The 72,089-nt window shown below is 37.4% G+C and overlaps 1 protein-coding gene across 1 annotated transcript; it reads left to right on the top strand.

Moving 5' to 3' along the window:
* The first annotated feature begins 796 nt into the window (after positions 1-796).
* On the top strand, positions 797-49,203 carry NDUFS4 (NADH:ubiquinone oxidoreductase subunit S4). The gene is made up of 5 exons (XM_036403569.2): positions 797-925; positions 21,591-21,669; positions 40,981-41,153; positions 44,639-44,712; positions 48,995-49,203. Exons 1-5 carry the CDS (start codon positions 840-842, stop codon positions 49,096-49,098), a joined length of 516 nt encoding a protein of 171 aa, XP_036259462.1. The 5' UTR covers positions 797-839; the 3' UTR covers positions 49,099-49,203.
* Positions 49,204-72,089: the final 22,886 nt, after the last annotated feature.

Consider the following 72,089-nt stretch of genomic DNA (forward strand, 5'->3'; position numbering starts at 1 on the left):
AAGAAGTATGCTTTTAGCAGGTGCAAGAAGATGTACCAACACTTTCATGTCTTTGTACAGAGCGCACCACTTTGTCAGCAAAATATAATGGGAAAGAATGGGGCCAAAATTACCTGATCCCACAGCTTCTGTGCCCAGGACGGAGGGCTCCAGGCACAGGGAACCAGACAGCCCAGACACCTGCCCTCCCTGGGGCTTGTCCTGCCATCCAGAGTCACAGAATCTGCAAGTTAAGGGTTTGAACAGATCTTATAGATCACCTAGTCCCAATGCCCCTGCCATGGGGCAGGGACACATCCCTGGTTCCATAGTCCAGGTTTCTGAAGGCTTTATATCCAACCCGGCTTTGAACACTGCAAGGATTAGGGAGTCCACAATCTGACCCCGGCAACCTGTTCCAGTGTCTCGCCACCTTCACAGTAAAGAATTTCCTTCTAATAGAGAACCTAAATTTCCTGTCTTTCAGCTTCTGCCCATAAAGAAGATGGCGTCACAACCAACGCTGCCAGAAAATATTTCAGGGCCAAACATGTAGCTGAGAAAAAGGAGCGCCTGCACCCCAAACACCTGAGTGTCTCCTTCCCGGACCTCCGGACATCAGTTCTGCCTTCCCACCAGGCCAGCAGTGCCTTTCTCTCCTGCCTCGGCCGAGCCCCATCCCCATCGCTCCCTGTCCCAGCCCCGTTCTCTGCCCCCTGTTCCCTGCCCGCCCTTCCCGCCGCCTCTTCCCACCGCCTCTTCCCGCCGCCTCGTTCCGCCCTCGCCTTCGCGTTTCCTGTCCGAGCGGAGGAGGTTTGGCCCTGCGGCGCCGCCGTCTCCCAGCGGCTGCGTTGAGCATCATGGCGGCGTCTCTCTCAATGTCAGCGGCGCTGAGGGGCCTCATCGCCAGGAGCGGAGCGGCTGCGGTCCGCCCGCCGCCGCCCAGGTAACGGCACCGCGGGCTCCCCGCCGGCCGCCCGGGCGACACCGCCGCACCCCGGCGCCCGCGAGGGCCCGAGGAGGCCGTCCCGGGCCTGGGCCTCCGCCGCGGCCTCCCCAGGAGCTGGGTCGGGGGTGCCGCGTAGGCCCCGACGCGGGTGGGGGGCGGCCAGGCTGGCAGCAGGCGCGGGGCCGAGGCTTCCTCCGTGTCAGTCCGTGCGTGTCCTTGCCTGTCCCTGTGTGTCCGTGCGTGTCCTTGCCTATTCCTGTCTGTCGGTGCGTGCCCTTGCCCGTCCTTGCTGTCTGCCTCGCGGTGACCGCCCGCCCGATGTCCTTGCGGTGCCCGGAGGTCGGGTTCTGCTCGTCGCGGCCTCGCTGACGGGGAGCGTCACCTCGCCAGCAGTCTTCCCCGAGATTTGCACCCCCCGTACATTCTTTTCTATCGTGTTGCCTTTCCTCTCCATCCCTATTTCGAAACATCGTTACCTTTTTCAGAAGATGAATATATCTGTTTTTTCGCCAATTTCTTAAAAATAATATTGGAAATGGCTTTATAATCTTAGGTGGCACTTTGTTATTTGTTTCTTTAATGCAGAGACCTGTGTTAGATGTCCAGTACGTGACCCAACCACGAGTTGAAGAGGCGTGCATGTTGTTACTTTTGTGCATCTCACAGGCGCAAGGCTTGTGCCAGTCTATAGTCAGGAAAAATAATGTAGCTCACTGCCTTTAGTTGTGTTTTGGAGTTTTGGTCTTTGTGCTCCTTAAGTCTTTCGATATTAACAGATACAGGTTTGCTCTAGTAATTTTTTTTTTCATCTGTTGGGGTTTTTAAATATGTGTATATAAATATGTGTGTGCCTATAGAAACACACAGAGAAAACTATATATACAGTCAGAGAAAGAACTATAGCTCTACTATTTTTGCACGTTTTTATCCTCTGACTTTCCCATTACCTACTGCTGCCTTCTCCCTCCTAAAATGGCACCTGTTTTATGGTGTTGAAGGTTAATTGTCAGTCTCTTAAAAATGCTTTGAAATCTGTGGGTATGAATTTAGGAGTTCCTCCACACTAATCCAGAAACTTACTGTTCATGTTCAGCTGTTTCCTTCTGCCCTTCTACTTCTCTGGTGTTGACAGAACTATTGCCTGTCCCATGTTGTGAATTGCATCAGTCAAGTAATTCAGGCTAAAAAGAATTTTGTTTGTTTTAAAGTCTTACCATGCTACATTTCAAGTAATTATTTCAGAATAGTAGGATGTAGCAGGGCTGGGTATGAGAAGTGTATGGAGATATGAGGTAGGTACACTTCAGTTGGTATTTCGTCTTTGAAACACTGTGTTAGATTCTTTGCTTTCCGCAGAGAGTGAGGAAGAATTAGTGTCCCTTAGCGTTTTCAGTAAGGGGGATGTTGAGGAGAGTGGCCTGAGTGGGACTGAAACTTATGCTTCACATTCTCTAGGACAGTGACCTGATCAGTGGGCAGTTTCTTGGAGAAGAGGGAGGGCATTATGAGTTTCTCCTGAAGTTTTGTACACAGCTTTGTAATCCCTGTTGTTACAATGAGAAATTTTCCGTGGAATAAGGAAAAGACACTTCAGAATAAGATCGTTTTGGCAGTATGAGGGAATGCTTAGGACTGTCATTTATTGCATAAGTTTTGCAAAGTAATTGTTCCCTGGTTAGGTAGGCACTGAAACTTAAATCTTTTCTCAATTTCTGTTTTATATAAAATATATTTATTTGAAAAATATTTTTATGAAATTTTATTCTTAACCAGGCTGTGTAGTCTCCCTACTTGGGAGTGAGAATCAACATACATAATTACAGAAGAGCATTTAGGGTTCTATGTTTTAAATTCAAAATGTCTTCCTAGGGCTCATTGTGAAGTGATAAATCAGATAGAAGTAGACAGGAAAAAGTGTATCTCTTTCTTTTTCACTTTGTATTGCTTCTCATATGCAAGTGTTTGTCTTCCTTTGATACATACAGTATAATCTTTCATGCAGAGCATGTAATTCATTGTATTTCATCAGAAACCTATATAAATTTATGTATACAGATAGATGCCTCAAAATTTGCCATTGTACAAGTCCCATTTTTAGCTTTATTGTCTCACATCTCCTGACCTCACAGAACTGAACATTTACCAAAGACCACTTAAACTTATTTTCCAGCTGAAGTGATCAGCAGCTATCCAAAAGACTACTTCTTGGAGAAGCCAGTAGTTTGCTGCATATCTTGCAATTGGATGTATAAATCCTGCAATACTGGTTTCCTTTCAGAAAAGTATTTTGACAGATGCGATTTGGTAGAAGTAGTCTCTTTGTTTGGAAGTATTTGTCTGTCTAATTTTTTAGTGGAGTAATCTCTGGCATTGTCAAACTGTAGAAAGAGTGTGTTGTAACCAGTGTGCTAGATGTGTATGTTTAGGTAAATACAGATGTTACAATTACTAACAATAAAAATTATTGGTGTTCTGAGGAGATGACCTAAGAAGATTCTGGAACTGTCAACTGTGAGGGCATTTGAATGACTCTTATATCACTCCAGCCCTACACTTTTGTTTACTTAGGCTGTTTGGTAAAACTTAATGCAAGTTTCATGTTACTTGCTTAAATTAGGTTGTGAGAGTAATATAGCTTATTGTTTGGACTGTAAGATTGAATTTTAAGCATTCAAGATGTATCTTTATTTGCAGTGCATTTTTCTGTAGATTTTTGCATGTGAAACTTCTTATAGTGCTCCAGTTTTCAGAAGTTCAGTTAAATAATAATGCGGTCACTTCCGAAGAGTTACAAGAGAGATTCTGTTCTGATTTCTGTTAGTAATATTTGGTTCTTAGAAATTTTATGACATCATCTAGCACAAATACTGCTTTTATTGGGACATACTTAGGCACTTTAATGTACACATGCCCAAGCTGCCCAATGATTCTAAACTGGTACTGGCTTTTTCCACAATATGCACATAAGTGTTCAGTCTGAAATTAAGAGAACATGCAGCAACATTCCTCATATCTTTATGAAGTCCTGAGTGCTTGTTTTAAATCACTTAAGCAGGGGTTACTGAGTCCCTAGATGATTGAGAAAGTAAAAGTGTCTCTTTTGCTTAAAAACTATTTTGAACCTTTCATGCTGTGAAGTTTTAAGGTGGCTTGAAATTATGTCGAACATGCTCTCACTAGTTTGACCTAAAAGGTTGCAGTGTTTCCTTCCATTAGAAATAGAGACAGTTGAAGCTGGAAAAGAAAACGTCAAACAAATTCCTGCTGAACTGGGAATCAGATATTTGTTTCTAAGACACTTCAGAGTGTTTCTGAGAAGCCCTTTTTGTCACAATATATTTGAGTCAGAATTAATTTCTGTTGCTGTAGAAGAATGTTTTGTGTGTAGGTATAGTAGGGCCACATGCTCTCTGAATTTCATGATAATGAATTTTTCATGTCACTTTTTAGTGGTTTTCAAAATGTGTTACCTTCCTTTTGTAATGCTATTGTGAAGACTCTGAGTATGACAGCAAATGTTTTTCTGGTTCATCATTGTTATGGTTCAGGAGGATGCCCATGCACAAAAAACTCAGGACACAGTAGGAATTGCAAAGCAAGTCAATTTTGTTAGTCACTTTTGCATAAATACATACCAACCCCTGAATGTTTGAGAAGCTGCTGAGTAGGAGGAGATGGAGTGTGGCGCTCAGGCAGCGGGGGCAGGCAGACTGTGCACCTTCAGGACATCCCCTGGATGAAAACTGCATGCATCATGTCCTCCTCTCCGTCCACCCCAGAACCACCCCTTGTATCACCTCCTCAGGAGTGGCCAGTTCCAGCATCATCTCACGCAGGGCCACCGCATGAGATGAGATCATAAACAGCCCATGATCACACCTCCATGCCAACAACAGTTTAATTGTGTGTTATTCCGCTTTGACAGGATGAATCCCACCAGGTGACTGATACATAGTTTCTTTACTGAAGGTTAGTCTTACCAACTAATCATGACGTCTTTTACGTTATCCTGTCTTCCTATACCATAGCAGACAAATACGGCAGGCCTTAGACTTGTCTTCTGTCTCTGACACAATCATAAATGGATATCTGAGGTTATGAAAGTAAAGAATTATGGACACGTGTAGTACAAAGCCTATTATTCAGTAATTTTCAAAAAACTGAGGAAATCTGGGATGCCATTTATATCTCAGTTTTGAGTTACTGTCTTTATAAGCAGGCTTCCCCCTCAAGAAGATAAGGGAGAAGCCATTTTTGTGGTAAAATAAAGGACTTCTAAAACAGAAAAAAACTCCTGTCTTAATTTTTTATCCTGTTCTTCTATGAAAAATAGAGAAAATGCTTACTAACTTTAAAAAAAATTATAATTCTGCAAGATAATAGCTTACTCTTTTGTGTTATTGTTTGGTTCTTTTTCTTTAATGAAATAATATTGACATTTTTCTTGCATGTCAATTCCAAAGCACATGTTAAAATATGGCTTGGTAGACTTTGCGGAGCCAGGTCTGGGTAGAAACCAGCAGAGAGCCGTTTAAAGATGTTCAAAGTCCTGACTGAATATGGCTAATAAAAACACTATTTCACCACTGTTAGTGCTAGCCAGTGAGAAGTTTCTGTCAAGTCTGGAATAGGCAGCATGTTGCAGAAGTTGTATTATTTATTATTTCATCCATCTGTAATACATGACTGCTGTTTCCTTTATACCACAAAATATATAAAAGTATGTGTGGTGTTGTCAGGCTCAGACACATCAGAAGCTTTGGTTTTCATTAATAAAAAACATAGTTCTGTATCATTTATCTTGGTTAAAATTACTTCTAGTGACTAATATGATCTACACAGAGAACCTGGAATAAAATTTAAAGACCAGGAGAAAAAGCAGTCTTTTTTCAGTCTTGCTTTAGATGTATAAGAAGTGTTTATAGATAGTTTCATTTTGGTTATTTACCAGGAAAAAAAGATGTATTTGGCTTTTAAAATATGTATTTGGCTAGAATTTTACAATTTTATCTTAAGTAAGTATTTTGGTTGTAATGTGTATCAGAGCAAGTACAGTGAGTCTCAGTATCTTACTGAGACTCTTAATAGCACTGGAGTAAACTGAAATCTGGAATAAAATTCCAGCAGTTTTTTTTTGCTTGTGAGAGTGTGATGACATGGAGCATTAGAGAAGACTCAAGGTGAAAGATATGGTGAGACAAATAGACATAGACAAGGGGAGAAAAAGATGAAATCCACTATAGTTCATACACTTAATGAGCATGAGTTTAAAAACAAAACTCTAAGGCATCAGTGAGTGTTGTCTGGTCTTGCAGACACCCTGAAGCCATAGTTTGGGAGTAGGTATTTCGTGTGTCTGAAGTGCATAATTCCTTTAAAAACTACTCCTTTTCACTCTTGTCCACACTGTTCAAATAGTGATTGTGTGGTTAAGAGAGGGTGTAGGAGCCGAGTCTTGCCTGTTCACTGTGACTGAAAGCAATATCAGTGGTTATTTGTTATAGTCACAGGTCCTTTGACAATGGCTTGTGTCTGGCTCTTGTGAAGTACAACCCTCTTTCCACAACCATTTTGCATGCTTTGATGAAGAGAGGGGGAAATTTCTGGTAAGGAGGATGACTTCAGTCCCTTTGCAGTATTTTAGGTAGTATCTCTAAGCTGCTAATCCATCAGCAGCTGATGCAACTACTTGAGTAGTTGCAACAGGATAATTTACTCGAGTCTGTTGTGTTCATGGGTATGCACCGTTATGAAAATATCAAAGTAGTTATGGTGAACCAGAAGGGTGTCTTAGATTTCCTTCTTTTGCCTTCTCTGTTTGGCTTTATTGGAAGTAGGGTATAGGAGTGCTCCTTGATTCTTTTGGAGTGGAAAGAGTAAGCTTTGGAAGGCCCCCATGGAGTAATGAAGATGTTGGATTTAATGAAGCATGGGAGCAGTAGAATGGTGCTGTCAATGTGAACAATTCCATCACAGTGAAAAAGTGAAAAATACCATGTATTGTGTAGTTTAGTGGTGAGCTCAGATTCATCTCATTTGAGTTCTTAAAGTGTATGGGATTCCTGTAATGTTTGTGAAAGTTTGCATATTTTCAGAATTCGTCTAGAGAAGAAAAAGAATAGTTAGGAAGATGTGCAAGTAAGAGGGGCAGATAGGAAAAAAAGTTTGGGAGAGGCAAAGTTTGAGAAGGGGGCAAGGAGGAGATGTGTTGTTCTGGAAATGGCTGTTTTTCTGATGTGCTTATGGAGGACTAAGTAGAACTTGCATCATGACAGCAAAATATTCCTGATAAGGCTTCTTAGATTGTTCTTTCTTATTGATCATATGACTTGGGTGACTTATTTTATTTACATTCAGTCCCTTCAGTTTTGGAAACCCAGAGGGGAGAAATTGCATTTTTCAGAAAGTAAAGGTTAAACAGAGACAAGCAGACAGATGTGTAAGGTATATTTTGTTGAAAGCTAACTAGTAAATAAGCAATGTACTTCCTTCTCCACTAAAACAACTGAATGCTCTTCTAATCACTTTTGTGGCAACTAACCATTGTGGGATCAGAACTGTAACTTGCTTACATAAAGTCTGGCATACTTTTGAAAAAGTGTTGTTACATGTGATAATAACTTTTTTCAAAAATTTACTGATTTGAGAACCTAATAATCTTCTCTCTACTTAGAATATTTGAAGTGGAATAGGGATAGAATTTAACCCTCAAAACTGCACCAAAACAACAAACAAACAAACCCTCAAAAAAGCTTTGTAGGGTCGAGGTGAAATTTGTTGGCAATGGTATCTTAAAACAGAAGGACATAATACTTTCCTTCAGGGACTAGACAATTTAAAATAGAATCTAACACTATATTTGAAAAATGACCCTTTATTTTCAAGAAAATCCCTCAAACATTCTTACAGAAAAGACCTTCATGTTGGTATATCCTGATACCAAATATTTGATATCTCAGAGTCTGAGAAATGTAATTGTAGAACTTGTTGCACTAAGTTGAACCACATTTTTTGTCAAATAAATTAGTCAGTAGTAAGATTATGAAATACCAGATGGATACATGGGGAAAGGGAATAATTATGCCAACTGTCAATGGACAGTGTTTCAAATCTGTGTTACCAAAATAATAAAATTTGCTTTATTGATGCAGGCTTAATATAACATGTTCAACAGATTTAACTCACAGTGGAAAAGTACGGCTATTTGGATTTTAAAAATTGCCTTGATTTTGCCTTACTATAGGTTTGAGCATTTTGACTCAATTGACCTTATTATTGTCCATCTTAGATGTAATTGACTGTTTTAGGCGACGAAATGCTGAGAGTTTTATAATTAGCAGGGAAACGTGAACCTACACACAACTACTTTTAAAAAAACCCCAAGTTTAACAACTCCTATTTTATACTAATAATTTCAGTAAATTTGTATGATCCTTAACAGCTAAATGTTTTATATGTTTTACCCATGTATAGGTTTTCATTCTTATGATAGTACAGTGGATTTTGCTACGTTTTTAAAATTCTTTTGTAAGCATTTGATTCTGACCATGTTAGAAAATATACCTCTGAAGTATCTTAAGATCACATCCTTTTTTGTTTCTAAAAAAAGAAATCTCTATACTAGCAGGAAGTAAGCTGAAGAGTTCACATTATCTTCTTTAAATTGTTTATTTTCATATTTCCTAAGAAATTAATGGTATTATTTTTGTCTGAGTTTCAAAGGGCAGTTGTTCTCTCCTGGCAGTGTAATAGTATGTTTAGGTACTATTTACTTAGCTCTTTCTGGCTGCAGTAGTTTCTGTCTGAATCTCCCTTTGACCCATGACAGATTTTGAAGAAGTTAAGTAACTTTCGACTCAACAAGAGAGTCTGTAGGCAGCTCCAGAATGTGTGTGGGCAAACAGTTCTTGCAGCTGCTTATTACTGGGGTCTTAACATGAAAGAGTTCATAAACAAGTCCTGTTCCCTTTTTTAAAGTCACACTTTATGTATTTGATGCAAATATTTTTAGACCTTTTATGAATGTTTATTTTATATGTGAACACCTCTGGCATTGTCATTTGTGATCAGTCTATTGAAGTCTTCTGCTAAATGTTAATGCAGTAATCCGCTAAGTGTTAGTGATGCTATTTATATTGAAGTCCAAACTAAACTTCTGTTGCAGATGAGAGCTGTTCAGTTCTTCATATTTTTTATAGATTTCAGTAGTTTTAAGCTAAGATTTTTATGGATATTGCATTTTCAGAAGTTACAATGTATCATCTTTTTGCTGCATTTCAAATGAAGGAAAAAGGCAGAAAGCTCTTCATGCAGTTGCTTTGTCCGTTCTGTCACATATTCAAGGAGTATTTGCATCTGCTGTGGTAAGTTATTGGAAGGAAAATTCTGTAAGAGTGGTATATTTTCATATGCCAGTGTTGGTGCCTACCAGAGAAAGAGACAAATAATCTGCATGTTATTTGAACTGAAATTCAAGAATGAGGTTTGCTTCAAAAGCATCAGTGTTACCTTAAGGCTTTATAAAAGCGTGAGTAATATCAATACTTGCAGTCTCCTTTTAGAGAGAGAGCTAACAGCTGATTAGATAGTAAGAATATGAAAAGTAAGAAAGAATAGTACTAGTGGAGGAGGAGGGGATCAGTGTATGAGGATTGGTGCACAAGTGAACACACAAATAGGGTAGCTGATGAGGTTATTTTTATTCTCAAAGGTGAGTTCTCAAAAATGCTTCTGAAGTCTGTTTACATTAATAAATAATGACAGGTGAAAATAAAATTAAATCAGATAATTATGGAAAAACGGGGCATTCAAGCTTTCTTTTATGTAGCTTGGTATTTTCATTATATTTTTCTTGAAGTGCACAGTAATTTGTCCATCGATTTAAAGAATAATTGTTCCAAGACTGCAGATGCTGATGCTGTATGCAAAAGAAAGGAAGTTTTTTTTCCCTAGCTAGTGCCATTGTTGCTTGCACTTGTGTGTAGAATAGGAGTTAAAGTTTTGATGTGATAATTTTTTTTTTCAAAACTCCTGTGGGAAACACAGGTTGCTTACACTGCAGCCATCCATTTGTTTTCATCTCAGATGTATATTGTAGAAGGCAGTACCCACAACTAAAAGCTTGTGTGGTTAGTATAATTTTAAAACAAGGTATGATTTAAAATCAGTCATTATAGAGAGACTACATAAAAATTAAGTTCTTTGATTTGGTTGCAATATGAGGCTGAAAACCAAGTGCAGATTAATTGCATAGACTGGAAAAAAAAACAAGTATTGTATTTTATTTGATAGGAATTAATGACAAGCAAAGTGTCAAGGAGCATCAAAAGCTGTCTAGTCCAGAAGGTAAGGCAAGCTGGGAAGTGAGGGTGACCCCAGCAGGGACAGTGCCCTTACTGACCAGGGCAAGAGCCAGAACCAGGGCTGGAGGTGGGTGCACCTAATGATACCACTTCAGCAAGGGCTGAAGACCCAAAGTTGAGCTTTTAAATGGAACTCCAGGGCCACAGGCAGGGGATGTTCATGGAGGCCCTGTATGAGGCTGGTCATGGCCTTTAAGACCTGCTGCTGCCCTTAGTGTCCTGATGGGTGGTCTGAGAGAGTTTGTCTTCAGACTGTCGGTGTTAGAGCACTTAAAAACTCAGACTATGTTCTTACAAATAAGGTGGCACCATTGGTGTATCTTCTCTGAGTATAACTCGGTAGTCAAAAATTTATTGAAGTATCATGGAGATTTTTCTCCTCAGAGCTGTATAAGAACCATGTGGGCTGACAGATCCAGTGGTGTGACTGAGGTGTGTGACATGGAGTGTAGCTAAGGTACATAATAGCTGAGGAATGGCAACAGTTCAAAGGGGAATTGAGGACAAAGGCTTAGTGTCAGAAAGGAAATTAAAGAGAAACGTAGCTGAAACAAGGTGAAGTTCACAAAGCTTGTGTGAAATTAAATAATGCAGAATAATGTTACCTAGATTATCCCATTCTCATCTAGAACAACTCCTAAGAGCACACAGTTTTGAAAAGAAACCTGTAGGTCATGTTCCATTTGTAAAGCATTTGGCTTTCTCCAACTGGCTTGTACTACAAACATTAATATATAGCTCTTAAATACAGTTTGTCATAGCTGCCCAACAGCTAAGGCTTACTTGCCAAATAGCTTATTTGACTTTCACGAACCATTATAAACCAAGATGTAGTTTTCCAGTAACAGTTAAAAGAATTCCTTTTTGTATTGTAGTTTAGGGTTCAAGTGTTTGAGAACATTAAATAAGAAAGAAGTTGCCTTTTATATATGTATATATGTATATATACACATAGATATGCATACACACACATATATATATATATATATATCAATATATATGCTGTGTTTTACAGGCCTTGGATTATTAGAATAAGAATTAATTTAGCTAGTAAATGCAGTCAGATTGAAGGGCTAAATCAATAGGAGTGGATAGGGGTGAAATACAGGACCATGCTGTGCCTTAAACCAGTTTGCAAACACAGAGGAATCTTTACTCTGTTTTTCTGTTTAATGTTAACATGATTCAAAGGCTCTTTTTCAAAATGCACAAAATCAGACAGAGGTGGGATGTGGGACATTAGTTTCATTCCGCACAGTTTTGAAATGAAACCCTTTGACTTCTGTTGTTCCTTCTATAAAGAGAGCACAGTTTTTAGTTTTGTCAAGTTCTATGAATGCCTGAATATGTGTGTGGGGAGTTTGACATTTAGAAAGCACAAAGAAAGCAAATGTGTCACCTGGGTATTTTATCTTTACACCCTACACAACTTTTCTCTCTTCTTTTTAAACTTTATTAGGCTTTCTAACTAGAGAATGTAATTTAGTTGATAGTTGTTATGGGCTGTGCAACATTTCTAGTATTATATGTCTTCCAAATAACTTGCCTGTAAGAAGTTTCTGGTTCTCAGCAGCCTGCTGCTTTAAGATTGTGAACTGAGGTTAATTCCTAAGATTAGGTGTTCCAGTTTGGAGAGTAGTGTGTAATGAAATGCTTTATTAGCAACTGTACGGGTGGCAGTAATTCAGAGTTCCCGTGACCTGATAGCTGTTGGACATCTTACAAATTAGGTATTATATTGCTCTAAATGTAGTGTACCTGATCTCCTTTCATAATGAGTTCTTTTATTTCTAAAACAAAAATGTTTAAATAATTTTGAGTAATTTTGTTTTTAACATGTTAAGCCCCTCTCTCAAAGTGTTCTAATCTATTTTCTGTAATCTGTCAGAGACCACTGGTGTGCTCTGAGTCATGTGCATGTGAGGGTCAAGGAGCACTGACATGACATTTTTTAGAAGTTTAGTTGCAAGTAATGACTCAGTTTGTATCTAAGCACTTCAAGAAATGTTTTGATCCCAGCCTGAGACTTGCAGAGAACTGTTTCAGGATGTGCAGCTGTTGCTTGTGAGTGCGCTGACTTGAACCTTCAGGCTAGCTCTGTGGATTTTTGGCTGAACTTTTCCTCAGCTCAAGCTGTTTGCATTATGCATAAGCTTATACTCAAAATCTCAAAAGACACCAGCTCTGCAGGAGTGGCAGAGGAGTGGCTGAGCCAGCCTGGACATACTGTCTGCCTCATGTGGAGCCTTCTGAAGGACTGGTCTTTGTTGTGCACCCAGTCATGTCACCTCAGTTAGCTGGCTGCTCAAATGGGCTCTGTTTGAGTCAAGGAAAGTGCAGGCATGGTACTAGGTCAGAGGTTACCTTCTTTATTATGTCTTGACTGCAAGAAATCTGATTAAATGAAGAAAACTGGTGGTGGGCAGTTCATGTCTTCGCAGAACTGACTTGTGTCCTGAATAATCCACTAGGCTGCAGGGGTGGATATAGTGCTCTGGTCCTGTGGTAGTTCTGGAAGGAGCATTTCTTTACATTGTCAGTGGTTCTTCAGCTGATACTTGTTTGAATATAGCAGGTCAACATCATTTTCTCACCTGTGGGATAATTAAAGTAGAATCTAAAATAACTAAAATTTTATTATTTTCTATGTGATGATGTATTCACTACTTGAAAATGTAGCTAATTTCAAAGAATTATAGAGTATTCTGGGTTGGAAGGGATCCACAAGTATCAGTGAGTCCAGCTCCTGGCCCTGTACAGGAGGTGTCACACCCACATGCCTGAGTGCCTTGTCCAAACACCTCTTGAGCTCTGTCTCGCTTGGTGCTTTGACCACTTCCGTGGCAGTGCCTAGCACTCCTCTGTGTGAGGAACCTTTTCCTGATATCCAGCCTAAACCTTCCCTGACACAGCTTCATGTTGTTCCCTCAAGTACTGTCACCACAGTGAAGAGATCAGTGCCTGCCCTCTGTGTCCTCTCACAAGGAAGTTGCAGACTGCAATGTGGTCTCTTCATTCTCCCTCAGGCTGAACAGACCAAGCTGCTTCTCATGTAGCTTCCCTTCAAGACCCTTCAACAGCTCCTTCGCCCTCCTGTGGGCATTCTCTAATAGCTTTATGACCTTCTTATATGGGGGTTCCCAAAAGTGCCCCCAGCACTGGAGGTGAGGCTGCCCCAGTGCAGAGCAGAGCAGGACAATCCCCTCCCTTGCCTGGCTGGTGATGCTGTCCCTGATGCCCCCAGGACACGCTTGGCCCTCCTGGCTGCCAGGGCACTGCTGGCTCATGTTCAACTTGCCATGGACCAGAGCCCCAGGGCCCTTTCCATGGCACTGCTGTGCAGCCTCTCATCCCCCAGTCTGTCTGTACATCCAGGGCTGCCCCATCCCACGTGCAGAATCCAGGACTTGCCCATGTTAAATTTAATCTGGTTTGTGATTGTCAGTTCTTCTGATTGTCAGGATCCCTCTGTGCAGCTTCTCTGCCTTTAACAGCTCCTCCCAATTTAGTATCATTGTCAAATTTACTTGGTATCCCTTCCAGTCCTGCATCCAAGGTTGTTAATGAAGATGTTGAAAGTTTTAGGGCCTAAGATGAAGTTCTGTGGAACCCCCCTAGTGACAGGTCCCCAGTCTGATACCACCTCATTCACTGTAACCCTTTGTGCCCAACCCATGAGCCAGCTCTCATCCATCCCATGATGTGTTTGTCCAGCTGTGAGCTGGACATTTTGTCCAGAAGGATCCTATGAGGGACACTATTGAAAGCTTTGTTGAAATCCAGAAAGATCACATCAGCTGGCTTCTCTTGAGCAGCTAGGTGTGTTACCTTGTCATAAAAGGAAATTGTCAAGCAGAACTGTTCCTTCATGAAGCTCTGCTGGCTGTGACTGTCCTTCAGGTGTTTTTCAGTAATTCTCAGAATGGTCTTCTCCAGAACTTTACCAGGCACTGAAGTGAGACTGACAGGCCTGTAGTTTAGTATTTGTAAAAACAGGTTAACTTAATATTTAGCTTCAAAGTTCCAAACCACAAGTCAAATGCTTATTTCCATGTTAATTTAGTACATTTATATAACCATTGCTTCTTTTCGTAAGTTTTGCCTGACAGGAAAGCATAGTCAGTTCTTGCCCTGTTTTCCAAACACGCAACTAGAAAAAAAAATTTATTGCATATAAACTTATTAGCAAGTAAAAGCAGTGTCTGTTTATTTATATTTCAATTTATATAATTTCAGCAATTTACTACCAAAATTTCAGTAGTTTAGGTAAATTAATACTGCATTCATCTATTTAGAAGCATAATTTACTCTGTTTAGCATCATTTTGTAGGCAAAGGAAAAAGTATGATCAGCCAACTTCATCAGAGTATGAAAATATTATTTATTAATGAGGAACTTCGTTTTCCTCCCAACATGAAAGTTCATCCTGCAGTTCATACTACAAAAAAAAACTACATGTCGCCATAGGCAGTGTTTGGCACTATGTTCCATATTTTACTTCTGTTGGAAAGTAGTAAGACTAGTAAGTGAAACCGAGTAAAAATAAAATACCATTGACTCTGTTAAGTCATTATCACTTCAACTACAGTAGTGACTTTAATACCAAGGAAATATTATCCCACTGTGTTTAAATTAATCTCTCACAAGTTTAGCTTTGCAAGCTGCCTTTATAAAAATGCATTGTGTTGGGGCTAAAAAAAATATATTGAATAGTGTGATCTGTATTGTATTTAACATTGTATCATTATTTCCTGTATTTTATGTGCTGGAACTTCATACTGATTTGTATTTAGTCTCTTTAATCACAGTGTATGACTAGGTTGGGTGCTGTGGAAGTTGTTAGCTGGTGGTGTTTCTTTTTGTTCTTTTTTTTCAGAATTTAATGTTTTTATGGGGGCTGTACATTCTGAAGCTTATATTATTAGAAATGCAATAATATTAAATGCAATAATATTTAAAAGGTTGGTTTTCTAAAAATTAAAAATATTCAATCTATTGCATTGTTCATAATGGCTTCTGCATATACGTATATTCACATCCACTGATGCCCAGGTCTTTCAGCATCAAAATACTTAAAATGTCCTTTAGACTTATTTCTTGATGACTGTCTTTATTTCTCATGTGGTACATGGGACTTTCTTCAAGACTTTGTTTTACCTATACATTATGATCTGATTACCTGTTTGGTGATACCTGGGGTTTTTTACCACATCTCCAACAGCTGACCAAAAGGGGGTGCTAATAGATCAAACAGTCAAATGTGTTACATAAAGAGGTTAAGGAAAAGTTTTTGTGCAATGGTTTTAAGTCCCATCTACTGAATTGTGTCAGGTAGATACAAGTTTTCACATCTAGATGTTGTGTAAGCATTCTAGTCAGAGCACTGCTCTCCGTAGAAGGCAAATTAAAGCCGTGTAAATATGGCAGCTTCTTACTATGTAGGAGTTAAGCATAGGTTACTTTGCAGGTATTTACGGTGGTCAAATTTGTTGAGTTTTAGCAGTTGAATACATATACCTAGAATAACCACTAGAATAACCAAGTAATACGTTCAAGTCAGATGCCTTAATTCAGATACCACAAAAGACCTCCACTGACCATTTTTTTACTGTTTGGTTTCTTCTGTTCAACAGAAGTTAATGGCTTCAGCAGAGCTGGGGCCTATAACTTAAGAAGGGAAGTGAAGACCTAAGAATCTTCCCTGCAGCAAGGAACTGCTATGTCCTTATCACACAGTGGTAAAAGATGGTTGAGAGACCTAGTACTGTTATGAATATTGTAGTTTGCCAGTAGACTGAAGAACTTCAGTGGCTTCTCACTGGACTCCTTTGTTTGTGTAGCAGGGATGTGGAAACCATTTGTGACTTTGGTGTAACTACAGATGATGGTGAAAGGGGAATACACACTTATCATGGAAGACATGGTTAGTTGATCACAGCGTTTGTTTTTTCTGGACAGATGGTACCTACAGAAAGTTTTGAATTCTACAAAGACATATTTTTTCTGGAAGTCCTCATTAATTCATTCTGTGTTACTGAGCTGATACAAGAGTTACAGGTATTTAATAAGATCATGTAGTTTAGTCTTTGCCGAATATCTATTCCTGTCTTTTCTGTACAGTGTAAAAGACATTTTACATTTATTGTGAGACTCTAAAATAAGAAATGGGAGACATAATTATTTCTAGATGTAATGTCCAGTTCTACAATGCCTCACTGAAGAACTGTTCACAGTGGAAGAAAAAGCTACTTTGACCTTTTTAAAACTCCTAAGACTGAGACCAAGAAATATCATTATATTGTTTTGTAGCATATATATATAACAAAGCCTATGCTGAAGTAATCAGATAGGTGGTAAAGACAAAATTTTGGTAAACAATGTTACAGTTTAAATGAACTGTAGAAATTAGTATAATGAAATTATCATAAACTACAGATAATCTTAACTTACAGTAGTGTAAAATAATGGTATAAGATTATATAGATCAAGATTGAGGAATTGAGATTCCCAACACAATTTCCTAGGATAGGGAGAAAATCCTTTTGCCAATATAAATGAAATGACATTTAAATGGTGGACTCAAAAGATAAAGGAGCTGCTATACTGTAGGAAAGTATATGGACAATCATAAAGGAGAGAGGTGACTTTTTAAATTTTTGTTTTACGTAATTTTGAAGAATTTTTTTTTAAAAGGCGGGCTTTTACAATAAACCTAGATTTTTACATTTGAACGCCTGTTTGTTCATCACTGACAAGCTCACTATAAGGAAAGCATTTGGGCATATTCACAGCAGAGCTCTGGCCAGCTTGGAGCCTTGTCACACTTTGTTTATTAGATAGTAACCATGAAGGAAGTTCATTTGGTATGTGTTCTGAATTGGTCATTAATAAGCCTATAAGATAGCAAGGTTTATTGTTGCTAGCTACATGTAAAGCTTTCTCTATAGTTTCTGAAATTCTGAATTATTTTAGCAGTCTATTTGTAATTATTCTAAGTATTCTGTGTACAATAATTCTAAATCAGAGTTTAATTAGACTTAGAACAGGGTAGAAGTAGAACTTCCTGCTCATCCCAAGATATTTCAACAGGGGGAAAAAAAAGCATAAGCAGTCAAAAAGAAGCAAATGGGTAATGTATACCCATATTACACACAGAGAGAAAGGAAGAAAGCAGATTACCTTTCCAGAGGTTAGTCATAGGAAAAAGCAGTAGGATCTTGGGAGAATGCAATTGTAGTTGCAGTTGAGGTTGTAGTTGCAGTTAGGGCTGAGTTGTACTCAATGAGCTTGAAGGTCGCTTCCAACCCAGTGATTGTGTGATTCTGCATGCAAATGTGTATTCTAGACTTCTGCAAGATTATCCATCAGAAAAACTACCTAAAAGTCAAGGTGGATGTGGGCAAATACTAATAGATAATTTTCTGAGAGTTACTGTACTGTTGAGGATGACATAAATGGTTTAACTCAAGTGTTAACTTAAGTGATTTAGATTGCAAATTCATTTAACTTGAAGGTATAATAGATATTATAAAGTTGCCATTGTCAGAGTTTGAGAAGAGAGCCTTGTGTGAAAGAGGTGCATTTCCTGGTTCTGTCCTCAGATTAGTGCCTGACATTAGCTACACACTTGCAATGAAGCCTGCTGAAAATTGAACAGGCATTCTGGGAATCAGGCTACACTTCCTATTAACTTTCAAATAGCAGTATTTAAGTTCACATGACATTTCAGAGTTGCTGGTTTTTCCAAACTTCAGGTTACTTTCCTGTGAGAGATGCAGCAAATAGAAATATTGTCAGCCTGTCATCTTTAAAGCACAACTGGTGTTTTTTGTATTTTCACCTGGAGGTCTCTCCTCCACTGACTTGAGATTCACTTTCCTAGTCCAAAAGCCAGTTTTCAACCACTCTTCAGTTAGGAAGTTCTTAGAGAAAGTGTGTTCTGTCCAGCTCATTGCAGTCTAGGGATGGACAGAAGGCAGCTCATTTAACAAGTGTACAAGGTTGTGATTTCCAAGGTTGTAACATTTGTGTGTTTTCTAGAATTGTGTAGTCAACAGAAATGTCTTTGAAAAATGATGAAGAGGAGAAGTTGACTTAGGTTAGTAAGCTGTCCATATGCTTTTGAGGATTAGCCTAAATATCATGGAGAGCTATAAGGTACGATGCCTTGGAAGTTATCCCAGTTGACAGAGTCATCTCATGCTAAAAGCCAACTCCCTCTGTGTAAAATGTTGAGGCATCTCAGAAGGAGATCCTGCCCACCTTTAATCTGGTTTTTACCCTGCTCTTTATCATGGTGTTAGTAGAAACAATGTCTAATGATGTAATGGTGAGTGGAAATAATTTTCAAGGGCATGGCATTTGTACTTTTTAAAGCTGATTAATGTTTTTCCAGTTTAAAACAAAACAAGCCACTCTCAACCATGTTCAAACTAAATTGTGCTAGATTTTGTTCATAACTCAATTTATATTACAAGAAAAAGTATCATCCTGATCAGCCTTTTTGCAACCTTTACATACCTGAATCTTTACATATTGATCAGACATTTCCACAGAACAAGCTTCAGAGAACTTCTTGATTCATAGTCTAGATGAGTTTTCTTTAGAGAAGGAAATAATTAAATTGCATAATCCAATGTCTTTCTTATGGACAGATGTTAAGTAATGTAGTGAACACTGTACCACATGAAGTTCCAGGAATACCTGCAGAATATTACTTTGATAGTAAAGCTATTGTAGTGGAGGAGAAACTAATTTTCCTGTAGCAATGGCTTTTTTTCCTTATTTAAGGTTGAATATTTTCTGGCTTTAGCTACTTAAGTCTGGAACACAAGTGTAATGCTGCTGTTCAGCATGCTCTTAGGATAACATCTCTCTTGGTGTGTATTTTAATAAGGACCAAGTAACAGCCTGTTCTCCTAGTGCTCCAGAATCTCTCTGTTCTGTTTTTGTGACGTATTCTGTTACATTTGCAACTTAAAAATTACTGGCAGTATTGAGCCAGAAGCATTCTGGTACAGAGATAGTGAGCTAGCAAAGTAGTTACCTTGAGTTTTTATGAAATAATTTGGCTTCCTTGCACTGGAAAACTTCTGTGTTCTGAAACAAAGTAACTTTCCTGACAGATTTTGTCACTTTAAATAGAAATAGATCTGTCTGTCCATGCCACAGAGTTAGGTGAGTTAATAAACTTTGTGCTTTGGAGATGTTTTGAAGTTGTTAAAGGCAGAGGGAAGATAATTTAATAGAATGTAATCTGTGCTGAAAGTTTTTATTTATATTAGATATTTAACTGAACTTTGTTGCAGTTTTTTAGTTTCAGAAAGGTTTTGTAGAGAAAAATGAATTCCTGCATTTTTGTTCCTCATTTCTTTAAAATGGCCTTAATCAAATATGGAGCACACTGTTGTCTACCTGAATTTCTCCAAGGGTTTTGATATGCTTTGTCAAAGCCTCCTCCCAAAACAACTGGTGTGCCACAGACTGGTGAAGTGGTCCATGCAGTGGGTGGGGAGCTGGCTGACAGGCAGCACTCAGAGCGTGGTGGTGCCTCGCTCCTTTTCACGTTGGCAACCTGTTACAGGTGGGGTCCCCAGGGATCAGCTTTGGGCCCAGCACTGTTTGATTTCTTCATAAGTGATCCATGGTGGGATTCTGGCAAACCCTGATAAAAGTTTGCTGGTGATACCAAAATGAGTGGGGAAGTGGACACTTTGGAAAAGAAATTCACCCTGCAGGAAGACCTAAACAGGCTGGAAAAGTGGGCTAGTAAGATCCTTATGAAGTTCATCAAGAGCAAGTTGCTGTTGTTCAACCTGGGAAATCATAATCCAGAACTGCAGCATAGTCTGGGATTTACACGACTGGAGACTAACTTTGGGGTAAGGGACTGGAGGTCCTGAGGAGAACAGTCTCAGTCTGTGTGGACAGTTGCTTCTGAGCAAAGAGAGGAAACAGGTTGCTGGGTTGCATCAACAAAAGCATAACCAGCAGAGATGAAGAAGTTATGATCCCACTTTTCTCAGCACTTCTCAGGCCATACCTGCAATACAACATGGACAGGCTGGAGGGGATCCAAAGAAAGGCCACAAAGGTCATCAAAGGACAGGGAAGCCTGGCACATGAGGAAAGTCTGAAAGAACTGGATTGGTTTAGTCTTGACCAAAGACTTATCACCAGGTTCCAGTATTTTAAAAGGTGGTTACAGAGAAGGTGGACACTCCTTTTTACAGTGAGTCACATGCAAAAGAAGCTAATGGAACAAGTTACTCCTGTTGAGATTTTGGTTAGACACAGGGAAAATTTTTCACAGTGTAGTTAAGTCAGTCAGCTATTGGAACAATCTCCCCTGGGAAGTGGTGGGTTCCTCAGAGTTGGACAATTCAAAGATTCAGCTGGACTGGGTGTTGGGCCATCTTGTCTAGACCATGCTTTTGCCAAGAAAGGTTGAAACAGATGGTCCTTGAGGTTCTCTTCCAACCTGGTATTCTATCATGAGGTCAGAGAATTAAGTTTCTTGGCTTGTTTCACCTGCTGTTGCATTATTTCGCCAAAAGATGATTTGTACTCAAAGGGCCTAAGCCTGTCATTAGTGACATAATGTAAGCAAAGTGCAAATCTAGTTAATTCAGTGATGTGGAATTGTGTTCTCTGTTTCCATATGTATCTTACAGATTTAGCAATTATGCAAGAAGATAAATTGTATTTCTTGAAATGAATAAGCTGACCCAAAATTATTCAGAAATTAAGGAAAATAGTTGTTTTGCCCACTCCCAACCTGAAAGCTATGTTTGCAGTATCAGCTTAGAGTTTGTTTAGTCATTTTTTTGGATTGGTTTGGGTTTTTTTGAATTTGTTAATGTCATGTTATTGATGTGTAGAATTGGAGCTGTACCATTGCAAATAGATTTAGGATATTTCCCCTCTGATGCCATCAGTTTAAGGATCAGAGTTCCAGAATGCTTGCAGCAGCCTTGTGTTTTTCTGTCTGTTCGTGACAAACCAGCTACTGTACGTTCATATAGAGCAGTACAGTCCTTGCCACTGGCAGTCTCTCTGTGACAGAGAGCCTGTAGGCTGACATAAAGTGCAGCCTGTTGTGAACTGCTAAGTGGGAGTCTGCCAAAAACTCAGCAGACAGAACTAATTGGGGAGAAAAAGGATTTTTGTGCCCTCATCTCTCCCTCTTCAATTTTTTTTACAAGACGGATATTGTTAAAGTAACTTGTTTATGTAAGATTTGTCTGCCTCTATTTTCTCATTGCATGAATCATTTTTTAACTTCAAGTCTTGCACTGCAGGTCACTGAGCACTTCCACATGGCGGCTGGCGCAGAACCAAACTCGAGACACGCAACTCATCACAGTTGATGAAAAATTGGTAAGGGTTTTCTACTGAATACTATGATACAGCCTTCAGGGTTATTTCTGCACAATAGGCATTCAGTATGGTATTCTGCGTTCTTCTAGGAAAGCCATATAAATGTGAACTACAAAGCAACAGTCCTTTATACACTTTTAAAAGTGGAACATCAGTAAAACATAAGTATGTGAATGAATATGGCATTCAAAGTGTTAAGCAATGTAAAATGATGAGTACCTTGTTTATTATTGTTATACTTTAGTCAAAGACCAGTGTGAGCTGTAATTAATAATAAGTTTGTTCTTTTTGAAGTTTAGGTATATTTTCTGTGTAGTGAAATTATACGGAATTTGCCAGCTTCCTGAAATTTTCTTCATTGGTGCCCAAGATACTGTGTAAAGATATATCATGGAAGATTATTGTTACTATGCACATACACTCTAGCTTTTGAATATGCATGAAGGTTAGATTACAACTGGAAACAAATGCATAGCATTCTTCTGCTAATCAGTAGCAGATCAGAAATTTGGCAATCTTTTCTTGTAACTTTTTCCATAATGTGTGGTCTGTTACTCTAGATGCAACCTGACACTTATGTTTACATTATTTAATAGTATAATTTTTGTAAGACTTCTTGGGGGAATGCATCACAGCAGAAGCATACCTTTCATTGGTTTTCATATCGCTTTTGAATCTCCAGGAAAAGAATGTTCCTATCCTACGTACCAGACAGTTCACATTGTATGTATCTTTTTTGTATCCCTGAAGCTATATGAACTACCTAAGAAATCTTTGGAATTTATATTTAAAAATTGTACGTTTGTGATGATATGTGCGAGTTGAAACAGCTGAAGTTTAAGAGGCTGTTGGAAAAAAACCACACTTTAACAGCTCTTTAGGGCTTTTTTCTCTTATGCTTTGTATATATATGTAGCAATAATAATTACATGCGAGTAAAGAAAATAATCAGTTACTTCATAAACTTCTTTCTGAATTTGTACAATCTTGGATTTAAAAATTAAGGAAAAAATAGTACTTTATTCTCAGAAATATGATTATCTTGCTAGTCTACTTGCATAACTTGGGATTATGAAATTTGTAGAGATCCTGAGTCACTGTATAAGTAGGATTGAACAAATCAGTAGACATACATTTTCCTAAATGACTTCTAAATGTACTGTTCTTTAATGTTAAAATACATATATACATATATATATTTAAATATACTTTTATATCACCTGAAAATTCTCATGTTTCGCTGTTGTGGCCTTGGGTGATGTATACATACGTCTCAAAAGATTACAATGCAAAGACAGACCCACAAAAAGAAACACTCTTCCATCTTCCATATTGAATTCAAATGTACATTATCCAAAGTTAGTGTTGTATGTTACCCTGTCTAGCTATGAGAGTTTATACTTCCAGCTGAGTTAAAGTGAAACTAGTCTGAAATACAGCTATTGAGTTCCTTTAGTGTTATTGTAAATACACTGTACATGGAGTGCATATTTCATTATATGTTGTCATCAAGTTGAAAACTCTCGTATCATATTTGCTGAGGTTTTTTGAGATCTCATATAGCATCCATTTATAAGTTTTTTTACGTTGATACATATAATGTTTCTAAATGATTATTTTATCTTTATTTCTTTAAGTGTTAGGTTAAATGTCAGACTGAATAGTGTTTTCTTACAATGTTGTGCATGTAGGTCCACATGCTAAATGCAAAAATCTTTTTTTTCTTTTTTAGATTATTATAGGACCTGAAACAAAATGACAGAAAATTAGAAACTTCATTTGTAGATTTCATTAAAGTTTGGGAATAGTTTCCATAATGTTGTAAATTCATGTTCTTTTAGTGGGCAAAAATTATATCACATTAGCAAGGAAAATTGTCTCAGGGTTTGATGTGGTTTTCCACTCTTTCAGCATTAGAAGAAGTTCTCTAGACACCTGTTAAATCTCATTTTAATGTAGAGTGCTATCTTACCTTATTTTAGGTTGCTGCAGTATATTCCCTAATTTTAAGTATGATTAATTACAACCAATTGAAATTAATTTAGCATATTGCAGGTGTTTTCTGTTAATTAATTTTACAAAGCATAAAACTATTATTTCCAGGCAAGTTATATTTAAACTGTACTGTGGAAATGGATGCATTACATTTAATTGAAAAATACTTATTTTCCATTACAGATTATTAGAAATCATCAAATCATACTTTGATGGATTTTTCATCTTTGCCATATTTTGAATTTTTTTATTTTTAAAGCTGGACATCGCCTCATCACCTTTGTACTTGCATTTCAGAAGGAGCAAGAACGGGTGGAAGAGGGGATGTGGTTATTCTTGTGAGCCACTCTCATCTTGTAACTTATTTTGAAACTGAATTCTTCTGTGACTTGATATTTACAAGGCTGGGAGAGTAATGCTAAGGTTGTTGAAAACTTTTAACTGCATATTGTAGTGAAATTAATCTGTATTTCCAGTGCTCTTGTAGACCTTGTATTCATATCTGTACATGCATATGCTAGAACTTGTTCAACAGAATGATTTGGTTCTAGCAGTGCTAAAATATTCCTTGTATTGAGAAACACAAATTAAATAGAAGATGTATGAGCATCATGAGATTGAATAATTAGGCAGTATTCGGTCACTTCGTTACTACAGCCTAGACTCTACTCTGTTGAATACAACAGAAAAATGAGTACTAATGAAATAGCAGGAAAACCAGTAGTTTAAATCACATTCATTTGTCACACTAGAAAAAAGGTGTGTCTCTTTAATGTAAAAGGAATTAAATCGTGAGCCTATGTAGAACATATCCAAGAAATTTTATCTTGGTCTCAGTTATTGGCTGTTTTCAGTGAATACCGAATAAATTAACTTTTAATGAACAGTAAAACCTGAATAAAATAGCATACAAAATGAGCAAAGCTCAACAGAAATACAGTTCTTGCATCATATTTTGATTCTCTGGCCGCCAATTAGGTCATATTCCAAGAGTCTGGACAAATAGCTGTGTGAAAAGTAGTCTCTCAAGACCCTGCTTGCATTAGGAAATTTGGGCTATAGAGGGCAAAGGCTGTCAGCAGCAAATCTCATTCAGGTAATGTTCCAAATTTTTTAACTGTTTGTGTGTATGGTATAACATACATCATTATATCATAATTATAAAAAGTTGAAATGGTTTTTCCTGAAAATGGGGATTTGAGCTATTCTAGTTCCTGTGATTTGTTTCAGTTGTTGTGAGTAGGGTGCACCAATACTGTGTGTAGCTAAAAATCATCCAGTGCAGCATGCCTGGGAACCTTTAAGTAGGCTTCCCAGTCAGTGCTGGAGTTAGGCACTTTGATGGAGGTTGCTATTTGCAGCTGAAAGGTTCCCACCAATATCTGTCAATAAAAGTGGAGCAGCGGCCAGGAAATGAGTGAAGAGCCCAGGCTAGGAGAGAAGTCCAGCCGGTCTCCAGCCAATAGGGCACTGCCCAGACTCGAAGTCCAGGCCCTGTGCCCAAGCGATGTTAGGCTTGAGGGCAGTTGGTCGCAGATGAGAAAACTCCGAGGCTGCAGGCGTGGAAGAAAGGGCGACTCAGATCTTCGTGGGAAGGAAGGTTTTATTGGAAGGGGTAGTGATGGGTCGGGGAGCCGAAGTCTGAGCCCCGAGGCAGGGAAATGCCTCGGGTTTTATAGGGAATGGGTGGAGCCAGGAACAACAAATCAGAAGAGGGGTACAAAAGATACATTGAAGATTGACAAACATAAACAGCCAACGGGAGAAGGTTGCGGGTGGGGCCTTGGCCCCTGAACCAATCACCCAACACCCCGGCCAGAAGCTTCTGGAAAAGGAGGCAGGGGTGCCGAGTGACGGGCAGGTAGCCAGAGGAGGGGACATTACAGGTAACTAGGGGAACAGAGGAGGGGTACAATGACTGACAAATACCCGAACACTGGACTAGACCATAAACTTGAACCAGAGGGGGAAACCAAACAGGCAAGTGCAAACCACAACATAAAAGGACTTTTTAATTGGTTAAATGATGATATTTCAAGAATGTTTGAAGATTAGAACTACTGTCAGAAATTATCCGTTGCACTGCTAAAGCAGAATATTCAACTAATAATATATATTCTGCAGCTCAGTGCAAAAACTATTGCATGAGCAGTTAGGGCTTGGTCACTGGGGAGTTGTAGTTACCTCACAGATGTTTTTATTCTGTATCAGGCCAAGATAAAATGAGTTGCTGCACAGGGTTAAGCATTCCAGGCAGAGCTACACAGTGCAGTTTAAATGGTACTAAAATAGTTTTTTCAGCATGGTGAGAACATCTAGGGGCAGACTATTACAAGCATGAAAGGCTAAACAGAATGATGCTATTAACATTTCATTGTGTGTCCTGAAGTTGTTTTGTCTATACTGCTAGTTAAGCTTTTCTAAGTAATGGTTCAGAAGTCTTAGTACTGAACCTCAGTAAAGGACTATTTTCCATCAGACTGTAGACTGTGTAGCTCACTGTAGATAACTTGTATAAACCAAACTGGGCACAGAAAATCTGATCCTTTATTTGAGGGTGAGCAGTTCATACTTTTGAAAGGGCACTCAAAATCAGCATATACTGCTCAGCAGCCTAGGCCAGTGATGTAAGTCAGTGTGGATGAAGAAAAGGCCATGATGTCATCTACATGAATTTTAGTAAATCCTTTCCCACATCTTCCTCCTGAAAAAAAAATACCCGCCCATGGCCCAGATGGGTGTACTTTTCACTCAGGGGAAGCCTGGATGGTCAAGAGTTAAATACTGAAAGACCAAGTCCAGAGAGTGGTGGTGGATGAAGTTAAGTCCAGTTGGTACTGTCATAAATGGTATTCCCCAGGGCTCAGTATCAGAGCCAGTCCTGTTTGATATTTGTATTGATGATCTGGTCACGGGGATCAAGTGTACCCTGAGTCAGTTTGTAGACGCCACTAACTTGAACAGGAGTGTTCATCTGCTGGAAGGTAGGAGGGCTCTGTAGGGGCATCTGGGCAGGCTGATTGGTTGGTCGAGGCCAGTGGTGTGAAGTTCAACAAGACCTAAGTCCTGCTCTTGGGTCACAACAACCCCAGGCAGTGCCACAAGCTAGGGAAGAGTGACTGAAAAAGGACCTGGGGGTGGGTGCTGGTGAGAGCAGCTGAACAGGAGCCAGGCTGTGCCCAGGTGGCCAAGAAGGCCAATGGCATCCTGGCCTGGATCAGCAATGCTGTGGCCAGCAGGGCCAGGGCAGGGATTGTCCCCCTGTGCTGGGCACTGCTGAGGCCACACCTCCAGTGCTGTGTCCAGCTCTGGGCCCTCACTGCAGGAAAGGCACTGAGGGGCTGGAGAGAGTGCAGAGAAGGGCAACAGAGCTGGGGAAATGATGGTATTTACTGAGGGAGCTGGGAGTGTTCAGCTTGGAGAAAAGGAAGCTCAGAGCACGCATCATTGTATCCAAGTAATTACTTGGAAGGAGGACATAGGTGGGATTGGTCTCTTCTCTTAAGCAGCAGTTGATAGGAGAAGAGGAAATGGGTCGGATATTAGGAAAAATTTCTTCACAGGAAATGGTGTAAAACATTGGAACAGGCTGCCTCGGGATGTGGTTGAGTCGCCATTCCTGGAGATGTATAAAAGATGTGTAGATGTGGCACTTCAGAACATAGTTTAGTGATGGGCTTAGCTGTGCTGAGTTAACAATTGAATTCAATTATCTTACAGGCCTTTGCAGTGATTTCTGTGACTCTAATAACTATTGTGATATCTGTGTAAAGAATCTTAGCAGCTTCCTTTTGGCTGTGTAGAGGTATGATTTAGTGTCTGTTTTAAATCTTTACTGATAGATAATTCAGGAGTAACAGTGTATTAATAGGATTCTCAGAATATGAACCTTTTCCGCAAAAAAGTTGTGAAAACACTCCAGTCCATTTTTTCTAGAAGACTGTGTTATTAGCAAACATCACACAGTGTTTTCAGGATTGAGTCATAGTTTGTTCACCATCCAAATCCCAATTTTGGCTAGGATTAAAAATTAGTGAAATTGTATAATCTTTGTTTGATTAAAGAACCCTAGACTTTACTGTAATAAACAGTGATAATACTGCAGCTCAAAGTAAAATATACAAACAAGTGAAAAATAGTCTGGAATGAAACTTCTTCAAAACTCAGTCTGATAGTCTACCATGCTATGAAACAAAGGACATAGCAAATCACACTTTAACATGCATTTTAAAGTATAATCATTGCTTTCCCAAGAACTGAGAGTATATAATACATTACTCTGAAAACCAAAGCAATAATGTGTCATAAAATTATGTGTGAGACAGTGTGACATTGCATTGAAGACTGTGTGTAGGAGCTGTTTTTGCAACTCAGTGAAGAGAAACACTTGGCAAAGTATGTATTTATTAAGGACAGTCTTACTAGATTTTCTTTTATTGAAACTACTATTTCAGCCAAGAATTCTGCAAGCATTACCACTATGTTAAACAATAAGGATATACTGGATGTTCTGTGTTTTGGTTTTTAAAATCCTGTTAACCCATTGTGGGTTAATTCCTTAAGGGTGAGTTGAAGCTGTTCCTAAATTACCTTAATGGAATAAAAGAATTTACAATAATCTTTCATTTAATCCATTCTAGCTGTAGTATTTATTCAAGTGGCTACCATAAAGGATTCAATTTAGGACAGTGTTGCTCTGTAGATGAGGAATCTAACTGTCAAGTTTTTCTGTACTTTATATGTATAGCTCTGATAAGGACTTGTCATATTCAAAGCATACACAGGATGAGGATGGTAATTTCTTTGGGGGTTTAGACTTACTCATTTCCTCCCCCTAGCCTCAAATTTCCTCCTTTGGCTTGTCTTCCTTTTCTTTTTTTTTTTTCTCTAAATTAGATTAGCAGCTTGCTTCAGAATAGTAGAAAATTATTAAAAAATAATAAAGCTGTTATGTAAAATTAGGCTAATAAAGATTTTTTTCCATCCTTTACTTTGCAAATATGTTTTGAGAAACAGTTTCTAGTTTTGCACAGAGGGGCTTTGCATATGAAGCCTGTGATATGGAGAAGTACTTTCTTCAATCATGGTTGTGTCAAGTAAGCAGGTGATCAGCTTATTTGAACTGTGTTGTACTTGAGATTCAAATTTTAAAAAGTGTTTTGTTTGCCTTTGGTCATCTCAGTTCTGCGTTTAACTGCTCTGATGTTTGAAAGATGATAGAGGATGATTAAGATATAAAACTACATTCTAGAATTATTTCAAACTTCCAATTATTTCAATAAAAGTGAACTATTCAAAAGGGAAGACCATTAGGAAGTGAAAATGCACATCTACATTAATAAAACGGTCTAATTTAAGAGTGGACTTGCATAGGGTTAAATGTTGAAAAGCCTTTACTCTGCAGTCACTGATAGTTTATGTGTGAAACTGCATTTTGCTCCAAAACATAATAGATTAAAAAGTTGTTTTTCTATTTCTCTGTTATACCATGTCCACTCTCCTCTCATCCAATGAAGATTAAGAAATACTACTTTGGGGAGGAAAAAACCTTGTTTAACTTAAAAAAGCAGATTAAGTGAAGTGTAATATTTGAAGGGTTTAATGACTCTGGAGATGCTGATAACTTTTCTTGCTTCGCGTACACCGTTCTGGTCTGCCAGAGTACATATTTGTTTCTAAACATTATTTTTTTGTTTGTTTCTAATTGAAATAATTAAACATATTCTTCTTTATATCTATGGTTGGTAGTTGCATTTGGGCTTAATTACAGTAGAAGCTCAGGTGTAGTTACCAGTTTGTCTAGTTACGTACATACTTTAAATACTGCTTATTTATTATATTTTGCTGTTTGGCAATTAAATACCTTCTTAGTTGGAATATCCTAACTCAGTTCAGTCTGTATTACTTGCTACAACTTGTTTTTGTAAGCAGCTGTAGTTCAATGAGGCTTGCAGTGGTTTAGAAAGCCCAATTGTGTGATAAAGTGCTTTCTGTAAGAATGTCTGTGGGCAACAAGTTACTCCCTGTGATAAAGAAGCTCTCTGTAACTCTGACAGTCCACGTAGGAATTGCCATCACCTTTATCTGTCTTCTAACAGCAATAAATATTGCTATATTACTAAAATTCAGTTGAAGATACTTCTGGTGTTCAGTTTAGAAAACTACATTTTGCAGGTAGCTCAGAACCATGTATATAAAGTGACAGGATCGTTGTATCCATGAGAGCAATTTCCTTCTCATCCCTATGTAGGTTTATTTTGGGTTTAGGCTGGGGTAAAGGAATTGTATTTCCTTGGTCTGAGAGTCTTTTCTTTTGGTACACAGTAGTGCTCTCTCTGCTGGCTGTTGGAAGGAGGAGTGTTTGCAATTGAGGTTACACAACCCTTCTGAGTGTCTGTTTTGTCTGGGCTTCCTTCATACAGCATTATTGTGCAAAAATTTCAAGGCTTCAATCTAGTGCACTTGGTCAAAGTATGTTTTTTTGAAAAGTATGTAGGGTTGTTTTTTTTCATTTCATTAAATAGTATTTAATTTTCTGTGAATGAATAATGCTTTCAAAGAGTTTGCTAAGATGGCTGCTCAGAACAAATTAAAGGAGCATCATTGTGTCCTGTTTAGTTTGGATTCCAAAGGGTTATTCAACATCTAAACACCTGCTTGGCTTTGGAAGTCTAAATATGCAAACCATGTTTCTAATCTGCTAGAAAGAATAAAAGTCATTGATACAACCAAGTAATCAACAGGAGTAAGAAATAACTTCATTTTTTAGAGCTGTTTTGTTCAATAGTTTTTGTTTTTAAAGGAGGGTATGTCCATGTTCTCATAAAACAGTTCCATTATCTAAAAAACCCAAGTTAGTATCCCATGTTATGTTATTACTGTAGATGACATGAATTCTTCTTGTGTTGCCAGGAATAGTGATTAAATTCCCTGTACATTGCTAGTTTTTCTGTGCATTCAAGTGGGTCTTTCTGCATTTCTGTAGTACTAAGTTGTAGAATTAAACCACAAATCCCAGCCTAAGAAAGGCTAGAAAACCACAAATCCTAAGTTTCTTTTATAGACATGAAAGCTGGTTCTAGTCAGGAAGGCCTAGCTGAACCATTTTATCAAGTCAGAAGGGAAAAGCTTTCCTTGTCTGGAAAGCCTGGTAGTTTCATGGGAATCCTTGAACATCTTGATCATGCTGCAAGAGAGCCTGGGGCTTCTTCAGTGCTTTCTGGCTGTACTCATATCATCAGTGATGGAATCAAATGTTTTTCAAATTCTTGATGGCATGTTTGTGAGATATCTTTGAAGTACTTTCATGTGTCTTTTCTCAAACTGGCAAATTAACCTGTATTACGTGGAGACATGGACCATGGAGAGAGCATCTGATGTTCAGAACCAGAGTTTTAGTATGCCATTTAGTTCTTCTTATGCTGTGAAACATGCACCGTAGGGCAATTGCTTAGTCTCTTATATATATTTTTGGCATACTCAGTTCTACTCACTCTAAGCTTAAAACAAAAGTAAGTCTTTGCTGATGGGAAAATAACTTTTATCCTATTACCTGTTAGCCTGAAAACTTGGTTAACAGATGATAAGAAACTGAGCTACAAGGAATTTCTACAAAATACTGGTCAGACATACCAAAGACAGTATTTTTTAAAAGATATTTCAGATAGTTCTGAAAAATTATGACTGGTAGTAATTCAGATTAAAATTTCTGCAGAAGTTGTTAATTTTACTTATCAGTTCATTTTCTTGATGCGCACATTAATTCATGTATGAAAATAAGTAACTGTTTTCCTATGTAGGCAAACATAATCCGTATATATCATGTATTTGAAGTTCTTACTGAGTATCATATTAACCAGGCAGAAGCTATTTTAAGATAAATATTGTAGCTTGCAGTAGTATTTTATTTTTTATTCTTCTGGTTTGTATTTTTTCTTAGGACCATATTTTTGTTGTTTTGTTCTTGACTCTATTTGAAAGCATTTTTGTGTCAACTCATTCTGCATCTGTTGAGTCAGAAGTTGAATATCTTCTCTCTAATGTCTGGTTCCTATACAAATTCTTAATTTTTTATCACCATTTAGTAAACACAATTGGACATTGCACTCTCCTTTGATTTTTTCCCCCCACAGTAATGCAAAAGTGAAAGTAAACTTTAGTGTTTCAAGTTAATTTTCTTTGATGATGGATTTCTTTCTATTTTATTAGAAGTATAAGACTATGATTTCTGTCCTGTAAGTGAAGGCCAAGCATATAAAGGCCAAAGCACTAATTACATGAATGGATTTCTAGAAGTAACTAGCTAAAACCAGTTGCGAAGTAATACTAATATATTCTAGTTACAAATCAGCTTTTTTAGAGAGGGATTTTTGAAACCATCAATTTTAACTAGCTATATAGATAAATGTAAAAAAACCCATTTTGTCCAATGGAATTAAGGTGTATTTTATTGATAACATTGAAACAGTTGAAGCTCCATTAACTCTTTCCATCCCCACCAGGAAGTAATGGCTGTGCTACTGTTAGAAAAGAACCTTCTAAAACACAGTTAAGGTTTGAAAGCTATATGCACTAATTAACAAAATGCAGAGAACATTTAAGCTGTTAATAGCCGCAACATCCCTGATGCATAGACCTTCAATATGCTAACACTGCATAACAGTTCTCTATTGTGCATCTCTTTAATGAGGGTAACTGTGTCACTTCTTTTCTTGCTTCACTACCTGCTGTGTATGGAAATTATGTACACTATTTAGCACTTCCTTTCAACTTCTAAAGTGCATGCATATTACACAGAAGCATTACATCCTGCATTAGGGTAAGGGGCAGCTTTTAACAGGTCTGATTTCCTTGTAGTTTCTGAAGTGCAACTTTTCTTCTTCTAAAAAGCATGCACTAACAGGGATTTTGCTCTAAATTTGCATTTCTTGATTGGGGATTTGCTTCTGTTTTTGTCTCTTATGTCTCACACCACTTGTAACTATATGGGCAAAGATCTGTTACAGAAATCATTTTCTCTATAAAGGAGATGTGAAGAATAGAGAACAATTAAGGCAGGCATTGGTTGAATTTCTTGATACTCTTCTTAGTAGCAGACCATAAATAGTGTGTCAGAACTGTCAAGCTAAACTTTAAAAACTACATTTTGCCCTTTTTTTACCCTCACCTTTAATGAGTACCTTTATCTTAATAAACAGAATCCTGAATTGTTTGCTAATTTTTAAACCTTAAAGTTAAATGCTGCTCCATAGCTACCATTCAGTAGGGAATTAATTAATTGGTAGTTGTGAGGTGAAAGGAAAAGAACACTAGAAAATGCACAATAATGAGATTTAAATTTTAGTATTCTTTGCTCTAGCTTCCAGCCTTAGGACATAGTTAGTTACTTAAAACTGAATTCACAGTTAGTGTTTCATACACTGTAGTGACAATCTTTCTTATGATTTCATCATAAAAAATCTTACCAGAGTTAGAAGTTCCTAAGATGTTGCTGCACATCCAAATGGGTGCTCAGTAGCTCAGACCTTAGAATATTTGCTGTCCAGGTTAGATTAGGAATTGATCAAGGTGTTCCTGCCTCACAGCAGCAATTCCACTGCCTGTGTGTAAGTAATTTCCTAATTCCTTGAAGGCTCTGAGTCTTTTGCTCCCTTGGGTATTTTGCAGCTTCAGTGGATAAGGGAGCTTTGGGAAAGAGCCACATATTTAACATCAACTGAAGCCCTTTCTGAAAGCTGAAGATTATGGAACAAGTGGTACCTAAATTTGGCAACTCTACTCAAGCCTTATTTGGAAATTTTCTTAATTGGTACTTCAGAGGAAGCATTGTAAGGTTTTCAGATGGGCATAAAGTAGATAATAATTTTTAATTTTTTATTATTCCTGAAAAACAGTAACCTTAAAAAATTAATTTAAGTCACATGCTTATGGTTTATTTTGTAAATACACTTAACTTTTAGTGAAAGTTAAAATATTTTATTAAAATGGCGTCGGAAACACACAAAAAATACAGAAATTATTTCCAGTGCACAAGGGTAGCCTGAATTTTGGCTTTCACCTCAGACATGAAGACCTCATCTTGAACTACTGGTTAAGGCTCTTGGTGTCCATGATCAAAATTGCATTTTATAGACTATAAATCATCGTTAATGAAAAATTCACCAAGATATTATTGAAATACTGTGTTTAGCTTTGCAAGACAATCTGCATTACTGTGACTTATGCTAGGATTGTATTATAAATACTTCAAACCGAATAAATTATGTTTGAAAAACATGCCATCACTGAATTACAAGTAAACTACAATATGTTATTTATTTAATATTATATAAAAAATTGAACTAACTGGGGGAATAGGTGCAAAATTCTTTATCCTAGGTATTGTCTATCTGCTAGTACTTCTGTCTGCTTTCTTTCAAAGCTTCTCCTGCCTGTTCTCTTGTTTTCCACTGAGTAATACTGTCTGTAAGAGCAGTTGCTTATGGTAGTACAGCAGGGAAGTGTTACCATAATGTAAATTATTCTAAGATAAATCAGATTGTTTCAATTGTTTGGTTACTCTAAATGCAGGTAAACTAAGACTGCCTCTTCTTTGATTTGAAAGTCTGTCATCTAAAAATGTGGCTGTAGTCTTATTCTTCACTAATTGATTTTCTTGCATTTTCTTGTGAATTTATAGTAGAGTGCTTGAAATCCATGTGCTGTAGAAAACTATATTTTTAAAAGGCCTCAGAAAAAAACCTAGCCTTTGCTTGCACAGACTTTTCTGTGTGTGCAAGCAAAAGATTTGCTTACATATGGTTTAGATGAGTTCTAGAAAATATACTTTCTCTAAATATTGTTGGGTGAGAAAAAAAGTAATTTGCAAGATCTTCTGTAATTCAGACTTTTTTCCATCTTTTTCAAGATAATCATGCTGTTTGTCATTCTTTCAGTTTGAAGAACATCACATCTACACTGAATTCTCTTATAAGTACTAGTAGCAACATCTATTTTTATGAAATATGCTCTTTGCCCCTGAGTGCCCCTGCTTTCCTCTATTTAATAGCGATTTTCTTAATAGAGATATAAAGAGGAACCAAAGTGTAAACCCAGCTATTTGATTTCCTTTATGTTTAACATCTTTTTATTTACCCTGACAATATCTACACAGCTAAGACATACTGTTACAGGAAAAAATACGGTATTAATAAAAAATACATTTTTGTTTCTTGCAATTGTTTCTTGGCAGAAAAAATGATACTGAACAAGAAATAGCCTGTCTGTGCTGAAAGTGGGACTTAGGTGTTTCAACGGTTTCATTTTTAAGTTTGTAAAATGTTGTTTACTTGTCTATCAGAATGCAGACTAAATGGTTGGTATTTTTTGCAAGTGTGTCAAGAAAAATGCCTCTCTGTTTTGAGTCTCGTGAGTGTACTGAGAAGTGCAAATCATGGATTTTTGTTTTTCTTTTCAGTGTTTTAGTTTAAACTAACAAAAGGACAACTCAGCAGCTTTTCCTATAATTTACCAGTAATCACTTTTATAAATACCAATTTTCTATGACTTTTGGAGGAGATGTGACTAGAAAATTTGGGGATGCATTGCTAGCTTCAAGTGAAGTGTTTTAAAGACGTGAAAGAAGGGCAGGTGAGAAGGATGTTTTCTAGTTATTATTGTGAAGTCATGTTCTAGTCTTTATTCCCATTTGCTCTTTCCTACTGTTTTTCTCAAATTACAGATTCGAAGAGATGCTGGTTTAATGGTGTTTGAAATGTGTTATGTCATTTTATTTGAAGTATCTCATACCAGGAAGTATAGAATAATATTAAGCATGTAAAATATTGGGGAAGTGTAGTCAGCCATTGGAGCAGGGCAACAGGGAAGTTCTCAAGGAGTTTTTGCAACTGCAGTGGATGCTCAGACATCATGGTTGCTATAGTATTGCCTCAGCTGTGAAGTACAAACTAATGAATAGAAATGCTGAAGCTACCAGTGCTTGTTTTGGATGCTGACACTTCCTTTGCATAATGGCAGTCAGCAATCTAAAAAGTATTATAGTGGACTTAGCTTGATTCCAGTAATGTGACGGTTTCTGCTTCTGTTAGACTTACTTTTCTGCATTTTGAGTTTCTCTTTAGTTTTTTACAAAACTGCTTGTGAAAAGAAATTTTCTTTAAATGGAAACCTTCATGAAATCTTTATTATTATCAAATTCTGTTTCCTGCTTACAGTGTTTTGTTTTCTTTTTAAAAACACAGTTCTTTAAGTGCTTTTTTCAGCCTCTTTATTAATCATTCTGCAGGCTGGCTAGATGGGAGAATATGTTATGAGTAATACCATGTTGTTCATCATTTACTGTGATAATGCAGAATGATTCTGAAGTCTGGAAGAAAACTGGATCCTGTGTGATACAAGGTTTCCTAAGGGCAAATATGCTTTTTCCCCTTGTTTTGTTTGTAGCTGTTAGATAAATGTTGTCTGACCATGTTTAGTTCATTCTGCTCCATTTTTCCATTTGCAGTTTACATAGCAGAATCTATTCTTTTGCCTTTCCTTCAAAAATATTGTCTTATATGTAGAAACATAAATGTTCTGATCCTGACGTACAGTTAAGCAGCTGAGCACATTAAATAAAAAACTTCTTTCACAGCAGCTACTCTGTGGGTATTATGCAAGACGTTCTGTGCTTTGATATAATAACTTCTAAATAAAGTGAATTGCAACATGGATTTATAGCAAAACTTTACGTAGTTAGTCTGGTAAGACATGTTGGTGGTGGGGAAGAGAGCAAGCTGTTGTAAACTCTTATAGAGTACAGAAAACTTATACTTTCCATTCTAACAAGTGTAAAACTATTGAGGTTAAGTAGGTGGGGCAACCGGAAGTAATTGCTAAGGCCAGTGGCATTTTTGTGGTTTAATAAAGGCAGAAGCTAATTATTCAGTTTTTATTTAAGTGAAATGATGCCAAAAAGGAGGTTCCTGTGGAGCAGCTGCACTCCTTCAGTGTTACCCTAATTTACCACAGACACAACTGTCACAAATAGAACTTTTAAACTTGATATATAGCCACGAAAGTAAGGAGCCCTTTGTCTGGAATGCATGCAGAAGAACTGCTTTATACAAATCAACCGGCAGATGACGGACAATGATGAAAATTTGATTCTTTGAAGTCATAATGGTCATTGAAATGTGTGAAATTCTGGTATTGAAAAGAGAGCGGCTAGCAAGACTCTAAATCCTGGGTGGTTGCTGGAAGCTTGCTGGGAGGTTTTTCTGTGTTTTGACATCAACTTCCCATTGCTTGTTCCCTGTTTCCTTTATTAAAAAAAAAAAAAAAGAAAAAAAAGGGGGAGTGCTAAACTGTAGGTAGTTAATAGTAGTTATGTACAGTTTCTGTCTTCATGGTGAAGGAAATGCCATAGAAGAAACATAACACCTTTATGTACACCTGACCCATCTATTCAAAAGCATTTGTTTTCAGAGCTACTTTTAATCATTTTGTCTCTCTCCTTTAATTAGAGAGTTCTATTTCTTGTCCCCTTTGGAATTTCTGCTATTAGTGGAGTTTTTAAAAGGAAATTCTCGTTTCCTTTAAAAGTCATCTTCATGCTGAATAGTGCTTTCATTGACACCGCCTCTATGAATCAATTTTTCTTATTGCTGCGTAGCAGATTTTGTCTGTTACTATCCTTTCCAGAACAGCTTTAGCAGGCTTTCCTCCATGACAAACATTCTTAAGTAATCTGAGTTGTAATAAAGAAAAACCTCTGTTTTTAAGAAATTTTATATGATTTCCACTGTTTTAAAATAAAGGGGGTTGTCTCTTTGAGCTTATTCCAAAAAGAGACAAAATGCCTCAAAATTAGTATTAAAATTTTCTTGAGTTACCAAAAAAAAAAAAAAATCAGAATATACTATTCAAATGACATATATATTAAGAAAAACAGAATGTCAGAATGCACCTTTTAGGTGGCAGCCAGTTTTAAAAATCTGAAACAGGGTTATTAATTTTTAGTAAATCTATACAGTTCAATTCTCAAGTCTTTTTTACTGTCATCTAATATCTTTAAGATTTTGAATGCTGAACACCTCACTAGTATCTTAAATTGCTAATACAGCAAAATTAAGGAACACTTGAAAAAAAAAGATACTAATGTGAAACCAGCTGTCAAAAATATCTTTGTTTTGGAAAGTTGGTTCGCAGGTAGTTTCAATGAGAACTTAAACTCAGAACAAAGCACTGAAGACCCAGCTAAGAGTTCAACCCAATGCAGCATAGTTCTTTTCAAGTATTATATTGTTTTAATGGCATCTTGGAGCGGGAGCTTTAGCCCATTGAAATGTCGCTTAAAGGACAGGTTCTTCTGTCACTAGCTGGAGCTGTGTGGATGAAATGATCACAATAGAGTGTTGTAATGCATTTTAAAACTGTGAGAAATCAGTTTGTCTAGACTAAGAGTGCGCCTACAGGGAATAGGAATCTTAGAGCTTCTGTGCTCTTTAGGTGTCAAGTATGTGATAGATGCCAAGCCTTTTTATTCCATATCTTTGGCAACAGCTCAGCTATGCTACAGTACCTTACATGTCTACAGCAAGCAAAAATCAGTGATTTTATGTCAGGACAACTTGAGCTTCAGCAACCAGAAACTCATTGTCCTAACAACTGTCTGTTCAATTGCCAGCTTTTAAAATGGGGAAGATATCAATAAATGATTGCTAGAAGGCATGGAAACTCTAGCTATAATGAGTGTAAGTATGGAGAGTTAGCAACACCATGTAGATATTTCAATTTTGGAAAGCAGGCAGGTTTTAATTTTCAGTTTGAAAAGATACTATGGGATTAATCCTATATTATGAGTGAAATAACCTTGATTTAGAGCCAACTGAGTGCCCAAAAAATGCGGCTTGAAGGGTATGTCTTAGGTTTTCATTTTACTTTCATCCAGATAAACAAGTCTAGGCATTTCTTTACTATGGTAATCTCACAAATATAGCATTTGCTGATTTTAACCCTCTTTTTAGATTGTGTTCTGTATGCACTGTATAACATTTTTATGATTTTCTTGAGTTAAGTCTTCAAGAGAGAAAATAGTATATGTCCATGATGTTATATAATGTAGTATCTTTTTTTTAGTAGTTCCAGATTATTCTGGAAGAATTCAAAAACATCTAAAACTGAAGCATAAAATTCATAATGGACTTAAGAATTGCTGAGAGTAATAATGGTAAAAAAATATAATAATTTTGGGCTATTTTGGATTTTACATGTCTGAAAGTATTTGATTATAACAACTCCATCATTTTTGCACATGCCATATTGTTAAAGAGCAGTAAAAGAAATTTTTTTGTGAATATTACTACATTTTCTCATGTTTGTTAAATACAGAAATAAAGGCTAATATTTCAACCTATTTGTATAAATAAGCAAGATGAAACATTGAATCCTCACCAAACTTTACTGCAGGTGAAAACTCTTTTTTGTTAAACAAAGCACTTTGCCAATTCAAATCAGAAAAATTTAAGCAAGTTCCTTCCTAAACTGCAGTTTAAGATTCAGCTGTGAGAAGTGCCAGTCTGTCAGAAGGTATTTTTACATAGGTGTTGCAACATTCCAGTAGCTGGTACTGATCTTTCATATCACTGCTAGAATCATATTAAAATGACTTGGTCCTAATGAAGGCATTTATAATGGAATTGTTAAGATACTTTGACAGTTTTTTGTGGTAGTTTGGGTAGAAATGTCTGAAGTTGGAAAGCTGTGTGGATGCTTGTCGGTTGCCCCTGCTGTCCTAATTGTAAATGCAAGTCAAGTGCTTTAAACTTCCTTCCTTTTATAGTTTTAAGGGACTGATCTCCCAAATTTTGTAAAATAAAATTGGAAATGAGAATTGCTGCTTTTCAAAGGATGATCTGGTGACTGCATCAGGAAGTTTCAAGTTTGCCACAAAGGAAAATCCCATAAAGTTAGTAGATACATTTATGTAAAACGACAGTGTTCTATTTAGGGTTCTCATTTCGTTCAAGTCATGGCAATACTGTGAAGATAAGTTCAATATGCCCAAAGTTTTGCTGCAGTTTTCTGGAATTTGACCAGTTTACTACTTGTTCCTGGAGGGAGGGGAGGGGAGAACGGAGACTGAGGAGCTCCCACTGGCCTTTTAAGTATGTAAGGAACAGGAGTAGTTTAACCTCCTTGGAGATGGATTTGATGTTTGATTTCAGTCTTTACTAGGGTGAACTGACAGGTTAATTTTGCATAATTACTGTTTAGTTTTTAGCAAAAATGTTCACTTTAATTATATCAGATGTTGCTGAGGGTAATTTTTCACAGCAATTCTTGTGAGGTTTCTCCCTATCTTATGCTTTGTTAAAGTCAGTTAATATTTTTAGGCTGGTTTGAAGGATTTATCTTTGTTACCTTTATTTTGAAGGCTTATCCCTCTAGTAGAGGAGGGCATCCTACTATTCATTATATACAATGTTACAAATCTTTTTTTTTTCTTTGAAGGTTGGAATCTCCTTAACCATTTTGTTCTTCACAAATATACTGAAGAAAGTTACCAGCATCAAATATCCCTCTGTTGATCTTGAACGTCAGCAGAAGAGCTGACTGTTAAATGCTGAGTCATAAATTGAAACATTACAAGGGGTCAACTTTATTTAATAACTTATGGCTAGAGAGATAAGAGCTGACTTCTAGCACCTTCTCTGCAGTCTCAAACAATCAGTAGCATATTGTGCAAAAGATACTACCTTCTGCCTCTTCCTTCATGAAGAGGATAGCTTCTTGAGTCACCATAGGTGTTGCTGTCTCTGAACAATATACGGAGTTAAGCCCAAGGGAACGTGCTTATGCTGTAGTGCATACTTGGCTGGCAAATATTTTGGTGAATAGTCCTGTTCATATTTTGGAATTTGTCAGTGTTTCAGTCAGCACTCTAATATTTTCCTGAAGGAAGAAAGCGTTTGCACTTTTCCACATTTGCTTTAGCTGGTGCAAGTTGAAGCAGTCCTGACTTGGCAGCTGTGGACGGAGAAGGATGGGGGAAATGTCCCTCCTCTGGCTGTAACTGTTTTGTAGATGGGAGATGAGCAAGTTCAGGTAGCTGGTCCAAGCAAAATCTAACTCAGCCAGGGGAAGCAGAATAATAGCAGCCCTAACATGTATCACCTTCAGTTGTGTTCTGCTGAAACTATAATTTATTTTTCTAAGTTATTTTCAGCTTTGTAACTTTAAATATAAAGCATGAACTTATGTAAAAAGCATAAGCAGTATTATCTTACAAGTTTCTGATGAACCCTTTTTTAAAAAGTCACATTATGTTTTTTTTAGGATATCACTACTTTAACTGGTGTTCCAGATGAGCACATCAAAACCAGAAAAGTTCACATTTTTGTTCCAGCACGTAATGCAATGCAGTCAGGAGCTAACAATACAAAAAAATGGAAGATGGAATTTGATAACAGGGAGCGCTGGGAGAACCCTTTAATGGGCTGGGCATCTACGTGAGTACTTACTGAATTTGAAAATACTTTTCTTCTCTCACTACTTATTAAATTTGAAATATCAAATGTTTCTACCTGTAAATCTGATTGTATTATAACAATACTTACAGTAAGTGTTTGGGTTTGTTTGTTGTATGATTTATGACCCATTAAGTTTAAAAACAGATTTTTAAAGCTCATAACATCACCTGGAAGAGTTCAAAAAAGATATTAACAACCACACATTTCAGTGATTACATTGTGATAATGTTACTGTGTGGCAGCATCAGGACCAGAAGGTCATTCGTTCCGTAAAGTAGTTAATCATTCTTAGCTCTCAGTTGCATCTTTTAAACAAGAACAACAATATTTCCAGATTTTTTTACCCTGAGGATCTAAAATGAGGAGTCATAACTAATAAAAAATACACAAGAAGCCCAGCTATTTAAAATATTATTCTGTTTGTTACAGTATTGTCAGTATTAGCATTAAAATCTTCAAATACACAAAAAATCCAGAAGGGTCTTAGCTAAATATACTGTATTTTGGAAATGTAATTACAACTTGTATGCATCTAATTCTTAATTTTTTTTCTTCATATGAATAAAGTACCTACATTTCACAGTGGGGTTAGAATTCCTGTTGACTCGGAGAACTATATCAGCAATTCCTCTGACAATATTGTAATTTTGATTTGGAGCTGTCTCAGAGGCATATTCAGAATAGTTAATGATTAGACATAAACTAAAATCAACCACTAGAGATTATTTTTCAAACTTCAGAAAGAGTAGGATGTGTACTGAGAATATCTGGCTGCTACCATATTAGCACTTATCATCAAATATCACAAAATTTTATGAAAAAAACTGTAAAACCTTAAACATGAAATAATTTCAGGAAGCATTTTTTAAGATGTATTAACATTCCAAATCCAGTCACAAAAATTATTTTTTTTATATATAACATAAATGTATCCAGAAATTTAGTTCAAAGTAACTCTGAAATTAAGTCTTCCTGTTGCATTGATTTATCCTAAAAATTTGAGAAGGCTCTACGTATGTTTTTATTTTGGGGTAGGGAAAGGAATTTCTCATGGGTAAGCAGGCTCCAGGTAAGATAAAAAAAAAGTGCTCCATTGAGAATCAATGCTAGTAGGCTAAAGGTTTTGTAAATTAGTTTGTATCCATTCATTTTTAAGGCATGCTTGTAAAAACTGTTAGTGTACTAACTCTAGTAACTCTAGTGTTACCATTCGACACCCAAAAATACCTAAGAAGAGTTTCTTCCCTTGAGATTTAATTTCTGCAAAGAACTCCTCATAGACAGTTTTCCATTTACTTCTGAATAATGTAATGGGATTAGTGGGTAAGAGCTCTCTAGGATCTACGTGTTAAAGCCCTTTCTTCACTGAACTCAATATACTTGTGTATTTTCTACTTAAAGACCTGTAGGTCTTTCCTATATTTCTGTCATTTTGCAGTCTTATTTGGGGCTGGAGTTTTTTTGCACTTGTTGTTTCTTGGCTATTTCAGCTTTTTTAAAGTGAAAATTATGCAGTTACAGATCTAAGTAAAATGGACCCATGGCATGTTTTTTTTTTTTTGTAATTGGGAGATTTCATTATGAGAATGTCTAAATACATTTCTTTGGTACACCTTTTAATATAAAACTGTAAATGAAAAAATGTGGGAAGTGTGAAGTTTTCGTTGTATGAGATCTCATAGGAGAACAAAACATGGAATCCTAATTTTCAGTGATTGATAGAACAAATGGGGGTAGGCATGGGAAATTCTGCAACACTGGTACTGCTGACACTATCAGGATGACATGCTGGACATCTTGAAATCCAGTTTTCTCACACAGATAGCTCATTTATGGAAATAAATCAGAAATCTGTTTAGATTGAATGAAAGATGATTACACATTAAACAGAACTAATAATTTCTGCACAATTCTCATTTCCCAACTGCCTCTGTCCTGGAAGGCTTTTGCTGTATTTGCAGTTCTGAACAGGCACTGGTCCCTCACCACACTTCAGACCTAAAGCTTCTTTGTTCCTTTTTAGCAGTGTTGAAAAGATTTTTCCAGCCCCAATTATGGAAGAGAATAACAATAAGCAGAAGTTGTCACAATATTGCAGTGTACTGGGGCCACTTAGTTCTCCACTGGTCATGTCATCAACTAATTCTTAGTTTTCTTAATTCACTTAGATGCTGCTATAAGAGAAATCTTTAAATATCTTTAAGAGAACCTATCCACAGTGGCTTGCAAAAGTGTAATTTCTGTCTTTATCCTAGGTTTGTTTGTTTGTTCGTTTGTTGTGTGGTTTTTGTTTATTTGTTTCTGATTTTTTTATTGGGGAATATATTGGATATATAGTGAATTCCATTTTTCCATGTGTACATCAGATAAAATTACACTGTTGTCTTTGCTGGAAGCGAGATTCCCCCTTTTCCCCTCCCCCTTCTCCAGTCACAGGCTTTGCCCTTTATTGTAGAGAGTTCAGTGTATCTTCAGTCTTTTCTCTTCATTTATCCTTCTAGCTTCAAAGAGAGAACAGTTGAGAGGCAGCTCCTTCAATAGTTTGTTGCAATTTGGTCTTGTCTTTCCAGTTGTCTCCCAGGCTCATAGGCAGTGTGAGCCTATGTGCTGTGTTGTCACAGGGAAGTTTTATCTGTCTTTGTGTTGCTACAACCAGTATCTAATTTCTTTAAGAGTTAGAACTCTTCTTTTTTTTTTTTCCCCATTCTTTGTCGTTGTTTGTAAATTGAGCTTTTATAGCAGCAAATAAGGCAATTTTGTGTTTTTACTGAGAATTTAATTTGTTTCAAAAACCTTTATGGTACTTCATTCATGCAATTGAGGAATAGCTGGTCATCTAAAACTAACCACTATGTAATTATTTAGCTAGCAGTTTGCATTTTGGAGCTTCATTTTCAGTTGTGGTCTGTGATCTGCTTGCTGTGTAGAAATGACTTGTGGGGGTCATGTGACCTCTGCTAAAGCAGTACTCTCAATATTTTTTTAATATACTTTTCACTTTCTGGTTTATTCCTTCTCTACTCACTTTAGTATTCTGTTCTTTTCTGTCCAAGGTTATTCTTCGCCTAGCAATTCTACAGACACTTGGTCTCCTTGAAATATTCAGAATTACCTTAGACCTCCTGATCTTACAAAAAAAAAGGGATTTTGCAGATTTAAACTAAAGAGTCTCGCAGACCACTTACTATAACCTCAGCAAGTGATTAGACATGTGTGTCTAACAACCCAATTAATATTTGCAAGTAGCTGTGAGGGAAGTCTAATGCACTGAAAGAGTAAAACAATACTTTGCCAAAAGTAAGTGTTGACCCTGAAGATAGTTTTTAGAAGTCTGTTGAATAGTTTTATGAGTTGGCATACTACTGTGAGCTGTGTAATACAGTATTTGATTTAACATTTGAGATTCAGATACAATTTTTTTCTATTTCCAATATGCCTAAAAATTGTCATCTGTTTACTTACAGAGCTGATCCCTTATCCAACATGGTTCTTACTTTCTCTACTAAAGAAGATGCCATTGCTTTTGCTGAAAAAAATGGTATGTATTGTATGTATGGGCTATGAGAGGTTCATCCTTCCATAGGCAATCTTGATCTCAAAGTATTAACAACAGAAGAAGTACATGATAAAGTACCTTCCCTCTGTTCTGCAGAGTTGGTAGACTAGTGTTCTACACGGGGAGGAGGAAAATGAGAAGGGAGGATATTTCCAGGGGTGCTGAAAGCATTGAATTTAGACTTTCCACTGTCTAGAAAGATGTTTCAGCCATTATTATTATTAAAATATAATATTAATGTTAAAATTCTTTTGCAACTGTCTCTGTTTTGAATGAGAACTGAATCAGACCTTGCTCAAGTCTTGGAGGAAAGTTAATACTTCAGGTGTATCCCAGGCTTGGTGTTCCAGCTGCATGGTGGTGTGATCTTTGCCTGAAGGTTTAACATGAGCATCTCAGTTCTTACTAAGGAAAACTGTCAGAGGTCCTGTGAATGCTTGATAATCAAAAAACCAAAATTAAATGACTACCAAGTAAGCATGTTGGACTTCATTTTTGGCTATATTTTAGCATAGATTTATTGTAAAAGAAACCCAAGAGGATCATCAAATCCAACTCACTGCTCCTCACATGACTACCTAAAAGGAAACCGTATTACTAAAAGCGTCACCCAGATGCTGAGCTCTGAGAAACTTAGTGTTCTGGTCACTTCCCTGGGAAGCCTGTTCCCATGACCACACTCTCTCTGTGAATAAGGTTTTCCTATTGTTGAGTCTGGCCTTGCCCAGAAGCAGTTTCATTCTATTCTTCGTGTCCTGTCACTGGTCACCAGAGGGGAGATCAGCACATCCCCTCGCTGCTCCCCATGAGGAACCTGTAAATTTAGGATGTTACGCCTAACTCTGCTCAGCATTAGAGTCTAAACACAGACGCTTGGTGATTATTCTTATTTGTGAATAAGACAGTAGAAAAGCCAGTATAATTACTTAATAATTTTTAAGGCAATGTTATATCACAGGGAATGTATCTGTAAACTTAGTTAGGCTTGTATTTCCTGACAGAATGATGGTACCACAAACAGTACCCATATTCTCAGCTTTTTGAATATTCAGCAGTCCTTTTTTCTGTTAGCATGAATTTTTTGCTGCTCTCTTTTCTTTTTCTTCTTTTCTTCTTTTAAATCAACTCCATTTTCCTTAAAAAGTTAAGCTTGATGCTTAGTCCCTGTGGATGTGAAGGTGATTAATTACATTGAGATAAAGCCAGGAATAATGCACATGAAGTGTAAGGTTCTTCAGAAGTCTTCCCTGTTGTGTGCAGCTTTCAACTATATTTAGTCTGGGGTAAATAGTAAAGTTCCTTGGTCAGACCAAATTATGCAAAGTTATTAGAGGTTGATATTATGCATTACAAACATGGTAAGTCCATTAGCCTGTACATCTAAGAAACTAAACCATTTAAAGTTCAATTTACTTGCACATTTTAATAGTAAAAGGTAGAATATAATTTGTCTGTTCCTCTTTAAATGGAAAATTTTTGGCTTAGTAGTACTAATTTTATTGAAAAATAGGTTCTATTATCTATGTATTAAGAAGTGGATAGGATCACATTTGCATTGGATTACCTATGCAATTTTATTAGTGTATTTTACTGTTTTATGAACAAATGAAATTTGGGAGAATTTGGCACCTATGCTTCTGTATTGTTCATATTATTTCTTGAACAATTCAGCATATAGGAAAAAAAAATTAATGTAATGACCTGCTTATATCATCTCTTTATAGATGTTACGTTTTGTCTTTTCAAAATGCAGACTAAGTAAAATGCATTTGTTCAGTGTAGAAAGTTTATGCCTTCCCCGAGTTAGAAATTACTCCATTGTGCATGAAACCAATGAAACTAAGGCTATGACTTGGTATTAATATTAGTAGTTCAATATTCACTTAGCTTGCACTCTTAATTTTACCATAATTAAGATGCACTGTACTTTTCTGTAGATACTGGCTTGCCTAACTTTTAATTTCATTTTTTATTTATGTGTATGATATGTGCATAGTATTTTCTGTAGTCATAGCTTCAATATCATGTGTAGCTAGAAATACAGATTTTACATTATTTAGTTCTGCTTTTTAAGAGACATTAGAAATTTAGGCACACATTTACACTGGAAGTTAGCTTCATAACCAAGATAGTATTGAGACATAGCTAAGTCTAGGAACACAAATAACTACCTCTCCCTGTTGCTCCTGTGTGAACCACACAAATATTCCATGAAAAAATTCCTTAAGAACCTGGAATGTAATTTCTGAAAATTCTAGGTATTACAGGTTATTTTGGTACAGTTAGTAAACTTAAGAGTTCTTTCTCACCTAACAACTTAAGGAGATTTCTTTCTGCCTGCCCCATCTGATGTGTTTTCTAATGTTGGAGTAGCAGCACTGGATACAGTAGCAGGAGACATTGCTGTCCAAAATTACAGCTGAGGATGGTCTGAGTTCTAGGCAAGGAGGTAACATTTGGAAGAAATGAAAAATTCTGACTGTTGACCTAATTTTTTTGCCCTGTCTGAATCACTGAAGCAATTGTTTAAAAACGCACAGCTTAAGTAACAAGGCTGGAGAGTTTTTCTACTCCACAGTAACCTTTAGTCAGGTGGTGAGGGTGTTCTTCCGGAGAAGGTGAAATCTGCTTTCTGTCTACTTGGCTTATATGGCAGGGCTCTGGACAAGAGTCACTTCCCCCAGCATTCTGGTGTTTTTATAAAAGTGACCTCTGCTCTCTGTTGTGAGCACCTCAAAATGCTGGTCTGAAAGAGTCTGTTCCAAAGTGTGGAATCTAATCACGAATGGTGGCTTCTTGCAGTCATTAGTTAGATGTAACTGACTTTATGCATTTTGGCTATCTGTGGCAGTGCAAGTCATTGTGCTGGCAGTTGCAAATCTCTTTTAGAGGCACTCGGCCCCTCTCCATCTGGTGTATAAAAAGATGAAGCAATACCTTGGGGCTGTAGATTCCATTCCAGCAGCCAAGTGTCTCAATGTTAGGTGTTACAATGTTGAATGTTGCAACACTGAAGCCCGTCTCTGGATCTAGTTCTGGCTGTTTACTCAAGCTTATATTTTTTAATCAGAACAGGAGGCAAAAGCCAGTGTTTTCACAGATGGAAAGAATATGTTTTTAAAGTCCCTGTTCAGTGTTTCTTACAGAGAATAGTTAACTTGGAAATTAACACTGGTTGAGACTGATAGATATGAAGAAAATGTTTGTGTGACGTTTGTGAATACGCAAAATTGATGCAGCGACGTGACAACTTGTGTATCTTACAGAATATTTTGATGTGTAGCTGTATCTTGACTGTTTACTGCGAGCACCTTAAGTATAAAAATTCAGATAATATGTTAAGAAATTTAAGACTTGCAAGTTTTAGTTTTAAAACCAAGTAAAGTACTGTCTTATGAGTATCACTTAAAACTGCATATTTAACCACTTCTGGCTTCAACAGAAGTATCTCAACTTTGAGTGAAATATTGCAGCTAAAGAGACCAAACTTCGGAATACTGAGTGCTGCCCTGGCAACTTTCCAGGCACCTGGAGACTGCAATCAATTTGCATTTTGATTTACATAAACACTAATGTCTCCACCTCCTCTTTTCTGACATTTTTAAGCATTTCTCTTGCTTAACTATCACATAATTTACTTGTCTTCTATCACTTCATTCCCTTTTCTTTTTACTCCTAATTTTTTATGTTCTTATAAAAAATGTTAAGTATTAAAGTCCTTTAAAATGTTAAGTATTAAACTCCTTTCTAATGTTGAACTTTTTTCTTTGCTTTTTAGTTTTTTTGGTCCTCTGTCCCACCCTTCTTTTTTATCAGCTTTCCAAGGTCTCCATTGTCTCTTAGCCTTTGAGAATGAGCTTTTGTATGTTATTTTATGGCATATGTTTTCTTACCTTTTTCTTTTCCTGTGCCAACATGCACAGAGCCTTAGTGCTCCTGTGTGCTGTGGAATTGTGGAGCCCATGAACTTACAGGACAGTCAATCTTCCCTATTGAGCTTTTCATTGATGACTGTCAGATTTTTTTGCATGGAGGTCTGTAGTATGGTCAAGTCTTGCCATCTCACAGAATGGTCATTTGCCACATTTATGGCATTTTATTATTCTCTGTTGCCAACGAGAAAGGAACAGATTAGTGGGTGCCTACCTTGAAAAAAAACATATTAAAGTTAAAGCCTTTAAGTTGGATCTGCTATATATTGTATGCTGAGGATATAATTCTTGTTCTTTCTTGTCTCACCCTGCCATTACCCCATAACCTCTAGGCTGGAGTTATGATGTTGAAGAGAAGAAGATGCCAAAACCTAAATCCAAGTCTTATGGTGCAAATTTTTCTTGGAACAAAAGAACAAGAGTGTCTACAAAATAGGTTGGCATTGGGTGTGTGACTGTGAATAAAGACAGCTGTGCTGTATTTATAGTCCATGTATAATACATCTCTTAATCTCCTAATAAATTTGACCTTTAAACTGCAGATGCATCTTGTGATGTCTATTTAAAATGGTTTTCATGTCTCCAATTGAACCTGTTACAAACTTCCCTATAAATAGAGGAGATTTGAAGTGTTCATACTTCTAAAAACTTGCTGTACATTCCTATCAAAAGGAATGTTTGAAATCAGCTGCAACTTTAGAGGTTATGATTGATCTTTGATGGTAATTTTATATCGACTATCCTGTTTAAACTTCTGAAGTTTAATAAGTTCAGTAAGCTTTGCAGAGACAAAGTCTTTCAATAAAAGCTGTGTTTTTTTCTTTCTATACAAGACAGTGTTGGCAGTTGAAGAGCAAAGGGTGGGTATAACTCAAGACTCTTCTGTATAGATGTGTATTATATAACTCCTTTCTGCTGAAATTAATACTGTCATTATTCCAAAAGCATTCATGACTGGAATAGAAACCACTGGGTTTTGTTTTGCTTATGGAGCAGGTTTAGTCTGAAAGATTAAGATTGTAGTTGTTTTTCTGTGATGTTCTTGAGAAGTGAAACTAAGCCAGTTAAACATTCACAAATGAAGTCAGAATACTTGAGTGCCTCACACAGTATCAGCATATACTAATTACATAATTACAGTTCTGGGTATTTTATTGCTGGTTACATGTTTATCTGAATTGAGGTTTCCTGTTGCTTAACAGGAGATGTGGGTGATAGCATCTCAGCCTTTACAGCAAGTATATATTGTACGCTCAATTTGTCTTAAATGGTATTCAATTATTAGTTTTAAAAATGCATAATGTTATATTTGAAATCTTTGTTTATATGTATTTGGCTGTTGCTTTATTTGCTTTAACTTAACAAGTTATGGCATTGGCACATGATCAGTAAAACGTTTTACAAATAGGGGGGTTGTACACCTTTTTGCTATGCAGCTGAAAGTTTTATCCCAGCTGTCACAAAAGATGCAGTTGAAACAGCTCTCTCCACATAGACCTAAGTAATGGTGTGAGTGCTGTGTTAGATTTTAATGAAAAGAAGGCATAAAACTATCTTGTATTGCCTAGGTTTTATTATTATATTGTGTATTCCTTTTTCAGTTTTAACCAGCTCCCTATGTGCTGCCTAGCATTTGTGTAAGGCATTGGTTCTGACCCAGTTTCAGCACAATCAACCAGTTGGAGGAAGTTGCTATTTTCCTATCACAGACAAAAACTGTTATTCCAATTCATCTTCTATTGAATTTTGAATGCTGCATTTTGCAGTGGAGCCTGAAGTTCTCCAGGAATGCTAAAGTGCACCAAACTGGAATCTTAGCAGCCAGAATCTACTGCATCTGTTTGTATTCCAGCTCAGCTTATTATGCTTATCTTACAAAGAAGACAGTAAAAGCAAAAGCCATTCATTGGAGTGTTTTTCTTCTGTTTTTTTCAAGTAAAGAGCAGCAAGTTCTTAATTTAATGATCTTCAAGCTTTATCAGATTATCAAAGTGAGAAATCCACACAGCTTGGTTTTTGAAATTACATGGTCTGTGGAATTGACTGATAAGTGTTAGATACCTAACATTATCTTTGGACACCTAATTAATGAAATTGCTGTCTGTTAATTTATACTTCTCATAACTAAAACCAGTTTCACATAAAGCACAGTTTCTTATTTCTTTGTTTCTCCTGGAAAGATAGTGTAAATACTTAAAAGGAGAATTTGATAGATCCCCTTTTAAGGAAGAAATTTTTTGTTTCTTTGTTTATGATTGTGTATAATTCGTGCCACCTTGAAGTCTTTAAGTTGTGTTTGAGCTCTGATCTTCTTTTCCTTTGATCATTTTCCTAGGACTTGGATATTTTGATCTTATTGCATAGTTTAAGAATGACAGTGGTGACAGTGGGAATAGAATTGATTGTAGTCACTTCAGTCTTCAAACCTGAGAAGTAGTACTGAGGCCAGTACTACAGAGTACAAGTACTGAGCTTGGAAAGGATCAGTTGCAACAAGAATATATTTTAGAGATCAGAAGTTCTATTAGATACTAAAGTTCTTTACTCTTTCATTAATTTACAAAATTATTACAACTCTAGGCTGGAACTGAAATTGTACATGATCTGGCTGTCTTTAGTTAAGTACCTTCTGAAGTGAATATTTGATAGGTGAACTCCAGCTTCTATTCTACTCCTCAGTGTGTTGGGATAAGTAAAATTGCTCCTGTACTTTGAATATGTCAAAAGGCACAACAAGTAAACTACCATAATTGGTCATTTATGATGAATGAGACTAGCAGTTCATCTGAAGGAGAATTAGAATGTTGAATGAGATTACAAATTCATTTTGGTGGCTGTGCTGCATCTAAGCTTTTAATGGGAGGAATATTTGAAACCTGTGAAAGTAAAAAAAAAATCATTACTCAGTAAAGAAAAAGTGTAAAGCTCACAAGTAGACTGAATATGTTCTTTACTCAGTGGGATTTGTTTGCAGGTCACATGTCTTGCCACCTCACATGGCAATAGCAAAAGAATGTTAAAGAATTACTAGGCAGTTGCAGTATTGCAGAGTAATTACCACAGGATGTTACATTTACATTCTTTCACTGAGCTGTTTAGAAATTGAGGTGTTTTCATTCCAGTTTTGTAGCTTCCATTATTGTGGAAAGCTCTATGCGAAGAGTGGGCTGATCTGAAGTATTTTTACGCTTTGGCTTCGGTAGTTATGTTGTGCGAAGTACTGGAGGCAGTATGCTGCTGCTAGAGACAAAGTCCTTTCCCATTTCTAGCAAATTGTTCCACAGAGCCGCCAGTTTTCTGAAAAAGGCTTATTATCTGTCATTGCTGTCTCAGCCAGCATATCATAATGAGTTTTGGATTATTCCTGTCAAGTCTTGGTGAAAGTTCCTTCTTAAAAGAAACAAGAGACATCACAATATCTTTCTTCCCATATGCTACTACTTTTTACTCCCATCAACTCTACAGGGTATGTGGTATATAAAAGGGGGTGCAAAGTAGTTTGGAATTGGTATTAAAATGTTGATTTCAGTGGATGTAAAATAATGATTCTTCACATTCATGTTCATCATGAGGGAAGGTAAAAAGGTTCCTGTCATGAATGCCTCCTGCACAGAAAAAGTGAATTTAACACCTTTTAGGACAAGTTGATTAGAATAAGTACAAATAAGTTGATTAGAATAGGACCATAGTCTTGAAGTAACTGAAATTTGAAACTGTGTAGCTATAACTTATGGTTTAAATATTTTTCTTGAAAGTCTCATCTGAATAACAGGTGACATATTTTGGGGTTTTTTGTTTATTGGGTTTTCTTTCATTCCTCCCTACATCTCGAAAAACTCTAAAAATAATTATTTTCACATTCTTCATTGTAGTTAGTGATTATGGGGCAGGGTGATTTGAGTAGTTCATTTGGATTTACAGAGGGTTTTCAGAAAAGTCTTGCAAAGTTACAGAGAAGCAACACACCTGAAGATGTAAGTATCTTTTTTTGAGGAGCAAATCTCTAACATGGAGGAGAGAGGATTGAGGATTAGTATGGGTGGCCTCTAAAATCACAAGTAATCCGGGGAAAACTATATAATTCACTGGCTTCTAAACAGGCACATCAATAATCTCATGAGAATAAGTGTGTTTTCACATAGCAGATTTTGAAATTCATTGGGAATTTTTTGACTACCAAAACTAGCTTTACATTAGATTCAATACAAGAAATGCATGCTATAAAAATCTGCATTAAATATAAAATAGTATCCTGTTTAGTAAAATCCCTGACCTAAACACTGCTGGAGCTAGGAAAGTATCCTAGAGTATCCTGATCCTTGGAGTATCCCTGTTTTTATCAGCCACTGCCGAAGCTGGGTTTGTTCAGGTGTCTATCCTGATCTGGCTCAGAATGGCTATTTGTACTGTTTGCCAGTATGGTGTTCCAACATGGTATGCTATTGTGTTTTGTCAGTGTTTTGTGATAATTAAATAAATCCCTTATAGTGAAGAAGTGACCACAAACAGTTCCCACTTTGAACAACATTCATTGTTGACCATCATGATCTTTAGTGATCATCACATTTCTTAAAACTGATACCTACATGTAACCAAATTCCACTGATTCAAGAGTATTCTCTAGGACTTCAGAAATACTTAAATGAAGGGTACATACACAGTTTTCCTCCTAAAACATTCTGGTAAAACAATGGCTAGTCTTGATAAATAACTACAATTATTCTTAAAAATATGTCCCTTAGAAGAAGTGAAGAAAACTGTTTATTCTGGTACTGTGCCTATAAATACTGGAAGATATTTTAATTTCTCTGTTATTAGGTAGAGAAAATGAGAAAATTCTTATCATGTCTATCAAGTAAAGCAGTTGTCTTCTGGCATGCCTTGGTTGTCTGTTACAGGAATATGTATGCAAAGTTGTAGTCAGTCTACTGAGATGATTTCTATAATTGAATGCAAGCTTGTCATTGCTGCCTTCTTCCTTAACCAGCTAAGGGAAGTTAAACATCAAACTGAGAAGTACTGTAAATTTAAAACCAGGACACACTTCTTATTACATACAGTCCCTAATAAATTCTGTGCTTATTCCTGCATCTTTTTTTTGATCAGTTCTTGGATGCTTCACTATTTTTGTTTACATGATCCAGTGTTGCTGCTAAATAGTTCTGTCAAAATTAGTCTGCTTACGAATGAAATTTATTTTTGCTTTCTTACCCTTTCCCCCACCTGACCACTTTTATTGCTTCACCTGGGATGTCTGCACAGAGCTTGAGAAAATATTTCTGAGTATGACTGGAGAAATGCTACAGTGCTCTTAACATTTCAGAATATCTTGTTCATTACTCTCTTGCATGGAACATTCAGGTTTTAGCTTTCCAGTGTTGCATTTTTTGTCTTTCCAGTTTATTATTGGGATATGATAGCAACATTCCTTTACCAGTCAACACCCCAAAGTACAGCATTCAGACATGTAAAATACCCAATTTCTACAACAGGCATAAAATTTTATCACAATCTAAGGAGCTTCACAGAGACACTACAAAATAAACTAATAAATGCGGGAGGGAGGAAGGAGTAATTTCTGATTTCTAATTCTAATCAAACTGCTGTTTGCAGTTATGCATAAAACAAAACTGGATTAAAAGATATGTGTGCCTCAGAATACTGAACCACAGCATCGAGAATGCACAGTAAATGAATTCCCCAGGCTGCACTTGCAAAGGTGCAATAACTACCTAAGTAAAATAATTTTTTAAAAATTACTTAAAATAACTAGGCTATAAAAAAGCAAAAGTTGCTACTGTTAATATAATCCAAATTTTAAAAATAACAGTAAATTGGAAACTTTGCTCCAGCCCATCACTGTAATTTGGAGTAAAATTGCTAATCCACAATCTTAGAGTATCTGTTTTAAGATGAGGTGAAGTGAGAATTGCCCACCTGTTCACAACATGAGGAAATTTACACACATTCAGAATATGAGGAACTTCTGGGTTCCTTTAGTAGCTGGTGGATTTAGATTAATTTAGCTGGTGCAGAAATCTGAAGAGGTAAAATGCATGGAGCTATAGAAATACCTTCTTGTCTATTGCCATGGGTGTGATGTGAATGAATGTTAAAAGTGCATGTCTCAAAAGAGAGACTAAACAAGTTGTTTGGGGGGGAAAAAAACCCCAAGGGTTTTTAAACACATAGCAGCCACCTTCAGCATAGAATTCCCTAAAGCACAAATGGCTGAAGGCTGTCAGAATAAGCAAAGGAACACGACTCAGCAGGCATCCCTGCAAAGCTAGACAGCTGTCTACATTTGCTCCCCTTCTGAAACAGGACCTGAGCTAGACAGATCCAGCATAACCACCTTTTGTTCTTACATGACTGTAAACAGAGACCAGTTAAATGACTGCCATCTCAGGTGTAAACACCTAAAATGCAGTCATCAATACCACTCTTCATGTCTGAGAGATAATTAATGTCTGTTGAATTAAATATCATCTGAGTGATGATTAAACTGTTGGATTTATATCTCTATATCTGAAATTCCGTGCTTTGCACAGCTTAGGGTTGAATTACATACATATTTTTATTTTGTTGTATTATCTCAAGTTCCTTCAGGTTTTTATCCTGCCTGTTTAAAGAATGATGGCTGAAGCATCCTCTGCTGTTAGTAAGAATGGTTAAGAAATTATTTTTTGCTTTTTTCTTTCCTCCAGACTAGTAGTTTAGTTTGGTGTCGAAGTCCTGCCTATGTCTCGAAATTCCATATGCTTTCTGAATGAGGCATAGATGCTACCACTCAATGCAACAGAGGCATGGAAAAAGTTGGATGTAGTCAGTTCTCTTCATGTACCCTCAAAAATAGCATCTTCATGTCAGTGCCTATCTTCAGATTTCAGGCTGATTAGGAAGCACAGAAGAGAGAAAGTGCAGGCCCGATGTTTGAAATCAAGTCTTTATTTTCCAAAAGAGGCCCAGAAGACCAAAAGAAAGATAATATAGGAATTTCTTTTCAGGAAGGGCAGATGATTTACTTTACAACCTGATATTATTTTAAAAAAAGAGCCAAGATAATTTTTAGACCCACCCATGCCTGCTTTCTATACACTGGAAAGCAGGTTATGAGGAAAAGTGGGAAACAAACACAATTACCATTTCTTCTGCTGATTTTTACATGTTAGAACAGGGTAGAAAATAATCAGCACCTGGCTCCACCACCCACCAATCACAGAATGCACCTTAGGAAATTGTCTCAATACCAGGTTTCACTTCTTGCCTCCTTTTCCCACACTACATGATGGCTTATCTTCAAAGCATTCCCATTTCACTATCTTCAGACAATTTTTTTGCAGGTGGAAAGCAGCTTTTTGTTTTTCCTCAGCTTTGATCATTACCATATGGTCTTTCATACGTGCTCAGGGTCTCTTTCCAGGATCACAATTTATTTTTCTCTCACTGGACCATTTTTCTGACCAGTTCTCTATACGAAAAACTACTCAAATGGTGTGTTCTTGGAAGTATTTTGGGTTCCAGACAGAAAGAGTTGTGTCGTGCTAGGGGCATAGATCAGTGGCCTGGCCTGGGGATGAATGTTATCAGGTAGGAGGCCTTATCTCAGAAGAATGTTAACCTAGGACGCAAATACCCCATAACAGAAAACAAATGGTGTCACAGAAACAAAAATCCAGTTCTTACTGGTGCCTCCTGGGCCTTTTATTCTTTTCCATAGGCATTGCCTTAAAGATTCACAGTCAGTCTTTGAGTGATGTGGTTGTATGTGCTCTATTCTGCTTCTGTGTTTTCTGGAGTTTGGAATTTCTTTTTTGGCCAGTAGGCTCAGCATCCCACATTGGTGCACTTAAATGACCTTCACCAACTCCTGAGGGCATAAAATGGCAGTGTAGCCTACTGTCTCATCTGTGATTAGAATTGCTAGTTGTGTCTAGGTTCTTGATTCTTTTTATCCTGTAGCATATTGCTAATCTAGTAGCAGGCTAAATCCAAAAAGTTTTAATTTTAGGCGTCATTTTGATTTTTTTTCTTACCTATTACAGCCCTGCTTTTTGAGTTGTCAGCAATGTAAAAAGTTCTCTGAGTCTTGGCAGCTTGGAAATACTCTGTAAAAAATTAGGTAATATTGGGAAATGTTGATTTGTTGAAATCATTGTGATTTGGGGAAAGATTCTAGCTGAAGTAACATTAGTTTTGAAATATTTTGCAGCCTGGGAATGATTTCAGATCAAAACCACTAAATATGCATGAGAGTAGCCAGTAGCAGGAAAATACAGTATCTGGGGAGGTGCAGTTAAGGGTGTGGCACGTGCTGCTGCTACAACCCAGGTGAATTCCCTAACTGTTAGGCTACAGAATTCCTCTTTTTTGCTAACACAATACCCAGTTATTTACAGAAATAGGACTGTTCTAGAGAACAGTCCTTGACTGAAACAAGGAAATAGATACTGATGGGATACTTACTCATCTTGTGTAGGAATGACCCAGGTCTGATTTGAAGCCAGAACTTCAGTTGTGGATCTTAATGTCTCCTAGGAAGCTGCTGTGACTGTTAATGGCTGTAGTTTATTTCTGTCTTACTATTTTTCTGTTTTTCTTTGCAAGGAACTTCAAAAGCTCCAGGTTTTATTTCCAGACAAGGTCCTCAGGGATAATATTTCCCCACCCACTTCTAATTAATTTAGAGTATCTTCTTTGCCAGATCACAGACAGAATATGCTGCCTCACAATTCTCTGCCAAAATCTTGGCTTAGAAAGAAAAAGAAATCCAATTTCTAATGCCATCTTACTGAAGTGAATTTGTAAACTTCGGCTTTCAGAGCATCAATAGCAATCAGTAAAACTTGCTTCAATTTTAAAGAAGTCCCTGCGTAATAATAACCTGAATCTGAGAATACTTAATCATGCAACATGGGGTGCATTTGTTTCTCTTGAAGCCAAATTTTGGCTTTGTTATGTGCAAGTGTTTCTGGCCTGGCATCCTGGTTCAGAGACTAAAACATTCTAGCATATCAGGTGGAACAATTCTCTTGCAGTATATATAAGGCTGTTCTCACAACCTTCACCTGCAGTGATGCTGATAAAAAGATTTGCAATCTTACGTTCATCCAAATAAGCTCTCCTGCTGTTTCCCTGAGACCTGAGTAGTCTGAGCAAGTTTAAAGGTTTCTTTGTGCTTAATTTAGCAGCTATTAGTTCAGCTTCTTATAGTCTCAAAATCATTACTGTGTGTACACTCTGCAGTTATTGAGCCCTTCACTCTTAACATTACAGGTGAAATGTACAAGGACTGGATTTTAACCCTTTTTGTTTCTTAAATCTTTGTGTGAATATATGATTCTTCATGAGCATTTGGATTCTACTTCTTGAAAACCAAGAGATTTCCACCTTTCCTTAATTCCAAAGCAAAATTTCTCTGTAAAGCAGTTGTAGCTTTCTATGCCAATGACTTCATTACTATTAAAAAAATCTCTCCTCTGAAGACAAGCTGAGAGAGTCAGGGCTGCACAGTCTGGAGAAGAGAAGACCTTGGGAATACCTTAGAACAGCCTTTCAATACCTAAAGGGAGCCTACAGGAAAGCTGGTGAAGGACTTTTCACATGGGTGTGTAATGATTGGACAAAGGGAAATTACTTCAAACAGACAAAGAGTAGGCTTAGATTGAATATTTGGAAAAAATTCTTTAAGGGTTGCCTGGAGAGGTTGTGGCTGCCCCATTCCTGGAGGTGTTAAATACCAGACTGGATAGGACTTCGAGCAGCCTGGTCTAGTGAAAGGTGCACTGGCAGGGTTGGAACTAGATGATCTTTAATGTACCTTCTAACCCAAACCATTCCATGGTTAGAACACTTTACAATTATTTGGATCTTATTAAAACATTCCCAGCCCTGATTGAGGTGACTGGCTTTGTTGAAAGAGAGAAAGAACAAACCATTTTGCAAGCAGTACTGCAGATTTTCTCCCAAAATGAACCCATATGGATTGCTAACTCAAATACTCTATGTTAACAGATAGCTAAATGAGAACCTTCTCCCCAGTCAGATAAAGATTTACTTCATAAAAGCTTCTGCAACTTCTTTTGGAAGTATTCCCATCTTTGGAGTATGCGCTGTGCCACCTGTTTATGTATTTATGAAACGCTGCTCCCTGTGGGACAAGTCTGGGTTGTATGCTTATTTTGATAAAGCACTACTTTAATCTTCAGACACTAAGTAATTACCTCCTGCCAATGAAGTTATGTCCACAAGTAGAATATATTATACCTTTTCTCTCTCATTTCAATTTCCCCAAATTAACTGCTCATTGTATTGTATACATGTCGGCAGTACGCTGCTATTTCAAAGCTTTAAACATAATTATAAATGAAGGAGATATCTGGGACTCCACTGAAGACCATCTAACAACTCAGGACAAAGTATTCTGTCTGTGCATTTGTGGCATGTGTGCAGCAGGTGAAGAGTCACTGCACAAACTGGTGCTATAAAACAGTGATCATCAGAGCAACAGTGGAGTCTCCTTTGAGTGAGTGTTTGTATGTTTCACTGTTGGTACCTTGCAGATGCTAATCCAGTGATAGGAAGTGATGTTTGCCATCCAGCTAAATAAAGATTGAAATGCTGCTTAATCAAATAAGCTTATGTTCAGATGTTTCCCTAAGGGTGTCCAACTGGTTTGATGTCTGCATACTGTTAGCCAGCTCTTGGTATTCTCTCTACATCCCATCCCATTTTATCCACAGCTGAGCTGTAATTCCAAGTAGATGCTATCATAATAATAACTAAGGATGCATAAATTACTGTTCCTTTCTGGGATCTTCATAAGTTTGCTTAGTGAATGGACATCATATTAACTCCAGCAGGGTGGTTCAGAATAGTTTCCTGAGACTGATCCTTTCTTGAATAACTGTTCTGGTTAGTCAGTATGTTCAACAGAAAATTCGTAATATATTGTGAAGTGTTTTTAGCTCTGGAATTTCTTATGTTCAAGGGAAAATAGGATTTCCTGTTGCTATGTGTGTGGCAGCATCATCAAGGTGATGATGAATACATAGAATGAGCTGAGTTAGTAGAAGTGACTGTTCTTCCTCCAAAGAACGTCTCACTCATCATAAATCTAATTGTAGAACTAAAGGCTGACTTTATACATCTGGAAGCAATAAAAGAAGTGGCCTATACTCTCCAAGTGTCAAGACGAAGGATAGGAGGTGGTGAATGACATCTTAGAAAGCTGAGCAGGGACCCTACTGCACATTGTCCAATCTTTTACATTGCTTTCAGAATGGTACCAGAAAATATCAATGATAAGTAAGTTGCCGAGATGTTTTTTATGCCATCTGGCATGGAAGACTATGACTCTGACCTCACATCTTCAAAATCATTCTCCAAAGACCAAATCTGGATGTATTGCCAACATGCCTACGTGCTGAATTTAGAATGGAAACCTAGATGGAGTGATTATTACAAATCTGCATCCCCAGAAGCTTGAACTTACTCTTCTAGCTGATCAATTCGTGAATTAGAGTTTAGGAGATTACAAGAGAATTAGGAGCACCTACATAACAAAAAACCAAAACATCTCCTCTGCAAACTCCACATTCTCAGAATGTTCAGGCAAAGGACATATGGAGCAGTTCATTATGCTTAAAGTTCCTTAGGGCATCAAACATTTTCCAGCTCGTCACACTCACAGAGGTTTAACAACTCTTTGGTGAACTTAAATAATAAGAAACACAAGTCTTGAGGGACCTGGAATCAATCACAGCCAACCATGGATATATATTTTGCTGTACAAAAATATCTGCTGTAAATGCAGATTCAGTGTAAAGGAAAAACAAGAAGAAATCAAACAAAAAAACCACACCATCTACCATGGAGGATAATATGTGAGAGTAAAATTGGGAAAATTAAACATGCCACCAGTGTCCCAACCATGGCATTAGCAATAGGACATAATTTTAAGAGAAACTGCCTAGTGGATCTAGAAAGTAAGCACTGCCTAATCCCATGTATAAAGGCAGGAAACAGACAGGACTGTTAACTCCATTATGAAAACAGGATAGGAACCTCTATGACTACAGATCTGACAATCAAGGTCCTCTTTGGACCTCTTTGAACAGAAGCAGGCAAGGGGTTTTTTTTCAATATCATGAAAATACTAGTAAATTCTGCCCCAGTATCCCATCACTTTCTGTGGCCAGTTTTTGATACTTCAAAAGAAAGTAACCCTGTCTACCTTCACTCCCCAAAAGCTGAATTATACACTGAAGGCAAATGTAAATCTGGCCCCTGCAGGTAAACAGCTGGCAGCATTAAAGTATTTAAAACATGGTACAAAAAAGGTATATGGAAATGCAGTCTCCTTTCAAGGCTCTGCTACAGATACAAGAAGTTAACCACTCAAAGATATAAATCACAAGTTTTAACTTTGAACAACAGGATCATTTATATCCTGTCATCAAGTCCCACTTACACACTTGTGAATTGCTAGCATAAAATATTTTATTCCTTGTGGTCATTATTTCAAATGCTACTCCAGAATGGCTTATCTTCAAAACTCTAGTCTTATATACAGACTAGTTTTATTTATAACCAGTTTATACAACTTTCCACTTAGGTGCTTTGACCAATATTCCCTCTCTGGTAAGAGCTTTCTGAATTAAAATACCTAATCAGATTCCTTTCTAGGATTTGATTACAAACTAAGCACATCTAACTCTTTCTTTAATCTCTTCTCAGGCCAATGGCTTGTCATTTGCCAAATCCTTTTGGTAGCCATTGCTTTAATTTCTTTTATACATAAATCATGCCCAATGCAAAGTCAAAACATAACTCAGAATGGGAATTATAATTGTTTGTTGTCATTAAGCTGATGAAACGTGTTTCTGCCGCAAAGTGCAGTTAACCCTAACCAGCATTTGATTAAGTATGAAAGATCACAGCCTAAGAATTTTCTCAGAAGTAGAAGGTGTTGTAAATTTGGCAGTGACTTGCAAATCAGATTCTGAAGTGGGGAGTCTGGAATACCAGTCTGGTCAATCTATTAAATGGAGACACTGAAAAATTTCAGCTAAAAACTGGGGAAAATAAATTGCTCCTCTGATTTTTATTGTTGTTTTCTTTTTACTTCTTAAGGAAGTAATTTGTAACTCATTAACAAGTTGCAATCAAACTTGGAATTGATTGAGTAGTTTTTAACTGCCTTCTGATGGCACTGAAGTACTTTGGGTTTTAGTAGTTTTATTTCAATGTGTGAGACATGTCCAGAGGCTAGAAAAAATAAATACATACATAAATAAAACAGCCATTTAGAGCATTGGAAGTACTGAGGGTAGGTCTCCATTTTCACTTTCTTTATTGAGTTGGTATTTTTTTCCAATAAAATTCTATCATCAGTTGGCCTGAAAGTGTTGTCACCTCTCTCTACGAACTTTGTCTTATAAACTTCAAAACAACAAGTAAAGAGTTGACTGAATATAGTCAATAAATAACAAATGGGAGTTGTTTTCCTACTAGAACAGTGCCAGTGGTGATGATTGGTCTACTAGTATTTACTTTCCATTTGCAACACAGTTTGCCAATCTGATGATTATTTGTGTGTAGTCACAAATAAGATAGATGAAGGAGAAAGGGAAGTTATTCATCAGGAGTGCAAACTGCAATGTGACAGGAGTCAATGTATATCAGGATCGCAACTGTTGAAACAAATGCTGATTTGCTAGGCCCAAATTGTTTAGGAAAGGCAAAGTGTTAAGATATCCCTTTGATAGCTTTGCTGTTCTGGTCCTTATTTAAGGCCTGAAGAAAGAAATATGCTTTATAAAAAGTGTAAAGTATGCGTTACTTGAAAGCATACTTCCTTAATCACTTAACAGCAGCTTAGAGCTAAATAACTAAATATGTAGGTTTCAGTGAAATTAATATTAACAATTCAGTCAAAGCTTCCAGCTGCCTGTTTCCAGTGGATAAAAGGCAACAGTTCCTCCACAACAGTAGCAACAACTTTCTTCTAAAAGAAGCCAAGTATGTAAGCAAAGTAAATTTTCATCAAATTTTCATTCCAATCCAGGAAAAGTTCCATTTTGTCAGACTGCCAAACAGTATGTGAGCTTTAGCTCAAAATTCTGAAGTTCTGTGACAACATTTATTCTTTGAACTTGTTAGTTTTCAAAAACTTAGAACAGTAATGTCCTGAACAGGTTACTATGTACTACATGACTATTTTAATTAGCTGCTTTACTTTACAGTTTCTAGGACCTTTAAATGCACTGCCATATAATTTCTTGAGGTAGTTTTTTTACAGAAGGAGATGCCATGTGAGATAGGTATATATTATAGTTTGGATAAGGGAAGGGAAGAGGAACATGGGTGAATGATTAGACTTGATAATCTCGAAAGTCTTTTCCAACCTGAACAATTCTATGAATTGCTGAGACTTGGCTGTGTCCACAAGACATTCCATTCCATTCTGGCATTGAAGTGGATTTGGAAACTACCTCTCAATCAGATGGCATTTGCAACACTTTTGTTTTGTTTGTCCATGTTTTCAAAATTGTATCAAGAAATCAAATGGTTGCTTATCACAGATCTATTAAACCTGCACGTTTTAAAGTTTCATGATACTGACACTGGCAACTTTGGAAGACAATGAGAAAGAAATTCATGATGGAGTAGGAGTGCACAGAAAAACAATTTTTCTTTATTAACTGAAATGCAGGGGCTCTTTTTTGCCAATAAATGGTGGGTTAGAGTGTTTCAGTGAAGAGGAAACTATTGCTCCTTGCACAGGAAGAGCTGTTGGAGGAAGATTAATTATCTGAGTTGTCAGAAATAACAACCCTTGACTATCATATGAAATAGCAGCATACAAACAATGGAAATGAAAAGATAAGAATAAAATGGCAGTATGTTAGCTAACCAATCCTCAGTGCTCTGCCAAAGTCCCCATTGTCATTAAGGGCAGGCTGAAGGATTCCAGAAGTGAGACAAAACAGTGCAGATGAAATCCTTAAAAGAGGGCATGACTGGCTGTTCATTGTTGAATGATGGAGTTGCTGCTGTATTTTTGAACATGGTCTCTTAAAGAGCATTCAGAGCTGGTAGACTAAGAGAAAGTGTATTCATTTTGTTGCCTTTACACCATCTGCCAAAATAGCATCTGGCCTAAGCCATCGAGACAGCCCTGCCTTTCAAAACACCGGCAAGCATTCTTTTCTTTATGCATTTCGTGTGTGATTAAAACTGAGTTGTTGGTACTATGGGCCATGATAACTTCTCAGCAAGCCCCATTCCAGAAAAAGAACGATGCTGTAGTGAAAAACAGACCCCATGAGTGCCTTCTCCATGGCAGGGAGCAAGACCCATGCTTTCAATCCAGCATGGTAAACCAGTGAATACAAAAAGCAGTATTAACTCAGCTGAGCACTGGCTGTCACTTGTGTTCTTTTCCACCTGGTGTTTTTTATGGGTGTATCTGATGCCTTTGTCATGAGGCATGGCAGAAGCTTATGTCAAGATAAAGTGACCTAAATTAACCAGGCAAGGATCAGTCTAAATGTATTTAATTCTTAATGTGAAAGAATCTACATGCCAGTCAACTTTATTGTTGTAAAGTACTTGTCAGGTGAACAAGATTAAGAAAAGGTCCTTGGCAAAGATCATCTCATAAAAAGAGGAATTCATCAATAGCTCTAGGCTGAGCAAAATTCCTGTAGGCTGAGCAAACTCAGAACATAGGGTGCCTCTTACCCAGGAGACTCTTCCCAGCAGGGCTGTATAAAGCTTACTCAGTCTTTGTCGTTGTGCCTCAAATGGAGCCTGTAACCTCGCAGGGGTCTGCAAGAGCTGAGGCAACATGTAACACATTTCTGTAGACTTGGGTTTTTTTAAGGCATAAATGTTTCAGCCAGTTGCTGTGCATTGTGCAATAGCCATCTCCGGGGATTCCAGTGGCTGTCCCAGAACTTGCACAGAGGAGCATTAAGCAAGATGCACTTCACATTATGGAGTCAGAAGGTAATGGGTATTTTCTACACACCAGTGTATAACAACAAATTATCCTCATCCTGATATTATCTACATAATGAATAGTCTGTTCTCTTGTTTTTTTCAATACTGTTTTTTAAAGCCTCCATTGCCTGACATACTTACACTCACAAGTCTACTACAAAACTTGCTGTTGAATGCCCTGCCATGTACAACAGCAATACAAGGAGGAGCTTGTCATGGTTTCTGGAATTAAAATCCACTTCCTCAGAAGTAAATTAAGATGCTGCTAAAGAAGTCTTGACAAATGCTCTTTAATCTTTGGACTGGCAATATGTAACAATTAAAACAGGCATGATTACTCAGTAGGAAGATGTACAATGCTCATAAAATAAAATACTGTTGGGCAGGGAGAGGCATATTTCTTTGACATACTCTGAAAAAAGCTGACATATAATTCAGGTCTATTGTTTTATGCTGCTATACTACTACATTACTGCTGTACTGCAGATAAGTTGTGATTTCTAAATAAGGCAGTAATTGAAACCTGTGTGTAGAATATGAATTCTGTGTGTATTCTTGAACACATCACATGTCTCCACTACACAGACACAGAGAATTCCACTTTACCAAGAGAATAATGTCAATTTACTCTTCTATTAGAAAATAAGTCCAACGTGAAAATTGAAGTTTTGTTGTAGCTTCTGGCTCCTGTAATGCAATATACAGCAGTTGCTCTGAAACCCCAGTTGTTGTAGCTCTGAGTTGTCTTTCTTTTATTAGTTTGCACAAGCTCTCTCCTAGAACTGTAAGGAGAGGAGGGGTTAGAAATGTAAACAAAAAATGAAGTGGTCGAGGATACCTATACAGGTACATCCATTCTCAAGTCCAGACTTCAGTTTTGACTCTCAGTGTTAGACAGACTCTGCTAGTTTTTATGCATTTTGTGGTCCACAGCTCCTGTTTGTATCATTGTTGCAGTGGAATAACAGAAAATGTAACTATTTCTATATTGGCAAAGAAAGACTATTTAAGACCTCTAAAATAGAATTTACAATACAAATAAATAAATAAAAAATATTACCAGCAAAATTAGATTGGAGCTAAGAATTCCAAAGAGCCCATAAAGTAAAACAGTTAATGAAATATCAAAAACATTTTTTTTAAATCTGGTAGTAAAAGGATGTTAAGATCCAGCTGAGTATATGATTGGAGAAATTTAAAACTCTATTAGATATTCTGTGTATTGTCTTCCTGCCTCTTTTGGGTGCTTGTCTTGCTGGCTTTGAAACAACAGTCTTATTTGACTAAATACATCTCTGTGAATCACAGGAAGCCCTTAAATTTCATAAAGATAAAATAAATGACCCAACTCTATTCCACACTCCTCAAAAGTCTTCACAGCAGATCAAAATGGTCTAATACTAAATTTCAAAATGCTAAATCTGTTTGTAAGTCGATCTAGATTTTTCCAGCAAAATTATGCTCATTTTCCCAGAGTTCTTTTATACTCAAGCCTCTGCTTGTGTATAAAGGCAGGTAAGAGGTCCTCTAGATCAGTTACTCATTATGTAACCTCATGCAACACAGATGAATAGGTACCCTAATTTTTTTCAACCTTCAAGCATTACAAGCAAGCCTTTCAGAGAAACAGACAATTTGAATAATTTTATTCTTTTCATTGGCAGACTCATGACTTTCATTTTTCTGTTGGACTCTGAGGTTGTAAGGAAAATTCAGTTTCCCTTTCTTTATACTGTGTGTATATGAATGTCAGAGATCAAACTTCCTTTGAGCTTTTCAACAAAGAATGAAATGTTATTGGAACATATTGCCCTAAGAATCATTGCAAGAACATGATGATCCCCAATAGAAATGAGTACTAATGGTCTTGCAGTGTTTCTAAATATTTTCTTCTGCCAAAAGTTTACTTATGTTTTCCTGACACTGACATGGAAAACATTGTTGAATTTAATAAGTACTTAGATTAGATGTTAAGCTTACCCTCATTTTCACTTACTCAAATCTGAGTTGCTCTGTTCCAAGGAATGATTGCTGGTAATTGTTTAATACATCACTTATTGCACTATTATACATTAGATAATAACTTCACCTTATCAGGAAAACAAATTTCTGAATCTCTCGATCCACTGAGGGGTGATAATTGGATTTTTTTTTTTTAACACTAGAAGGAGACTGAGAATAAAGTAGTAATTTAGCTCTTTCCAAGCTATTATTGTGCTTCTGGAAAGGTAGTGTGGGTTTCAACAGATCATTTTGGTTAAAGCAAGATCCTTTTAGTCACAGATTACAGCTTTAGATTAAATAGTTTTATTTTTTTAAGACAAATGTGTCTGAACTTTGCATATGTAGAAATACTAAATAAAAAGGAATTGAAGAAAGAGGCAGGAATGTGATGAACTTTTTTTCTTCACCTTGGAATCTCTAGTTGCTTTTTATTAATGCAGCAGAGATCCAGGAAGGATAAACTGATGGAAATGGATCATAATGGTCAGAAGAACCCAGAACCCAGAAGAATACTGAAGAGTGGCTGGAAAGCTGCCCCACGGAAAAGGACCTGGGGGTGCTGGTGAGAGCAGCTGAACATGAGCCAGGCTGTGCCCAGGTGGCCAAGAAGGCAAATGGCATCCTGGCCTGGATCAGCAATGCTGTGGCCAGCAGGGCCAGGGCAGGGATTGTCCCCCTGTGCTGGGCCCTGCTGAGGCCACACCTCCAGTGCTGGGTCCAGCTCTGGGCCCTCACTGCAGGAAAGGCACTGAGGGGCTGGAGAGAGTGCAGAGAAGGGCAATGGAGCTGGGGCAGGGTCTGGGGCACAAGTGCTGTGAGGAGCAGCTGAGGGAGCTGGGGGTGTTTATCCTGGAGAAAAGGAGGCTCAGGGGAGACCTTATCACTCTCCACCACTGCCTGAAAGGAGACTGTGGCCAGGTGGGGTTGGCCTCCGCTCCCAAGTAATAGGTGATAAGATGAAAAGAAGTGGCATCAAGGTGTGCCAGGGGAGGTTTAAATAGAAATTTAGGAAAAATTTCTTCATTGAGGGAATTTTCAAGCATTGGGCCAAGATGCCTAGGGAAGTGGTGGAGTCACCCTACCTGGAGGTACTTAAAAGGTATGTAGATATGGCACTTGGGAACATGGTTTTGTGTTAGACTTGGCCATGCTGGGCTAACAGTTGGACTTATAACCACTATGTGAAGATGATGGCAGGGGTGGGGGGGAGAGGGGGGGTGTCCCCACCTGTTTTTTTCAGGCAGGAATTTGCATGGAAATTTAACAAGAATATTGTTTCCAAAATGAGTTATATACTGCGACCCCATAGGATTTCACAGAAGTACCACTTAAAGCTGTGCATCAGGAAGGTCTTGTGGCCTTGATTAGCATAGTCTAGCAGGCACAAACCTCATGTTTGACTTATGCCTATAAGCAAAGATTAAGCTGTGAAGAAATACAACTCCAATAACTGAGAGGAAAAACACTGGAGCTTAAACCCCTTGGTAGACAATGGAAGGCTTGAATGGAAATGGAGATGAGAGAAGACTAGGGCAATTCACAGTACTAAAGTAGTTACAACTATGGAGGGGTGTGACATAATGTAAGTATAGATGCCATAAGGGCTATAAACAGATCAGTTATCCTTAACTGGGAAGACAAACCAGACAGGATAACAAACAAAAAAAATAGAACAGGCAGGAAAATAGAGTAGGAAAAGGACATGGGTGATAAAGGTAGAAAAAAAAAAAAAGAAAAAGAAAGGTAGGAGAGAAATCTTGTTTTACAAGGAGGCAACTGATAACAGTTTATTTTTCAGTCTGGGGTGGGGAGGCAGTTTGAAAGGTGGGGAGTATGGTGAAGAGTGTGCATGGGAAAAGGAACTGAAGAGAGATATTTAGGGGAGACATTTTAAGGTCATTAGTTTCTGTATATTGGCAGTAATCCATTGTGGAGAACAGACAGCTTCTGTAGTTGTTAGTAAAGATAAATGTCATTGAATTATAGATGAACATAATGGAAAACTTCATGTCTAGCCATTGTGTAAAATTAGGAGTGGGACACACTGGCTGTGTGGGCTTGGTAAATGCCAGGTGCATGGGTGAGTCGTGAGCATTGGGAAAGAGTGTCTTATTCAAGTGGTCTATTCAGTTCTAACACCAGTACTGTAATGTCATTATTTTTTTTAATGCCCTGTCTGCTGAGTACAAACCAAAGAATAGTAAACACTAAGTGCCTTAGTGACTGTCTCAGCAAGTCCATATGTTTCTGCTTATATGTTCAGTGCAATGGCAGAGGGGAAATGACTCACCTTTAATGTGGTGATTGTTCATAAAGGCCTCTGTAATCACACCTGCTAACTACATGACATGACACTGCACCGGGTCACAATGTACAACATGCTAGCTAGCCTCAACCAGTCATTGTGAGATTACAATAAAGATTTTAATAAATATTAAAATCTTTATCTCTTCTGACACACAGAATTTTCTTACCTAAAATACATTATTTTTGCATATATATGGACATTTACTTGCCAGTAGTCTGGAAAAAGTCATAGTGGAGGTGTTTCTCCCTCTCTGCCTGTGCCATACAGCTGTTACTTTCCAAGTACCATTTTCAGCCTGTTCTCATGTTTGGCTGTTTCCCCCTCACACTATTCTTTATACCACCTACTATTTGCCCTTCTGCATGTATGTTTGAGAATGACACAGCCACTTTTCCAGGAACTTGATTCTTCTGTCATTACCATTAAATGTGTTAATACCCCATTTGCTGCAGATTGCACTGCCTTAATACAGAATTCAATTGACAAATGTTACCATGAGTTGTGCCTTATGTGAGAAATGACCAACTGAAACAACTGGCCTACTCAGACAGGAAATTGATAAAGAGCAGTTGGAGAATTAACTACACACAGCTAGCCATTAAAGGCAGAATTCTATAAAAAAAATGAAGGCCTGTTCTATACAAACATAGCTTAAGAACCCAAACATATTGAAACATACTCACTAGCAGCATACTTACAGCAGTAACTGAAAAGCTGTTATATTTTCTAATGCAGTTTCTGCATGTTTAAGTAAAATACATCTGGTTTAACAGTAGCTAGTAAGGAGAAACAAGGAGTAACCTAGATTGCATTAGTAAAAAGTTCCTTTAAAATTTCTTTAAAATAAAAACCCTACAAACTAAATCATATCACTTCCTTTTGCTGTAACAGCACAGAGAGAGAATTACAAATGGTGTTCAGGAGTGGATAGCTTAGTCCCCTTCTCTAACATTCAAGGTGAAATATCTTGTAGATATTTCCAAGGTGCATCTACCAGGTTAGGATACAAGTAAACATTCCCTGCAGACTGACTATGGCCACCTCCTCCTGATACTCCTTCCTCCTGGGGACAGAACAGTCACTTCCCTTGTTTAAGACTTGAAATCATTTTACTTTGCAGCTCCACCCTGACCATCCCTGACCATTTCTGCTTGGCTTCAATTCTGCTCGAAAGTGAGAAAGGGGATAGTGGTATGTGATTTGGGTAGAGGCACACATCTTCCATGATTCTCACTCTCTGATTTATGGTAGACACAAATCCACCGTCTCTATGCCTGTGATTGTCAGATATTGAAATATCATTCATAGAAAAGGAACATAAGGGATTTCTAGAACATAGAAAAGTAAGCACTACAATTATATTATTATAGGAAAAAGGGGGAGGTGGTGGGAGAGAAATGCCACCTCAATATAGGGAAATTCCTTATCTACAAGTTACTGCAACTAGAGGACTATCCAAGGACCTTTCGCTATACATTTCATATAATCTCCTCAAGACATTTGCTCTCAGAGACAGTTAAGATGCACTGTTGCTTTAACATGCTACATCTATTCTTTATACTCACAGATTTAGTTTCTCAGACCTGGATTTTGCCTCCACAATAGTTACCTCCCTCTGAAAACCACACCCTCCCCAATATGATCCTCAGGATGGAATCCCTAGGAACTCAAGTAAAGAGGCCTTTTCCTTCCAGCCAGGCCCATCCCCTTGTATCAGAGGAACACAGTCACTTGGCTCCAGTTCCAACATATATTATCACTTATTCCTGACATGAACACTTCACAATCTGTGCCACTTTCCGGCCACTCAGCCACCCTCTGCTTCTGTGATTCAACTTCTGAAGGTTGCCGCCAGCCTGCACGCCTCCTCCATGACAGCTACACAGTGTGTCCAACACGCCGTAGGAACTACCCAGGGAAGAGTAAGGTTCATATCTCTGCCATGGACAGCTCTTGCATCTTGCATAACACACCCAACTCAATTAAAATTGGCAAAAAATCACTTGCAAATGAAGGAAAGCATGAATGTACACATCTACTCTGCACTTCTAATCTACACTAAGGAAAATACAGCTCACTCCAAACCAGACCAACATGGAAGAGAGTACTTCATTATATAAAGTACTCTGGCTGCAGAAGACAAACACACCTGCTATTTCCAACCTTCTTACATAAGCATTCTGAAGTTCCATCACAGAAGAAACCCTTGCCACATTCTTTCCCAACCACCTAAATGTTGGCCTGCACCTAAAAAAGCTCCACACTGGGCTGGATCCAGCCCTTTGTGCTGCCCCACCTACTGGTGTTAACATAAGAGCTGCTCCCAAACCAGAAGAACCTGGCATGGCAGGGGTTAATGGGGTGATGGGGAGGGGAGGGTGAGACTAAAGAAAATAGCCCGACACTCTTCCCAGCTTGTTTGATGGAGATGCGACCTGGCAGCATTGAAAAGCTTCAAGATTAATGGAGAAAAGGCGGAATCTGACAGCTTTTCCGCTGGTTTCACTCCTCCTGGGTGGGCCGATTGCTCTTGAATGTCACTTGCTACTTAATCTTGTGTATCTGAAACAGACTGATGTGTTTGGGGAGCCCTGCTTGCTCTGTATAGACATCAATTGGCAAGGCAGATAAAAGGAAACTGCATTGAATTACTCTCTTATGCCTTTTATAGAGCACTTTCTGACTACAAAATAATTAGTAGCCTCATCCAACAAAACCCATCTAGTGGCTAGGGTGCTCGTTAAACACCAGAAGTGAGGAGGAGAAAGTATTGCTTACTCTCTTCCAGCTCCTTCCTACAGCTACCATCAAAGCAAGACATGTTTATACTCAAATGAAAACATCTGTAGTTAATACTGTCATTTAATATCACCTCACTGTCTGTGGGATGCTTGCATTGATTTTTTTTTTTCAGGATGATTATTTCTGTTTGCACATTATTACTGTGGAGTTAACAATTTATGTGTTACATTCTCTCACTGCAGAGCAGAAAACCCTTAAGTACTCTTTAAAAATGTAATACATCTCCCACTCAGTGAACATGATACATTTTCTCTTGTAGTATATAAAGGAGGGCATGGGAGACGAAAACATAAGGGGTTTTTTCC

This window comes from Molothrus ater, chromosome Z (genome assembly GCF_012460135.2).
Source record: "Molothrus ater isolate BHLD 08-10-18 breed brown headed cowbird chromosome Z, BPBGC_Mater_1.1, whole genome shotgun sequence".
NCBI classification, from domain to species: Eukaryota; Metazoa; Chordata; class Aves; order Passeriformes; family Icteridae; genus Molothrus; species Molothrus ater.

What these genes read in the sequence shown, in the direction of transcription:
- NDUFS4 (XM_036403569.2), top strand. Translation starts at nt 840, where the DNA reads ATGGCGGCGTCTCTCTCAATGTCAGCGGCGCTGAGGGGCCTCATCGCC. An exon ending in GTCCGCCCGCCGCCGCCCAG is followed by an intron (nt 926 to 21,590) that starts GTAACGGCACCG and finishes CTTGCACTGCAG; the next exon opens with GTCACTGAGCACTTCCACAT. An exon ending in TTAATGGGCTGGGCATCTAC is followed by an intron (nt 41,154 to 44,638) that starts GTGAGTACTTAC and finishes GTTTACTTACAG; the next exon opens with AGCTGATCCCTTATCCAACA.